The sequence below is a fragment of the Lolium perenne genome, chromosome 3 (assembly GCF_019359855.2).
Source record: "Lolium perenne isolate Kyuss_39 chromosome 3, Kyuss_2.0, whole genome shotgun sequence".
NCBI classification, from domain to species: Eukaryota; Viridiplantae; Streptophyta; class Magnoliopsida; order Poales; family Poaceae; genus Lolium; species Lolium perenne.
In genome coordinates, this window is record NC_067246.2 from 330,183,421 (window position 1) to 330,255,509 (window position 72,089).

The 72,089-nt window shown below is 43.2% G+C and overlaps 1 protein-coding gene across 1 annotated transcript; it reads left to right on the forward strand.

The window, feature by feature from the left end:
• The first annotated feature begins 20,035 nt into the window (after window positions 1–20,035).
• LOC127345803 (hydroxycinnamoyltransferase 4) lies at window positions 20,036–21,606 on the forward strand. The gene has a single exon (XM_051372328.2). The coding sequence runs from the start codon at window positions 20,089–20,091 to the stop codon at window positions 21,421–21,423; it is 1,335 nt and encodes a 444-aa protein (XP_051228288.1). The 5' UTR covers window positions 20,036–20,088; the 3' UTR covers window positions 21,424–21,606.
• The last annotated feature ends 50,483 nt before the right edge of the window (window positions 21,607–72,089 follow it).

Sequence of the window (72,089 nt, forward strand, 5' to 3'; positions counted from 1 at the left end):
ACCTTGAGCATCGCCAGGACAACGCCTACACCTAGCCATCCTTCACTTGCCCCTTCGAGCACCGGAGATGCCTCGCCATGATCGGCTCTTCACAGCACCCGCGGCACCACCTCCAGGCCTATAAATAGAGGAGCTCCGAGCACACCTCCTTCACACAATCTCATCCCCTCTCTTCACTGGTTCTTCCCACACTGGTAGCTAGTCCAATTACAGTCTACATCACCGGAATTGCAAGATCACCGCCGCCGGAGCCCGCAGAACATCGCCATCGACTGGAGCCTCGCCAAGCTCCGTCGCTGTAGCAGGAGCTTCTTCACCCTCACCAACGTCGCCTCGTACCTCGCCATCGATCGCCGGTGGCCTGGTACGCTCTCCGACCCCCTAGGCACGCCGCCAGCACGTCGGGATCTCGTCGGAGACGACGGTGATCCTCGACCGCCCGATCTGTTTCTAATCCGACGAATCCTATCACACGTACCGCTTCGCTCGTTTATGAGCCGCTGACGGGTGGCCCCCACCTCGTCAGGGCGGCCCACTCGCACCAGATGCTTGCTGGGCCGTGCTGTGCGGTTAAATTCGTTTGGGCCCGTTTCCTTTTTCCCGCCAAGCCCACGTAGTTCAAATATAAATTCGTGAATATTTCATATAGCCTGCAGATGCTTTAGTAAAATTTGAATAGTTTGAAATCTACCACTCCAAATTTAGCAATTTTATACCTCTGGAAAGCCAATGAAATTATCTAGCCAATGCCACTGGTCCGATATCCAAATTCGTAGTAGAATTAAAATGCTAAAAATAACAAGACAAGGACTTTTACAAATTGAAACTTTATTTAAAATTCAACCATAATTGATTTTGAGTTGATTCCAACTCTCATAAATCACAATTAATGACCACTAATTGATTATGCAATAATATAGATAGGTTGTTTGTATGATCATGGACTAGATCAAAATAATGGCTATGTAGCCATTTCTAGTGCATTTAAATCTTGTAATTCAAATTCTATAAATAGTATGAGAGCTACTCTCTCATTTAAATCTTGATCCTAAGTAATACAATAAGAGGAAATTACCTTAGGCTAATAAACCTCTAATTTTTATTACTTAGAGATTTTAAATCATTTACATGTTAGTCTTAAATTGTATGAGGTGTAGCACCTCATTTAAATTATACTCCCATATAATAGATATGGAATGTTGACCTTGGTCAACTTATATTTCATACCTGATTATTATTTGAGGAGATTAAATCTGAATAGGATTGAATGAGAGGACATTATTTTTCTCTAAAGATCTACATAGCAAAGCAAAGTAATAAGTATAATGAGAGGAAATTATTTTCTCTTAAATAAGAACCAACCAAGTAATTCACCATGCCATGAATGATATGATGCTAGAATTAGTTGTGTGAACTCTTTGGTGTGTTTTAGTCTAGCATGTAAGATCGGTTTGGTGTTTATACTTCGTATTCGTATATAGACGCTAGTAACGATGAGTATCAAGAGGAGGAAGCCTACTCCCAGGAGGAGGAGGAGAACTTTGGCAACTACCCTGCTCAAGGCAAGCTAATACTCTTGCCAAATCACCAAGTTCATAGCTCTACAAGAGCAAGGCACCATCACACTTTATTTTATGTCTTACCTATCCAATGTTTTTACCTTACAATTATTTTGGCTTATTTATTTCAAAGTACTCTTTGATTTATGATTCACTTGGTATAGAGTAGAACAAGATTTAAGGTTAGCTTAGAGCAAATCAAAGCTAGATAGCACCCCACATGAAATAGTTGCTAGTGCTAATCAAATAAAAATTTGACTACTCTAGATGGGAACATGGTGAAGTGAAGTGACTTTGAAAGAATGTGAAGTTGAAGGTGACATGGTTGACTTGGTGAATTTAAATGAAAACTGATGATTGGGTTTGAATGCGATACCCTTCCAATTATACAAGTACCCCCACAATACCTGATTATGGGTAGGGCTTAACTAGAAACTTGTGTATCTTAGTATGGGTTCCCTCTAAACAAGCATCATAGGGGTTACGCCGAGGCTGCCTTCGTTACATGTGAAATGATGTGAATATGAGGTGAATGTACGGCCCAAGCCCTGTGCAGTTCCCGGGTTAACAGTTGGTTTTCACCGGGAGGCCAAGCTCATGGGGAGAGGTGTCTATACTAGTATATACAAGTGAAAGGTTAAGGTTGATGATCCGCGTACTGAGTTATAATGATTCGGGGTTATCCTCGACGGATGTAATCAAAAGTTGTGGCACAAGAGTACAACCTCTGTAGAGTGTTAAACCTATTCGAATAGCCTTGTCCACGGTTATGGACGATTGGAAAGGCCATACTGTTCCGTTATCAGCTTTTGATCTTAAAAAGGAATGGTGAATTGAAAGGTAATTTGACTTGAATCACAAATGATTTGTGGGAATGACACTAATGTTCCCACTGGAGTTAGTCTACAAATGAAGAGTCTTTACTAAATGTTTATTAAACTAAAACTTGGCTTTATGCAAATAAACCTAGAGCTTAGCATCCCTTAATATACTTAGTAAGTAATTACATTAGTATTAGTTTGCGAGTACTTTAAAGTACTCATGGCTTTGTCCCTGGCTATTCAAATGCCAGACTTTGAAGGGGAGCAACAGTATCAGGATGACGAACAACAGGACGTCTACGATAACTAGGATCGTCTTCTAACGTCAAGCGTTGCCTGTGGAATAGATAGTCCACTACTACTTCGCTTCCGCTACTATTTGTGTTGTTGAACAATCTATTTGTGTAATATTGGATCATGTGATCTATGGTTGTAAGACAAGTATGTGTTGTAATAAATGATGACTCTATGCTACTTAACTATTATGTCTCGCAAAAACAATATTCCTGGGATTGCGAGGTATGGCATAATAGGCATCTGGAGTTAAAAATCCGGGTGTTTACACTCTTCATCACCGTGATCGCCTCCGGACTGATGTGTGAGTAGTTCATCCTTGGACTATGGGTCCATAGCAGTAGCTAGATGGTTGTCTTCTCCTCATTGTGCTATCATGTTAGATCTTGTGAGCTGCCTATCATGATCAAGATCATCTATTTGTAATGCTACATGTTGTGTTTGTTGGGATCCGATGAATATGGAATACTATGTCAAGTTGATTATCAATCTATCATATATGTGTTGTTTATGTTCTTGCATGCTCTCCGTTGCTAGTAGAGGCTCTGGCCAAGTTGATATTTGTAACTCCAAGAGGGAGTATTTATGCTCGATAGTGGGTTCATGCCTCCCTTGAATCTGGACAGTGACAGAAAGTAAATTACTTGAGTGCTACCTTTAAAATTTCATTCCTTGTCTTTGCAATATATAGCTCATGGGAAAATATCCTTAAAAACTATTGTGGTAAAGAATATGTAGCTTATGTATCTTATTTCTTATAAGTTGCTTGTTGAGCGGTAACCATGTTTCTGGGGACGCCATCAACTATTACACCTTTGTTGAATATCATGTGAGTTGCTATGCATGTTCGTCTTGTCTGAAGTAAGGGTGATTTATCATGATCAAATGGTTTGAGTATGCATATTGTTAGAGAAGAACATTGGGCCGCTAACTAAAGCTATGAATCATGGTGGAAGTTTCAGTTTGGACATTAATCCTCAATCTCTTATGAGAATATTATCTGTTGTTGAAAGCTTATGCATTAAAGAGGAGTCCATTATCTGTTTTCTATGTTGTCCCGGTATGGATGTCTAAGTTGAGAATAATCAAAAGCGAGAAATCCAATGCGAACTTTCTCCTTAGACCTTTGTACAGGCGGCATAGAGGTACCCCTTTGTGACACTTGGTTGAAACATATGTTATGCAATGATAATCCATGTAAATCCAAGCTAATTAGGACAAGGTGCGAGCACAATTTGTATTCTATGCATGAGGCTTGCAACTTATAGGATGTCTTATGCATAACACATATGAATTATTACTACTGTTGACAAAATTGTTTCTATGTTTTCAAAATGAAAAGCTCTAGCACAAAAATAGTAATCCATGCTTCCCTCTGCGAAGGGCCTTTCTTTTACTTTTATGTTGAGTCAGTTTACCTACTTCTTTCTATCTTAGAAGCAAACACTTGTTTCAACTGTGTGCATTGATTCCTACATACTTGCTTATTTGCATTCATCATATTACTTTGTGTTGACAATTATCCATGAGATATACATGTTGAAGTTGAAAGCAACTGCTGAAACTTATATCTTTCTTTGTGTTGCTTCAAAGCTTTCTACTAAGAATCTATTGCTTTATGAGTTAACTCCTATGCAAGTCTTATTGATGCTTGTCTTGAAATTACTATTCATGAAAAGTCTTTGTTATATGATTCAGTTGTTTAGTCATTGTCTTTACCATTGCTTCGAATCACTGCATTCACTTCATATGCTTTACAATAGTATTGATCAAGATTATGATAGCATGTCACTTCAGAAATTATCTTTGTTATCGTTTACCTACTCGAGGGCGAGTAGGAACTAAGCTTGGGGATGCTTGATACGCAAACGTATCTATAATTTCTTATGTTCCATGCTAATTTTTTGACAATACTCACATGTTTTATACACACGTTATATCATTTATATGCATTTTCCGGCACTAACCTATTAACGAGATGCCGAAGCGCCAGTGCCTGTTTTCTGATGTTTTTGGTTTTCAGAAATCCTACAAAGGAAATATTCTCGGAATTGGACGAAATCAACGCCCAGGGTCTTATTTTTCCACGGAGCTTCCAGAAGACCGAAGAGCATACGAAGTGGGGCCACGAGGGGCCGTAACCATAGGGCGGCGCGGCCAGCATGGGGCCCGCGCTGGCCTATGGTGTGGGGCCCCTGCGCCGCCTCCAACTCTGCCCTTCCGCGTACTTAAACTCTCCGTCGCGAAAACCCTATTACCGAGAGCCACGATACAGAAATAGTTCCAGAGACGCCGCCGCCGCCAATCCCATCTCGGGGGATTCAGGAGATCGCCTCCGGCACCCTGCCGGGAAGGGGAATCATCTCCCGGAGGACTCTTCATCACCATGATCGCCTCCGGACTGATGTGTGAGTAGTTCATCCTTGGACTATGGGTACATAGCACTAGCTAGATGGTTGTCTTCTCCTCATTGTGCTATCATGTTAGATCTTGTGAGCTGCATATCATGATCAAGATCATCTATTTGTAATGCTACATGTTGTGTTTGTTGGGATCCGATGAATATGGAATACTATGTCAAGTTGATTATCAATCTATCATATATGTGTTGTTTATGTTCTTGCATGCTCTCCGTTGCTAGTAGAGGCTCTGGCCAAGTTGATACTTGTAACTCCAAGAGGGAGTATTTATGCTCGATAGTGGTTCATGCCTCCACTGAATCTGGGACAATGACAGAAAGTTCTAAGGTTGTGGATGTGCTGTTGCCACTAGGGATAAAACATTGATGCATTGTCTAAGGATATTTGTGTTGATTACATTACGCACCATACTTAATGCAATTGTCTGTTGTTTGCAACTTAATACTGGAAGGGGTGCGGATGCTAACCCGAAGGTGGACTTTTTAGGCATAGATGCATGCTGGATAGCGGTCTATGTAATTTGTCGTAATGCCCTAAGTAAATCTCATAGTATTCATCATGATATGTATGTGCATTGTTATGCCCTCTCTATTTGTCAATTGCCCAACTGTAATTTGTTCACCCAACATGCTATTTCTTATTGGAGAGACAACACTAGTGAACTGTGGACCCCGGTCCATTCTTTTACATCTGAATACAATCTACTGCAAACATTGTTCTCTACTATTCTTCGCAAACAAACATCATCTTCCACACTATACATTTAATCCTTTGTTTACAGCAAGCCGGTGAGATTGACAACCTCACTGTTACGTTGGGGCAAAGTATTTTGATTGTGTTGTGCAGGTTCCACGTTGGCGCCGGAATCCCTGGTGTTGTGCCGCACTACACCCCGCCACCAACAACCTTCACGTGGTCCTTGACTCCTACTGGTTCGATAACCTTGGTTTCTTACTGAGGGAAAACTTGCTGCTATACGCATCACACCTTCCTCTTGGGGTTCCCAACGGACGTGTGCTTTACGCGTATCAAGACTGTTTTCTGGCACCATTGCCGGGGAGATCAAGACACGCTGCAAGGGGAGTCTCCCACATCCAATCTCTCTACTTTGTTTTTGTCTTGCTTTGCTTTATTTTATTTTACTGCTTTGTTTGTTCTCTATATCATAAATACAAAAAATTATTTACTTGCATTACTTTATTTACTGTCATGTTTACATTCTCTATATTAAAAACACAAAAATAAAATTAGTTACTTGCATTTACTTTATTCTATTATCATGACTAGTCCTGTAGCTGTTACTCTATCAGCTGAGGAAACGATCTTTACTTTTAAACAAGGGGGTTAGGAGAGTTTTAAAGAAGCTTGGTCAAGAATTTTTGATTCTTATAGTAAAACTGAACCTAAAATGACTCTAAGTTTGCTTCTTAGTAACTTCTATTTTGGGCTTATTCTTCGCTATAGATATGCCTTAGATGCTGTAGTGGGAGGAGATTTCCTTCACTGTGATGGGGATCAAGCTTTTAATGCCATAAAAAATTGGTTACATCATCTAGCTCCGCTAATAATTTTGATTCATCTCTTGCTAGCATTCATAATAGATTAAACACTCTCGAAACGAATATATCTTGTTTAAAAGAAGGGTACAACCAGATTCGTGAATATTATGATTATGTCCCAGTAAGCTTTGAACCTTCAATGTGGGTGCCTACTATTAAAGTTGCTATTTGTGGTAAAAAATTCGTGCCCATTGTGACATTATGTCTGAGTTCTGCCTTATGCCTAAAAGAATTTATGAATCTTTGACACTTTGGGAACTTACTGAAGGAGGAGAAGGAATAACTCTTACTGATAACTCTATTATAATTTCTAAGGGAATAGCTGAAGGCGTGTTCACAACCTTTCTTGGAAGAACGGTATGCACTGATTATCTCGTTGTTGAATGTGTAGGGACAGGACAAATCACACTTGAAAGATCCCTGCTGAAACTCATGGGAGCAATCATAGATGTGGGGAAGGCACTCTAAATTTTACCTCTACACCCGGATGCGGTTATATATTCCCTAAACCCAAGAGTAAGAAGGGTAGGCGCAAAGCCCCTGGTAAGAATGTTAATGCTTCATCTCTTGATAATACTTGATTCACACTTTCTGCGCCTAGCTGAAAGGCGTTAAAGAAAAGCGCTTATGGGAGACAACCCATTATTTTACTTCTGCACTTTTATTTTATATTTGAGTCTTGAAAGTTTTTACTACTGTAGAAACCTCTCCTTATATTTATTTTATTGCATTGTTGTGCCAAGTAAAGTCTTTGATAGTAGGGTTGATACTAGATTTGGATTACTGCGCAGAAACAGATTTCTTACTGTCACGAAATTGAAAAGCCCCCTCTGTAGGTAACTCAGAAAAATCTGCCAATTTACATGCGTGATCCTCAGATATGTACGCAACTTTCATTCAATTTGAGCTTTTTCATCTGAGCAAGTTAAGTGCCCCAGAAAAATTCGTCTTTATGGACTATTCTGTTTTGACAGATTCTGCCTTTTGTTTCGCATTACCTATTTTGCTATGTTTGATGGATTTCTTTGTTCCATTAACTTTCAATAGCTTTGTGCAATGTCCAGAAGTGTTAAGAATGATTATGTCACCTCTGAATATGTGAATTTTCGATTATGCGCTAACCCTCTAATGAGTTTGTTTTGAGTTTGGTGTGGAGGAAGTTTTCAAGGGTCAAGAGAGGAGGATGATACAATATGATCAAGAAGAGTGAAAAGTCTAAGCTTGGGCATGCCCCTGTGGTTCATCCCTGCATATTTTAAGATTACTCAAGCATCTAAGCTTGGGGATGCCCAAGGCATCCCTTTTTCATCGACAACTTATCAGGTCACCTCTAGTGAAACTATATTTTTATTCCGTCACATCTTATGTGCTTTACTTGGAGCGTCTGTATGTTTTTATTTTTATTTGTGTTTGAATAAAATCGGATCCTAGCATTCTTTGTTTGGGAGAGAGACACGCTCCGTTGTTGCATATGAACGCATGTGTTCTTAGCTTTACTTTTAATGTTCATGGCGAAGGTTAAAACTGCTCCGTTCATTGTTATATGGTTGGAAACAGAAAATGCTTCATGTGGTAATTGGTATAATATCTTGAATAATTTGATACTTGGCAATTGTTGTTCTCAAATAGATCATGTTTAAGCTCTTGCATCATGTACTTTGCACCTATTAATGAAGAACTACCATAGAGCTTGTTGAAATTTGGTTTGCATGATTGGTCTCTCTAATGTCTAGATATTTTCTGGTGAGGTGTCTGAACAACAAGGAAGACAGTGTAGAGTCTTATAAAGCTTGCAATATGCTCTTATGTAAGTTTTGCTGTACCGGTTCATACTTGTGTTTGCTTCAAACAACCTTGCTAGCCAAAGCCTTGTATTGAGAGGGAATACTTCTCGTACATCCAAATCCTTGAGCCAAAAACTATGCCATTCGTGTCCACCATACCAACCTACTACATGGTATTTCTCTGCCATTCCAAAGTAAATTACTTGAGTGCTACCTTTAAAATTTCATTCCTTGTCTTTGCAATATATAGCTCATGGGAAAATATCCTTAAAAACTATTGTGGTAAAGAATATGTAGCTTATGTATATTATTTCTTATAAGTTGCTTGTTGAGCAGTAACCATGTTTCTGGGGACGCCATCAACTATTACACCTTTGTTGAATATCATGTGAGTTGCTATGCATGTTCGTCTTGTCTGAAGTAAGGGTGATTTATCATGATCAAATGGTTTGAGTATGCATATTGTTAGAGAAGAACATTGGGCCGCTAACTAAAGCCATGAATCATGGTGGAAGTTTCAGTTTGGACATTAATCCTCAATCTCTTATGAGAATATTATCTGTTGTTGAATGCTTATGCATTAAAGAGGAGTCCATTATCTGTTTTCTATGTTGTCCCGGTATGGATGTCTAAGTTGAGAATAATCAAAAGCGAGAAATCCAATGCGAACTTTCTCCTTAGACCTTTGTACAGGCGGCATAGAGGTACCCCTTTGTGACACTTGGTTGAAACATATGTTATGCAATGATAATCCATGTAAATCCAAGCTAATTAGGACAAGGTGCGAGCACTATTTGTATTCTATGCATGAGGCTTGCAACTTATAGGATGTCTTATGCATAACACATATGAATTATTACTACCGTTGACAAAATTGTTTCTATGTTTTCAAAATGAAAAGCTCTAGCACAAAAATAGTAATCCATGCTTCCCTCTGCGAAGGGCCTTTCTTTTACTTTTATGTTGAGTCAGTTTACCTACTTCTTTCTATCTTAGAAGCAAACACTTGTTTAAACTGTGTGCATTGATTCCTACATACTACTTTGTGTTGACAATTATCCATGAGATATACATGTTGAAGTTGAAAGCAACTGCTGAAACTTATATCTTCCTTTGTGTTGCTTCAAAGCTTTCTACTAAGAATCTATTGCTTTATGAGTTAACTCCTATGCAAGCCTTATTGATGCTTTTCTTGAAAGTACTATTCATGAAAAGTCTTTGTTATATGATTCAGTTGTTTAGTCATTGTCTTTACCATTGCTTCGAATCACTGCATTCACTTTATATGCTTTACAATAGTATTGATCAAGATTATGATAGCATGTCACTTCAGAAATTATCTTTGTTATCGTTTACCTACTCGAGGGCGAGTAGGAACTAAGCTTGGGGATGCTTGATACGTCTCAAACGTATCTATAATTTCTTATGTTCCATGCTAATTTTTTGACAATACTCACATGTTTTATACACACGTTATATCATTTATATGCATTTTCCGGCACTAACCTATTAACGAGATGCCGAAGCGCCAGTGCCTGTTTTCTGATGTTTTTGGTTTTCAGAAATCCTACAAAGGAAATATTCTCGGAATTGGACGAAATCAACGCCCAGGGTCTTATTTTTCCACGGAGCTTCCAGAAGACCGAAGAGCATACGAAGTGGGGCCACGAGGGGCCGTAACCATAGGGCAGCGCGGCCAGCATGGGGCCCGCGCCGGCCTATGGTGTGGGGCCCCTGCGCCGCCTCCAACTCTGCCCTTTCGCCTACTTAAACTCTCCGTCGCGAAAACCCTATTACCGAGAGCCACGATACGGAAATAGTTCCAGAGACGCCGCCGCCGCCAATCCCATCTCTGGGGATTCAGGAGATCGCCTCCGGCACCCTGCCGGGGAGGGGAATCATCTCCCGGAGGACTCTTCATCACCATGATCGCCTCCGGACTGATGTGTGAGTAGTTCATCCTTGGACTATGGGTCCATAGCACTAGCTAGATGGTTGTCTTCTCCTCATTGTGCTATCATGTTAGATCTTGTGAGCTGCATATCATGATCAAGATCATCTATTTGTAATGCTACATGTTGTGTTTGTTGGGATCCGATGAATATGGAATACTATGTCAAGTTGATTATCAATCTATCATATATGTGTTGTTTATGTTCTTGCATGCTCTCCGTTGCTAGTAGAGGCTATGGCCAAGTTGATACTTGTAACTCCAAGAGGGAGTATTTATACTCGATAGTGGTTCATGCCTCCATTGAATCTGGGACAGTGACAGAAAGTTCTAAGGTTGTGGATGTGCTATTGCCACTAGGGATAAAACATTGATGCATTGTCTAAGGATATTTGTGTTGATTACATTACGCACCATACTTAATGCAATTGTCTGTTGTTTGCAACTTAATACTGGAAGGGGTGCGGATGCTAACCCGAAGGTGGACTTTTTAGGCATAGATGCATGCTGGATAGCGGTCTATGTAATTTGTCGTAATGCCCTAAGTAAATCTCATAGTAGTCATCATGATATGTATGTGCATTGTTATGCCCTCTATATTTGTCAATTGCCCAACTGTAATTTGTTCACCCAACATGCTATTTCTTATTGGAGAGACACCACTAGTGAACTGTGGACCCCGGTCCATTCTTTTACATCTGAATACATTCTACTGCAAACATTGTTCTCTACTATTCTTCGCAAACAAACATCATCTTCCACACTATACATTTAATCCTTTGTTTACAGCAAGCCGGTGAGATTGACAACCTCACTGTTACGTTGGGGCAAAGTATTTTGATTGTGTTGTGCAGGTTCCACGTTGGCGCCGGAATCCCTGGTGTTGCGCCGCACTACACTCCGCCACCAACAACCTTCACGTGGTCCTTGACTCCTACTGGTTCGATAACCTTGGTTTCTTACTGAGGGAAAACTTGCTGTTGTACGCATCACACCTTCCTCTTGGGGTTCCCAATGGACGTGTGCTTTACGCGTATCATCCCTCTCACTAAAAATCAAGATAATAAAGTGTTCGTCCTTAGTTAGCACCGTTGCTAAGACTCGTTGTTTTGAAGCATCTCGTGATGATCGGGTATGATAAACTCAATATGTGCATACAACGGGTGCAAGCCAGTTTTGCACATGCGGAAACTAGGGTTTGACTTGATGAGCCTAGCATGTACAAACATGGCCTCAAAACACGGAAGACCGAAAGGTTAAGCATGAATCATATAGATGATATGATGAACATGTGGATGTTCTCCATTGAAATTACATCATCTCACGTGATGATCGGACTTGGTGTAGTTGATTTGGTTTGTGTAATCACTAAGACAATTCGAGTAATATTGTTTTGAGTGGGAGTTCACCTAGTTAATTTTAAATTAATAGTAAACTCAAATTTCCCTAAACTTAGTCTAAAATTTTGCAAATATGTTGTAGATTATGGCGACCCCTACCATCAATTTTAATTTGTTCCTAGAGAAAGAAAAGCTGAAAAACAATGGAAGCAACTTTGCGGATTTGTTCCGCAACTTGAGAATTGTCCTCACTGCTGGACAACTTCTCTTTGTCATCGAAGCACCGCTGGGTGACCCACCTGCAGGAACATCCATCGATGAGGCTAAAGCTGTTTACCTCACTCGGAACACAATACTCCATAGTTCAGTGTGCCATCCTCTACGGTTTAGAATCGGAGCTTCAGAAACGCTTTGAGAACCACGACCCTCATGATATAATCAGTGAGCTCAAAGTGATACTTGAAACTCGTGCGGCCGTGGAAAGCTATGTTGCTTCTAAAAAGTTCTTTAACTGTAAGATGGAAGAAGGCAACTTCGTTAGTGAGCACGTGCTCAAGATGTCTGGGCATGCGAAGAAACTCCATGACATGGGAATAACGATTCCTAACGCCTTGGGGATTCAATGTGTTCTTTAATCACTGTCACCTAGTTACAAGAACTTCATGATGAACTACAACATGCAGTGCATGAACAAGACGTTACCTGAACTCTTCTCAATCCTGAAAACTGCTGAAGTGGAGATAAAGAAAGAGCACCAAGTGTTGATGGTCAATAAGACCACCAAATTCAAGAAGGAGGGCAAGTCTAAGGAACATAGTAAATTCAAGAAGGGCGGCAAGAAAGCCGACGCGCCTCCTAAGAAACCCAAGACTGGCCCTAAACCTAATACGGTGTGCTATTACTGCAAACAAGATGGACACTGGAAGCGGAACTGCTCAAAGTACCTGGTAGATCTGAAGAGCGGCAACATCAAAAAGAAAGGTATATCTGATATACATCTTATTGATGTCTATATTACTAGTAATCGTAGTAGTTCCTAGGAATTTGATACTGGTTCGGTTGCTCATATTTTTAACTCGAAACAGGAGCTACAGAATAAACGAAGACTAGCGAGGGACGATGTGATGATGCGCGTTGGAAATGGATCCAAGGTCGATGTGATCGCCGTCGGCACGCTCCCTCTACATCTACCATCAGGATTAGTTTTAAATCTAAATAATTGTTATTTGGTGCCTGCGTTGAGCATGAACATTATGTCTAGATCTTGTTTATTGCAAAGCGGTTATTCATTCAAGTCTGAGAATAATGGTTGTTCGATTTATATGAATAATATCTTTTATGGTCATGCACCTGAGATGAATGGTTTATTTCTGTTAAATCTCGATAGTAGTGATACACATATACATAGCATTGATGCTAAACGAAAGAAACTGAATGATAATTCTACATATATGTGGCACTGTCGTGTTGGTCATATTGGAGTGAAATGCATGAAGAAACTCCATTCCGATGGACTGCTTCAATCACTTGATTTTGAATCACTTGATAAATGCGAAGCATGCTAATGGGAAAAATGACTAAGACTCCATTCTCTGGTATTATGGAACGAGCTACAGACTTGTTGGAAATCATACATACTGATGTATGTGGACCAATGAGTGTAGCATCGCGCAGTGGTTATCGTTATGTTCTTACTTTCACAGATGATTTGAGTAGATATGGGTATATCTACTTGATGAAACATAAATCGGAAACTTTCGAGAAGTTTAAGGAATTCCAAAGTGAAGTAGAAAATGAACGTAACAAGAAGATTAAATTTCTACGTTCTGGTCGTGGAGGTGAATATCTGAGTTAGTTTGGCATGCATTTAAAGAAATGCATAATACTTTTACATTTGACACCGCCGGGAACACCATAGCGCAATGGTGTGTCCGAACATCGTAATCGAACTTTATTGGATATGGTTCGATCTATGATGTCGCTTACAGATTTACTGTTATCTTTTTAGAGTTATGTGTTAGAGACAACAGTATTCACTTTAAATAGGGCACCATCTAAATCCGTTGAAACGATACCGTATGAATTGTGGTTTGGAAACAAACCTAAGTTGTTGTTCCTTAAAGTTTGGGGCTGCAAAGCTTATGTAAAGAAGTTACAACCTGACAAGCTCGAACCCAAAGCGGAGAAATACGTCTTCATAGGATACCCTAAAGAAAAAATTGGGTATACTTTCTATCACAGATCCGAAGGTAAAATCTTTGTTGCCAAGAACGGATCCTTTCTTGAAAAGGAGTTTCTCTCGAAAGAAGTGACTGGAAGAAAAGTAGAAATCGACGAGGTTACTGAACCTTCTCTTGAAAATCAGAGTAGCGCAACACCGGAAGATGTTCTTGTGCCGCCTACACCAATTAGTGAGGAAGCTAATGATAATGATCATGAAACTTCGAACGAAGTTACTACTGAACCTCGTAGGTCGACGAGGGTTCACACCACTCCAGATTGGTATGATCCTTGTCTAAATGTCATGATTGTGGACAACAATGATGATGACCCTGCGACGTATGAGGAAGCAATGATGAGCCCAGGTTCCAACAAATGGCAAGATGCCATGAAATCCGAAATGGGATCCATGTATGATAATCAAGTATGGACTTTGGTAGACTTACCTGATAGCCGCAAGGCTGTCGAGAATAAATGGATCTTCAAAAGAAAAATAGATGTTGATGGTAATATTACTGTCTATAAAGCTCAACTTGTCGCGAAAGGGTTCCGACAAATTCAAAGAGTTGACTACGATGGTACTTTCTCACCTGTAGCGAAGCTAAAGTCTGTGAAGATATTGTTAGCAATAGCTGCATTTTTCGATTATGAAATTTGGCAGATGGATGTCAAAACGGAGTTCCTTAATGGTGACATTGAGGAAGAGTTGTATATGGTACAACCCAAAGGTTTTGTCGATCATAAAAATGCTGACAAGGTATGCAAACTTCAGCGTTCAATCTACGGACTGAAGCAAGCATCCCGGAGTTGGAACCGACGCTTTGATAAGGTGATCAAAGACTTTGGATTTATACAAACCCATGGAGAGGCTTGTATTTACTAGAAAGTGAGTGTGAGCTCTATATCATTTATGATATTATATGTAGATGACATATTATTGATTGGAAATGATGTAGAACTTCTGAGTAGTGTAAAAGGTTATTTGAATAAGTGTTTTTCAATGAAGGACCTTGGAGAAGCAGCGTATATTTTAGGCATCAAGATTTATAGAGATAGATCAAGACGCCTAATAGGGATTTCACGGAGTACATACCTGGATAAGATTCTAAAGAAGTTTAGAATGGATGAAAGCAAGAAAGGGTTCTTGCCCATGTTACCAGGTAAGACCTTGAGTAAAACTCAAAGTCCAGCTACGGTAGAAGAGAGAGAAAGGATGAACAAGATCCCCTATGCCTCGGCCATAGGCTCTATCATGTATGTCATGTTGTGTACAAGACCGGATATCGCACATGTTGTTAGTTTGACCAGCAGATATCAAAGTGATCCAGGAATGAAATACTGTACAACGGTCAAGAATATCCTGAAGTACTTGAAAAGAACTAAGGATATATTTCTTTGTTATGGAGGTGACCAAGAGCTTGCTGTAACCAGTTACACCGATGCTAGTTGAAACAGTGATCCGGATGACTCTTAAGTCTCAATCCGGATACTTATTTATTTTGAATGGTGCATCAGTAAGCTGGAGGAGTGCTAAGCAAAGTGTTGTGGCGAAATCTTCAACCGGATCGGAGTACATAGCTGCTTCGGAGGCTTCATCAGAGGCGATATGGATGAAGTGTTTTATTACCGAGCTTGGTGTGGTTCCTAGTGTGTTGGACCTGATGACCATCTATTGTGACAACATGGGTGCCATAGCCAATGCACAGGAGCCAAGGTCACACAAGAAGCTGAAGCATATAAAGCTACATTTTCATTCTATTCGCGAGTACATCGAAGATGGTGACTTAAAGATTTGCAAAGTACACACTGATCTGAATGTGGCAGAATCGTTGACTAAAGCTCTCCCTAGAGTGAAACATGACCTACACCAGAATGCCATGGGTGTTAGGTATATTACTATGTAATCTAGATTATTGACTCTAGTGCAAGTGGGAGACTGTTGGAGATATGCCCAAGAGGCAATAATAAAGTGGTTATTATTATATCTTTGTGTTTATGATAATAGTTTGCATCTCATGCTATAATTGTATTGACCAGAAACATTAATACATGTGTGTTATGTAAACATAAAAGAGTCCCTAGTAAGCCTCTTGTTAAACTAGCTTGTTGATTAATATATGATCATAGTTTCATGATCATGAACATTGGATGTTATTAATAACAAGGTCATATCATTAGGTGAATGATGTGATGGACATACACCCGTAGTAAGCGTAGCATATGATCAATTCATGTAGTTCTTTATGCTTCAAGCTATATTTTGCATAGTAACTTAATCCTTTGACCATGAGATCTTGTTAATCACCTACACCGGATGGATGCTTTGATGACACCAAACACTACTGCGTAAATTGGTTGTTATAAAGGTGGCATTAACTATTCGGAAAGTATAGGTTTGAGGCACTTGTATCAATAGTGGGATTTGTCCATCCTACTGACAGATAGATATACTCTGGGCCCTCTCGGTGGAATGATATTTGATTAGCTTGCAAGCATGTGACTGGTTCACAAGGGATATCATATCACGGTACGAGTAAATAGTACTTATCAGTAATGAGGTTGAACTAGGTATGGAGATACCGACGATCAAACTTCGGATAAGTAAAATATCGCGAGACAAAGGGAATTGTTATTTTATGTGAATGGTTATTTCAATCACAAAGTCATCGTTGAATATGTGGGAGCTATTATGGATCTCCAGGTCCCTCTATTACTTATTGATCGGAGAGGAGTCTCGATCATGTCCGCATAGTTCTCGAACCGTAGGGTGACACACTTAAGGTTTGATGTCGTTTTAAGTAGATATGGAATATGGAATGGAGATCGAATATTGTTCGGAGTCTCGGATGGGATCCAGGACATCACGAGGAGTTCCGGAATGGTCCAGAGAATAAGGTTCATATATAGGAAGTCACTTCCAAGTTTGGAAATGATCCGGTGGGTTTATGGAAGGAGCTAGAATGTTCTAGAACCTTCCGGAATAAATCACCATGGAAGGTGGAGTCCCGGCTGGACTGCACCAACCCTAGCCGGCCACCCTAAGGGGAAGGTGGAGTGCATGGTGGACTCCACCACCATGGCCGGCCATGAGGGAAGGAAAGGGAGGAGTCCCACTTCCCCTAGGTTTCACTTTTGGTAAGTTTTTTAGTTGGACTCTTATTCGAATCTTTGGGCTAACCCTTGGGGTTCCACCTATATAATGAGCGAGAGAGGGAGGGGGGCGGCCACCACTTGAGCCGCACCACCCAAGGGCACCCAAGGCGGGCGCCCCAAGAGCCCCCTCTCCCCAAACCCTAGCCGCCCCTCCCCCCGTTTCTCCCGCGGTGCTTAGGCGAAGCCCTGCCGGAGATCTCCACCACCACCGCCACCACGTCGTCGTGCTGTCAGGATTTCGAGGAGGATCTACTACATCCGATGCCCGCTGGAACGGGGAGAAGGATGTCTTCATCAACACCGAACGTATGACCGAGTACGGAGGTGCTGCCCGACTGTGGCACCGTCAAGATCTTCTACGCGCTTTTGCAAGCGGCAAGTGATCGACTACATCAACCACGAGATTTATCTCGTTAAGGCTTAGCGATCTGCGAGGGTATGTTGATCTTCACCTCGTTGCTACCATCTACTAGATTAGATCTTGGCTTGTTATTCGTTCTTGCGGTAGGAATTTTTTTGTTTTCTATGCTACGAAAACCTACAGATGGAAAGGTTCCACATACAATGGTTGAGAAATTGTCCATGTTAGGTAGCCTAGTATTTTTGAAAAATGTGTTGGTACCGATGTGAAACTTTAATTTGGTGGTTGCTTCACAAAACACCCCGATTTTGGCACCTAAAAATGGAAAATTGTTTTTTCGTGCGATGAAAAGGAAGATTTCCTCATGCAACATCGTAAGACATCCCAAGATGCATATGTCTGCATAATATGGGCACATTATCACAAACTATGCAACGATTCGAGCCATAACATTGGTTGTTCGGCTTGAAAGCCATGAAACATCATACATGATAGATCATTTTTAAGAACGTTTTTTTAGATATTTGCAATATTCCAAGTTTGATATTTTTCCAAGATAGATCTTATTTTTCTAATTTTTTTGATATATTATTTATATTTTTCTGAATTATAATAATTTAGTTATGATTTTTTTTTGAAGATTAATGTGGTAAAATGGAAAATAGCTATGCCGACGGAAAAGCCGTCGGCACATGCCTCAAGCTGTTACCTCGCCGTCATGGTGGAGAGGTTGTGCCGACGGCCGAAACTATGCCGACGGTTGCCGTCGGCACAGACCTTCCTGTGCCGATGTCTTTTCTGCACCGACAGCTTGCCTGCTGGCCTAGCCGGAACATGCCCTCTATCGACGGTCCCGATAATTTGCCATCGGCACAGGATATGGCCGTCGGCACCGTGGCGCGTTCCCATAGTGAAGGGTGCGATTTGGTTTCGCGGGAGAAGGAAAGGGGGTGCGATTTGGTTTTGCGAGAGAAGGAAAGGGGAGATGCCGATCGAGGGGATCCCAGCATAAAAAGGAGGCATGGGAGAGTGATTCGACTACCGCCGGCCAGGCACTATTAAGGAAGTAACGGATAACGGAAGGGAGATGGGCAGAGCTTCCTCACCATGATTCCTATCATTAACCACCTGCTTCTCTGCATATTGCTTCACATCGGAGGGAGAGGCTTCAGGGTGCCGAGGACATGTCCCCTTGCAACTGCGCAGCACACTCCTTGTTCACGATAAATCATCAAAACGGTATGCTGTGATGGCCGTTAAACCCTTTCAGGGTCCAGGTAATATGGTGTGGCCTAACACAATTTTGGGAGTAGCAGCCCTAGAATGAAAACATGTCGGTAGAACGAAAACAGAACTTTTTAACAGGATCGATCAGTAACAAAGCATAACGTTTCGCTAAGGATGCTTCTCCAGGAGCAGTAAGAGCGCTTCAAATCGTTATATCGTCCAATTGGACGGTCCAGAAAGTTAAATCATTGTCGAGAGGCCTTAGTAGTTGTTACTTCATGTACGAGTTGTGTTGTGATTGGTTGTTTTTGATAGATCCATTTGGCGCGTTCAAAAATAACAATTTATTATACTCTTGCAAATTTTCATGAGCTGCAAATGATTATCCAGCTGCATATGGGACAATGATTTTAAGTGTGGACTAGAAGAGCTAGCAACTTGCTGGGAGCGGCGTTTGTTCCTGCGCATAGATCGAACCTTCATTTGCTTTGTGATTATGAATTGCGAGAATCTTTGCATGTAGTTTACCTCACATTAGTACTCTCTCCTTTATTTTTTAATACATTGATTTAATTTCTAGTACTCCCTCCGATTCATATTACTTGTCATTAATATAGATGTATCTAGAACTAAAATGTATCTAGATACATCTATACTAGTGTCAACTAATATGGATCGGAGGGAGTATTAAATTTTAAATAGCCATATTTGTTGGAGTATACATCAGATTAATATTCCGGTTGAATATGTGTATTTATTTCCATTATAAATTTTAAACATGCCTAAAAGGAGTTCATTTCAATAAAATTTAAAATTTCAATTCTGAAACACATTTAAACATAATGATACACAATAAAACTTAGTGAAACAAGATACAAAAAATTAAGTCCCGGAATAGACTATAAGATGATTGTAAAAAATATTCTAACTCGTATGAACCGAGTTTGAAACCGAGTGAAATAGCATGTTTTAAAGAATTTTTGTTAACAAGTATCAACATGTTTCATCAACTTTCAAAAATTGGATTTAAGAATTTGTTAAAAATTATTCAATATTAGTCTCATTTCAGAGCTGCCTTCAATAGAAACCTATATATTCAAACAGATGATAAATTGAATTTTTGGTTAAAACCCAATTAGGTTTTAAGTTTTTACTAGATTCAATAATGTAAAGGAAGAGGTAATCTATCTCACATAAACAACTACTAGTAGTAGATAGAGAGGTGAGAGAAGGTGGGGCCATGCCAGGTGTCCGGATAGAGATGCATTTCTGTCAACTTGTTTGTTTTTTCTGTGCCCATCTGAGTCGTCGATAGTAGCTTTGCTTATTTGTTTAGTGATCTCCCGTCTGTGTATGATTATTGATCTCTGGCTCGACCTCAGCTCAGCACAAAGGAAAAATGGGTGTGGGTGAGGAGGTGAAGGTGGTGGAGTCGTTCGTGGTGAGTCCTTCCAGGGAAACGCCGAGGAAAAGCCTGCCGCTTTCCCCACTCGATCTCGTGCTGGCCAACAGAGGCCACACTCCTCTTGTGTTCTTCTACCGCTCCTGCGCCGCCGCCGACTCCGAGGACGACATCTTCTTCGACGTGGCTAGGCTGAAGGCGGCCATGGCCACGGCTCTCGTGTCCTTCTACCCCTTGGCATGCCGTCTCGGCGTGGACGGCGACGGCCGGGCGCAGATCGACTGTGCCGAGCAGGGCTTGCCCTTTTTCGTCGCTCAGTCCGACCTCACGCTGGACAACTTCATCAACTTCAAGCCCTCGCCGGAGCTACGGAGGCTCTTTGTTCCACGACTGGACGACTCGCCGTCCGTCGTGTGCGCTATCCAGGTTACCTTCTTGAGGTGTGGCGGGGCAGCCTTAGGGGTAGCGGTGCACCACGCCGTCGTCGACGGCATCAGCACGTGCCACTTCCTTCGGACGTGGGCCGCCTTCTCCTCCGGGGACGGCGCTGCGGCGGCGGCGCTGGAGCCCCCGTGCCACGACCGCACCCTCCTCCGCGCTCGTTCACCGCCGATTGTCCACCCCGACGCTCTCTCCGTCTTCTGCCCGAAGCTAAGTCCATCTCAGTCTGATACTATGCCGGACGCCGTGGTCAACGAGATTTTCACCATCTCCATGGACCAAGTTGCGGCTCTTAAGCGTTCCTGCAGCTTTGGCCGCGGCGACATCAGCACCTTCTGCGCCATGAGCGCCCTTGTGTGGCGGTGCGTGTGCGCCGCCCGCCGGCTGCAGCCTGACGCCATGACGCGCCTCACCTTCCAGGCTAACGTCCGACGGAGGCTGAGGCCGCCGATCCCGGACAGCTACTTCGGCAACGGGATTATCATGCTTTGCGCCACCGGCAAGGTGCGGGACATTGCCTCGGAGTCGGAGGAGCAGCTGGCCTCCGTCGCTGGCCGGATCGGAGGCGCCATCCGCCGTATGAACGATGAGCTTGTGCGTTCGGCGATCGACTACATGGAGCTGGACATGGCCGCCGGCCTGCTGGCTACGCCTGCGGGGGGGATGTCCGAGACTGAGCTGACGGTGGTCAGCTGGCTAGGCATGCCGTTCTACGACGTGGATTTTGGGTGGGGAAAGCCTCTGGTGATGCATCGCGCCGTGCAGCAGCGGGCCGGGCTCGTCTACCTCATGGACGGCGCCGGCGGCAGCGTGCGCGTCCTTGCCTCCATGGAGCCTGCGACTCTCAACGACTTCCGGCGCCTGCTATATGGCAACACAGCCAAGCTCTAGCGCACCCTGCTATGTTTAATCGTGTTTCAAATAAGCTCGTTTTGTTATCAGGTGGTGGAACATTACCTGGGCCTTGATGTTCGTGGAACAAAAGATTCTCAGATTATAATGCCCGTGTTGCTAGGGGGCAATAACTAAACGTACTTTCTCTGTCTTAACTCTTAAAATAAACAGATTTACTAATTCTCAGTAGAGCTCAGTAGAATTATAAGCGGAGATTCGTGCAAATTTTGTTTATTTCTCATTGCGTTATTTTGCGCGGTCATTAAATAATTATGGGCCAGCTCAATAAAATCGCAGGTATCAAACCAGCGACCTCCAGCATATGTGGCGACTACTCAAGCCATCAGACCAACTACCTTATTTGGTACTGTAGGTGTTTGAGGAAAATTTATCATAATATAGGAAGTCTTGCATTTTTTGTAGGAATTTTTTGCTTTTTTATTTTGTTCATAATATATGAAGTTTTTTGAGACAGATTAATGATTTTTTTTGCTCAACTGAGTAACTTTTTTCATTTGCAAGTGGAGGTGCAACTGATATTTTTTTGGAGTTGCAAGTGGAGTTAGAATTGAGATTTTCTAGTAGAAAATCGATATTTGACTCAGTTGAGTGTAATTGTAAGTTGCAAGTGTGGTTGCAATTGGTTTTTTTTTCCCAGCTGCAGATGTAGTTGCAACTAGGATTTTCTCCAATTGCAAGAGTGGTTACAATTGAGACTTTCTCTAGTTGCAAGAGTGGTTGCAAGTGAGACTTTCTCCAGTTACAAGAGTCTCAAACATTAAAGCAGGCCAACAAAAATTATTCCCAAATTCTAGCACGTTGTTCAATATACTATGTAACAGAGGAAGATCAAACCATGGAATACTGCTCGAATGCAAGAAGAGAATACATGATGGCCAATTTTGAGATCTGCTTTACAAGTTTGACTTGACAATGTCATGTAATAAGCATGTTGGGTTGGGCCGTGCACATAACTCTGAAGCGGAAATTTCTTACTAGTAGGATATTGAAATTATATTCCCGCGTTCGTTCCACCGGAGAACTTTGTTCCGATTTCATTTCTGTTTTCGTCAAAATAAATTTATTTCTGTTTTCGTTATGCAAAATTTCGTTTCATTTTCCATTTCTATTCCATTTTCCTTTTTCACGGATAAGCTGGAAACTTTCTGCTCCACTTTCAGTCATAGTAAAATGCACATGAAGGCTGAAATATGTCCAAAAGTTACAGCAGTACCCAACTCCAAATAGTAGTCTTAAGCAACACAAAAGGAACTTCTAGCTGGCATGTGGTGTCGAAATTCAAGTACCACTCAACATATATCTTGTAGTGGCATATTTGTCTACACAAAAACACATGACGATCCCACGCAACAATCCTTTGAGATCCAACGTCTTAGCTAAATTTCCAATCGCAGTACTTGTCAAGGCATTAACGCAAACAAGCTGTGGGCACCAGACAGCACCAGAACGGAAGCAGATGATAGATGATTTTTCGATAAAGAAAATATATTAATATTAAAAGATACAAATTACACACAGTCTCTGCAACAACGTTCCATCCTAATGGCAGCACGGATGCACACATCCAAAAAAGAGTAAAGAAAACTAAGAAATAAATGTCCCGCTACAGCCTTCTAGACCTAGCAACAGCAATACAACCACCACCATGACAACACATGAAGTAAGACTCTCCAAAAGCGACGCCTCCAAGAAGGAAACAGTACACCAGCGCCGTCGTCGCCCGACCAAAGGTCTTAGGATTTCCCCCTGAAGATAGTCCCCACTCTCAAAACAATGCCTCCAACAAAAACATTGCCAGGCACAACCAGTTAAGGCCAGACTTTGGGTTTTCACCCTGAGAGGTAAGACTCTGAACTTCCCCTGTGCTGTCGCCCCCACATGCATAGCACTGCTGCAAGCCTGGAACGCCAAGCAGATCCCTCAGCATCACGTTGACTCGAACCTCCTTTAGCCAGTCCACCAATCCGGCCTTGATGATATTCCTTCTTCTGACTTCACCATGGACCAAAAAGTCACCTGATGTCAACACAGAATATAGCTTCGCGGCGCTCCCTCCAGAACCAAACGGTCGAAATAAAAACATGGGTGCGCGCGATTGAATACCACCCGATCCAGCAAACTGCAGGTAAAATATGCATTGTTCCATTCGCTAGCGGAGCTTTTCGGAACTCATATCTCCAGCCAGATCAAAGCAAACTGACCTCCGGTAGATCTTCATCTTCGCTTGCGAGAAACCCGAGGACCGCCACCAAAAACAAAGCAAGACCAGTAGCCCCCACGCCGCCAGTCCCTCCCGCCGGATCACCAGGGAAGAAGACGGCGACACAGACCATGTGTACCACCGCTGAACCGTCACCGGGGGCGGAGGCCGCCACCGCTCCACCGAATCCTCCATGGCTACCGACGGAGAGCATCAGGCCCCGGCCAAGTAGCCGTGCCGCCCGGCTTCCTCCACTGGCGCTTCATCGTCTCCCATGGAACGCCACCGTGGAAACCCTCTCCTCCCCCTCGTCGTTCGATGGAAGGGGCGCCGCCACCGCCGCCGTGGCCGAGGCCGGGGCTATGGCCGGGCCGAGGCCGGAGCCGGGGCCGGGGCCGAGACCGGCAGCAGCGACGGCTGAGGTGCGGCGGTCCGGGGGAGGCTGCTCGGAGCGGGGCGGGTAGATCCTCCGCCATCGCCCGGGAGGGGGACGGGAGAGGAGGAGGCGGTAGCTAGGTTAGGTTAGGTTAGGGAACGCAGCGAATTTACAGGCGCCAGTACATACCGGTGTCCCATCCACTGTTCATTTTGCTTTAAGATTGGTGAGCCTTTTAACATTTTGTCTAATATAAAACTAATAATTGAAATATAAGTAAAACTTTTGTGAAACCAAACTGATACATGGTTAACATTGTGAAACATTTTAAACTAGTATTTAAAATATAAGTGAAACTTTTATGAAACCAAACAGATACATGGCTAACATTGTGAAACATTTCGGCACAAAAGTGAAACTACTGACGTCACTACCTTATGTTTCACAAAATATTTTTGTTTCAATTATGTTTCAGTTTTGTTTCATAATTTTGTGAGAGGGTTAAATCTGCACATGGCTGATGTCATTGCTGACATCACTGCTGTAGGTACCGGTAACTGTAAATAGAGGTTTTTGTTAGGTTAGGTTCTTCACTGGGGAAAATCAATCATGCAGTACGAAGAGAATTAAAAAAACATCGATGTCCACTGCTCGCCATAGAGGCTAACGGCTGCAGCTTCGTGACAAACGTGACGCCGGCCCCATGCTCCCCACCAGCAGAAGCCATTGCACTGACGCCATGTGCCTCTGCCTGCCTGTCTCGATCCATCTCCATCCTCAATTTCTCTCTCCCTTTCAATCTCTTTTCAGCCTTCGCAGGACCCGCAGGTCGACTCAAATTGATCACCTAAACAGTTTATTTAGAGCAGCTTCAACCGTTGGGCTCCTCAGACCGAAATCCAGCTATTTAGGGCATTTTTGTTTGGGCTGGCTGTGGCTGACTGTGACTGGTTGTACTGCTGTGCAGGGAAAGCTGCTGTGCAGGAGAGGCTGTTGTTCTGAGTTTTAGCTTTTAGCAATTTAGCTGGCTGTTAATCTGTAAATCTGTAAACTGGGGAATTGTCTGAAATACCCTAACAGTCATGAGATGATGTGTTATTGCTGATTTAGGGTAATATATAACATATTGATCCATGAAATGCATGCATACGTGAACGTAGTTTTAGCCAAAAGGCATATCCGTTACAAATATAGATTTATCCAAAGTACATATCAATATTATTTTCCTAGCTAGCACAAATAGTTCTAAGTGGCTCTAGCATTGAACAATACGTTGGCTATATCATCACGTGTCGAGTTCATAATGCTTGTGTGTTGTCCACCCGGAGCACTATCACCTGGCGTCGTTATTGATTGCCTTTGCACCTTAGGGATGTAATTCTCATCTGAGTCGCCGCGATCAAACTGCTTGTCACGTAAGTAGAGTCTCTAATGAAATTGTGAAGCGCGATACGAGCTAGGATAATTTTCTTCTGCGTAACCAACCCGTAAGAAGGGATACCTTTCAACATGCGCCACTTATTTTTCCCTTTCTATTTGGATAACCAGAATCAACAAGATAATATGTACCTGCACACAGAAAAATAAATATGTGACACATGGATACGACAATGCATATGTAACTCATGTATATAGTAAGATAGAATATTACCATCAGGAGGGGTTGGAAACTGTTGTGGATATTTCACAATGTTGTGGTTCAGTATGCGTGTATCATGTGCCGAACCAGGCCATCCAGCTACTACAAACATGAATGTAAGATCAAAATCACATCGCAAGAAGATTTTGTGATGTGTAACCATATCTTCCGGTGTGGTTAATTTATTCTTCCTTAGGAACTTCAACTGGAATATGTGATCCATCTATGGCGCCGGATGGATGTTTTTTTTTTGGCTTGGGGAGGCCCATTTTCCCAGCGGCGAGCCCAGGATGGATGAATGTTTTTAACAAGATTTGGCAAATTCAGACAAAACTAGGTGAAACTCGTTCAAACATAAACAAAATTTGGTGATATATAACATATATAGGCGAGTTCGTACATATATAGGCTGAATTCGTATATATATTTAAATTCGGCGAGATGCAAACATAAACTAAAACTAACTAGCGGCCTTCTACATGCTGAAATGGCGGTAGAAGGTCGTGCACTCGGCGTCGTATTCGCCGTCGCTCGAGTTGCCGGCGTCCTCAGACGGTGGCGCCTCGTACCAGCGGCTAGAACCCTGGCCTGGGTCACCGGCGCGTGGCGGCCTCGTCCGGTAGAGGTCGTACTCGCTGCTCTCCTCGAGCTTGATCAGCTCGATGGGCCTGGGCGCGGAGTTCGTTGCCGAGGCCGGTGCAGCGGCGCGGATGACGCGTCGCCACGCGGCAGCCAGGTCCAGCAGTCGCTGCCGCTGGTCCGCCTCCTGTCGCTCCCAGTCCCGCCTGGACCACTCCAGCGCAGCGTCGATGAGGGCGTGTTGTCGGCAGGCACCAAGTCCTTCAGCGACCTAGCGATCGCATCCTCCACCGCGGCATCCTCGGCGCGATGGGCTTCCTCCTCGGCGAGCTGGTTCGCGGTGGCCTCCTTCTTCGACGACTTCCTCTTCCGCCCGCGCGATGGAGAGGAGGAGGGCTGGTCGCGGATGACAAGGGCGCCGCTGCTGCGGCCTCTGGTCGGCGGTGGCGACGCTAGCTCCTTCTTGACGAAGCGCGGTGTCACCGGAGACGTCGACTCCTTCTTGATGTAGCGCGTAGGCACCGAGGCATTGGCATTAACTCGCCGCGTGGAAGCTACGCGGCCAGCGAAGACTGACCGGCGGCAGGCTTTTTCAGCGCGCGGAAGACGATGCGATGAGGACCACGATTGGCCTCTCTCGCCGACAAGTTGGGGCCACCAGCCGTGTGGGAAGTTTTCTCGGCGTTTCTCACGCTTTTGTTTCGTCCGGAGTCCCCGAGCGCTCCCCGGGGGGCCGGGGATGGCCTAGGCTCCCCGGACGGATGAAAGGCCTAATCCGGACGAAAACGAGGGTCCGGGGACGCGACTGGACCGTGTTCGTCCATCCGGATGCAAAAAAAGGCGTCCCGGGGGCCTCGTCGGGGAGACGGCTGGGGATGCTCTTATATCTGTTTAGGTCGGTCCGCAGACTGGATGCGTCTCTCGGTCTAGCCGACTCGAACAGAGCTTTCAGTGGTACCACCGCGCTGCCACCTATTTAGTCCGGGATGACCATTTTGACGATGTGATCAACAAAACACGGCAGGAAACTGAAAATTTCATTCAAATTTTGTTATATGTTACATGTTTGAATTAAATCAACTAAAAAACCCTATTGGCCCTCTGCCGGCGGTCGCGATGGCCTAGATTCGCCGCCGTTCTTCGTGGTGGTCGACAGCGTAGAGGCGGCCCGTTGGACCACCGCCTCATGGTTTACTCGGCGTTGAGGGCGAGCCGCACATCTTCGCAGTGGCATTCCTCCGCCAGTGTCTAAGCGTTTAGCTCAAGGATCCTTTGTCGCTCGGCCTTCATGAGGAGCTACCCAGCCTCCTTGGTAGCCAACCGCTCTCGGGAAACCACCATGGAGCGCTAGAGAAGCTATTGGTACACTTGCTCTAGGATGTGGGCGGCATTCCTCTGGTCGTGCGCCACCTGCTGCTCCAGTATCGCCACATGCTGCGGGTCGACGACTAGCTCTTGCTGCTCCTCTTTGGCTTCCCGTTGCACGTCAACATCTTGCAGCGCATTCAGGAGGACAGACTCCGATATGTAGGCTTTGCTGAGGCTTGCGTCGAAGATGTCCAACGGGCTCCAGCTCTGCGCCGGCTGCGGAGGCGGAGACGGAAGGAGAGGCGGAGGCACCGTGTGCCCGTTGCGGCCCAACATGGAGTAGGTGGTGGATTTTTTTGCGAGACATGCTTGCCACATGGCGGAGATGCTTGGTTGGTGATGAGCTTGGTGGTGATGACCCCGGCGAAAGCAGCGCTTAAATAGGCCAAGGCATTGGATGCCGGCGCGAAGCTCGAGCGTCAGCATTGATGGAGGAGACAACGCATGCGATGGTGGCAGTGGATTTGTATCCATGGCTGCAGCCGCCGTCCAGCCTTCTGCTGTTCGGTTGTGTCCATCGATGATGCTGGTCAGCCCTTCAGCCCTCGGGTCATGTCCGTCGCTGCCGCCGGTCATTCGGTCCAATCGTCGGGCCGCTACCACCGATCAGCCTTTCACCCATCGGGTCACTTACATGCGGACCCTTGGTTCCCCAAATTTGGTGAAAAGTAATAAGAAGAAGAAGGCTCCTTCTCAACCAAAAGGTAAAGCATGGGTTCATAGACCCATACCATATCCCCAAGAGATAATGAAAACTTTAGATAATGAAAGATTCGAGAAGTTTATTGAATTGATAAAAGGTTTATACTTGCAAATTCCTCTTGTTGATGCTATTAAAGTTCCTCCATGTTTAAGATATATGAAAGATATTGTTAATAATAAGAGGAAAATGCCTAATGAAGCTATTACTGCCATGCTTCCCGATTATTCTTTTGAGGAAAATTATCAGAAAAGCGTGGAGATCCAGATATTCCTACTATTTCTTGTACTATTAAGAATACCTATGTGAAGTATTATTTATGTGATCTCGGAGTAGGGTAAGTGTCATGCCATTCTCTCTTTATAAGAAACTCAATTTAAATAAGTTAGCTCCCACTGAGGTTTCTCTTCAAATGGCTGATAAATTCACGGCTATTCCAATATGTATACGTGAAGATGTTCCTATTACAATTGCTAATGTGAAAATTCCTACGGACTTATTGATATTAGAAATGCCTGAAGATGATAACTTATCTATTATTTTTGGTAGACATTTTCAAATATTGTAGGGGTTGTTATAAATTTAACTGAAAGCAAGGTCACCTTCCATGTAAAAAGAAAAGAGCACTACCGAAGAAGAATTCTATTGAGCTACCAAAGAAAAGTGTCAATGCTATTGAACCAAAGGTTCTTAAAATTGGAAGATTTGAAATACCAATTCCTCCTCCAAAACCAAAGTGCCAAATATTAATGGTTGGAACTATTCAAATCCATTATGAGGTACCCTAAAATTTCTTTATTTAATTTTATTGAATCATTATTTCTATTTATCATAGTAATAATGAGACTTGATCAACCTCATTCTTAACATGATAATGATAAGATTATGGTTTCTGTTACATTATTGTTCGATTAGTATCAAAGTTTCTTGCATTCTTCTACTTAGAATTTAATTTCTTTTATTATTTCTTCCAGTTTTTTACATTTTTTGAATTCTGAAAATTTTAACGCAGAAAATTTCCTACAAAAATCACCAAAAAAATTATCAGATCATTTTTCTACACAGAGGATCCACCAGAAAAAAGAACAACGCAAAACGGCAAACGTGGCGTGCCTACCCTGCTAGGGGCGGGGGCTGGCCTTATGGGCCCCACAAGGGGAGTTAGGTGAGGGGAAAGTTCCCAGGAACTTCCCCTCGACTCAAAACCTGACCAAGTATCCCTCCAAAAAATTTCCTCTACTCCGTTGTTGCTCCATTTTTCATCTCTAAATTTTGGGCAACCATTTGCAAATTCCTTTGGAGGAGTTACTCTTTGGTATGTGACTCCTTCACCCATGCAATTTATTTTTGATATGGTTCTTTATATTTTGAGTGGGATGTTGTTCTTGGTGTCACATATTATGCTTGAGAAATCCATGGATTTCCAAATATTAGGTTTAAATAACTTGTTGTTTCGCTTGGTAGAGCCTCTGTGAGTATTTTTAAGTGGATATAACTTGCTACATATAATTATTTAGTAGTTTGTCATTAAGGTGCGGCAAGGTTTCATCCACCATGGACCAGGAAAAGGGCCTCTTTAGTGGGCTAAGGTTTCATCCACCATCCACCATCCACCATGGTGCTTTATATTTTGAGTGGGATGTTGTTCTTGGTGTCACATATTATGCTTGAGAAATCCATGTATTTCCAAATATTAGGTTTAAATAACTTGTTGTTTCGCTTGGTAGAGCCTCTGTGAGTATTTTTAAGTGGATATAACTTGCTACATATAATTATTTAGTAGTTTGTGATTAAGGTGCGGCAAGGTTTCATCCACCATGGACCAGGAAAAGGGCCTCTTTAGTGGGCTAAGGTCAAGGAGAAACTCAAAAGTCTCCATCAACCCCGATGAAGAACATCTATTGGAGAATCACACGCTTATGAAGGAGGAAGGTCTGAAGAATTGTCAATGTACATATATATACCCTTGTTTGCTGATCTAATCACACATCGAGTTTTTTCGAGCGAATATTGTTTCATATCCCTACTTTCCAGATCTCATCTTTGCAACTAGTCATGTCTTCGTGGTGGAGGACCCCAATGGGAGGTTCCCATGTGCGTAATGAAATTCATTGCTTAAGGATCCACATCAAATAACCTAAGCTTGGGGAAGTTATATCAAGTTTTTTTTATGCTTTTTAGTTTATCATATCGTTTTTAGTCGTTATCTTTAGTTTGTTTTTTTATTTCATCTAGTAGTTATCAAGTCTCTCATAGTTTGGAAAGCTCTTAGAGCATTATCATCTATCTTTGGTCAAGTGGTAACACTTATGCAGATGTGCACCTCGTATGTAGAAGTTTCAGTTACAATTGTCTTGAACTTAATTAACTTCATCATGTTGGACAAGCATAGAACTTTTTGAAGTAGAGCTTGCAACAAAGGAAAGATCCATGCAAATAAGTACTACCAAAAAAAGAAAAAAAAAAGAAACTACCTTGAATTTGTGGTGTAGATGTGGTCTTGGAGAACAAATAGTTAGGAAGAGATGATGACAGGGGGACATGAGATACACTTCTGCTACTTAGTAGTCAACAAGTAAACTGATTGTCATGGATATTTCAATACATATGCTCAAAACAAGTTCTTGAATGAAAAGGTCGGTGCCCGAGGATTCGGTTAGCCATGGAAAGTGAAATATAATATGACATGATTGAAATATCCATAAATAAGGTTTATATTGGTTATTAGGGGGCAAGACTATTAATTGATCCGATTAAAAATATGGCAAAGTGTTTGACAAAGGTCGAACTTCATGCTTATCTTGTTCTTGAACAAATTCTCTTCTTGTAATTAGTTGCTCTATGAGAGTTTATCTTCAGTACAAAGGCAAGGTAAAAGAAAAGGAAAGCTGGTAAATATCCAAGCATATAGAGATGGTCTCTCTCTCCAAGGATATATAACATTGTTCAATTGTCCAACATGCAATGGTTAGTCTTGTTCAAATGGTAAGGGGTAGTTGCTAGATTTTCTATGATATGAAGTCCACATTTGTTTGGTTGTTACTTCAGAGATTTTACAAGACAATTGAATATGCATAAGTTGATGATGCAATGCTCGTATTTTTGACTATCAACCATAAGCTCATTGATGCATGATATGATCTATTCGCTTATTTTCTCGTGGACACATAAATGATTAAGCTTGGGGGAGGTGATACGTGCATTTTACATCATTAATATTGTGACATATAAGATTAGTTTTCATCGATATTTGCCATCATACATCATTATTTATGCATTTTTAGTTGATTTCCGGGGCTTAACTATAAAGTCCTTTTATTTTTATTCTGACCTTGTTTGGCAGAAAATACCTAATGTTAGTGTTTCGACATTATAGGAGCTACAGGACTCTAAAAAGGACAAGGCCAGAAGCCACGCTTCAAAAAATTTGAGACGCATCCACCAGGCCAAAGAAGGACCAGCGGGGCCCAACAGGCTGCCAATGAGAGCCTATGGCGCGCCCATCCCCCTATGGGCGTTGCACCAGGGCTATTTTGGCCCTCGAGCACTGCCTCGCCTTCTCCTTCGCGTGGTGCCTTATATACTCTAAAGACCTACCCTCTGGAAGGACAAGACGTTTCGTGAAACAGAGCATCGCCGAGACCAAGATCTTCATTTCAGGGGTCAGATTGATCTTGCTCTTCATCCCGGAGAGAGGGATTTCTAGGGCTTCTTCATCATCACCGTTACCAACGACATCACCAACAACCATAGGATGAGAATATGATCTAACGTCTTCCCCATGGGGTGCCCCTGCCTGGCATTATATATGCAACTAAGTTAGGGTTTACAAGAGTCCCAATCTATAACAAATTAGAGTCCTCTTTTTTAGTCCAAGTTGATATTACATGTGGGTCCAGCTTGTCAAGTCTTTGTGCTGATCCACCTCCATAATTGGCGGTACTGAGTATAGCAATAATGGGTATCCGAAAGGATATACCCATGACAACATGTCCTCTGCCCCGCATGACACACAGGGCATTGGGGATGCACCCTCATGTGCCTATTAACAAAAATTGCTTTCCCTGGCACTACAACATGCAACAAGAATCTCATCATCCCAATCCCTATCACAGGGTCGATCAGCTCACTACTAGAAAAAGACTTACCAGTCACGAGCGTGTTTTCCTCACGTACGGCGCGCTGATGGTAGAGGTTGACGTCACGAGTATACAACCACTGATAATGTGTACTAGTGACGGGCATTTCAAACATCACTCGTACCAATTTAAGGAAACGAGCATCATCTGTAGGCATCCAATTGACGAGGCGGAGATTCACAGTAAAAGAATTCTATCTGTCACCGTGTTTATTTATTTTTTTGCCTACGTGGACAAATAAGGAAAATAATTTCCAGCCCTCAGATGCATAACTGTCAAAAAATTGCATACATAGTGTCAAATATGGAGACATTTTTTCTAGAGCCAAAATAAATTCGTATTTTTAAGTAGCATCAAATAAGGAATTCTCTCATCGTGAAATCCTTGCCTAAGACTCTCAGCGGATGTCAACATGGAAAGGGGCGACACAACAATAATTGTTGTTGGCAAACCGGCAAGCAGTGCCACAGTAACCTTGGAGAACGTAGACCTGAGATCGGGTAGTGGAGCTCCTCCAACGGCGACCAAAGGAAGAGACTTGATATCGGCAGTGGAGCTCCTCCTAATTTCTATTATATCTAATATTAGTATGTATAAATACTTATAGGATATTTATTATCCATACGAATAACCTGTGGAAAATGAGTAGTTTCAATTTAGTTAAAGATAATATCATTCATGAAATTTCATAAATAAACACTAAAGCACATGTCCTCGCTCGATATGTGCGTTGGTTTATATATTTGTCCCATTCAACCAATTGCAGAACATATTCACATAATTTATTGGTGGGTAGTGTTGAAAGTGAAAAGAACTACTCTTCAAACAACACAAGCAAAGGGTCGCTCTGGAAAAAATAGATTGATAGACTCATCGGAGTCACAAAAAGCATATTTTTTCCAACCATTGCAACTACGCTTTTTTTGCGTTGGAACTTGGAACTACATGAAGATCTTAATATTTAGTGGTACCTTCAGCTTCAGTTTCCAACTGTATTTTTTTAAGAAAACAATGTGACCAATGAGGATATAAGCATACATAGATTTTACCCCAAAAAATCCTTGATTTATAAGTTTCCATACAAACTCATCATCTGTATTGTTTAGGTTAACTGATATAGAAATTTGTTTGTTTCCTTGAAGCGTGGGTACCCACGCTCGAAAATTTCCTGGATCCGCCTGTGTCTTCACCATGAATCGCAATGCACAAAGCAAATCCATTGTATTTGGGGTAAGAGGAGGCTAATTTCTGTGGGCGTGCATTATCTTGGTCAAACACTAGTAGAAAAACGGCTTTTGGTACCGGTTTTAAAGGGGCTTTGGTACCGGTTTGGCAACCGGTACCAATTAATCGGGACTAAAGCCCCCCTTTGGTACTGGTTCCTTACGAACCGGTATTACTGGTGCATCCATGTGGGCACAGAGGAGACCGCGGGGCTGGAAACCTTTGGTACCGGTGATGTCTACGCACGCTTCTATTCCTGTAGACAGTGTTGGGCCTCCAACAGCAGAGGTTTGTAGAACAGTAGCAAGTTTCCTTTAAGTGAATCACCCAAGGTTTATCGAACTCAGGGAGGTAGAGGTCAAAGATATCCCTCTCAAGCAACCCTGCAATTAAGATACAAGAAGTCTCTTCTGTCCCCAACACACCTAATACACATGTCAGATGTATAGGTGCACTAGTTCGGCGAAGAGATAGTGAAATACAAGTAATATGGATGATTGTAAGTAGTAATTGCAATCTGAAATAAAGATAGCAGCAAGCAAACATGTAACAGAACTTGTTGGAAACGGTATTTTAATGCCTAGAAACAAGGCCTAGGGATCATACTTTCATTAGTGGACACTCTCAACGTTGATCACATAACTGAATAAATAAATGCTATTTTCTACACTCTCTTGTTTGATAACAAACATCATTCATTGTGTAGGGCTACAAAAGCACACCTCAAGCCGGAGTAAACAAGCTCCACAACATCCGGAGTTCATATTAAAGTAACCTCTAGAGTGCATAATAGACCGCTGCAATTTAGACCGAGTACTAGCATAGCATACACATTATCAACAATAGCTATCAAAGGGGGAATAGATCACATCAATACTATCATAGTAATAGTTAACTTCATAATCTACAAGAGATTACAATCATAACCTACGCCAAGTACTACATGATGCACACACTGTCAACATTACATCATGAAGGAGGAATAGACTACTTTAATAACATCACTAGAGTAGCACATAGATTAATAGTGATACAAAGCTCATGATCACATAAAGATCACACCATGGGAGAGAGAGATGAACCACATAGCTACCGGTAGAGCCCTTAGCCTCGGGGGAGAACTACTCCCTCCTCATCATGGGAGACAGCAACGGCGATGAAGATGGCGGTGATGTCGATGGAGATGACTCCGGGGGAAATTCCCCGTCCCGGCGGCGTGCCGGAACAGAGACTTATGTCCCCCGAAACGGAGTTTCGCGATGGCGGCGGCGTCCCTGGAGTCTTTCTAGAGTTTCGTCGATTGGTATCGAGTTTTTAGGTCACGAGGGGTTATATAGGCGAAGGGCGGCGCGAGGGGGTGCCTGGGGGGCCCACCCCATAGGGCGGCGCGCCCCCCCTCTAGGTCGCGTCAGCCTATGGTCTGGGAGCCCTGGGCCTCCCCTCCGGCTCTCCTTCGGTGTTCTGGTCTGTCTCGGTGAAATATGATGTTTGGCCTTTGTTTCGTCAAATTCCGAGAATATTGCCTGAACAGCCTTTCTGGAACCAAAAACAGCAGAAAACAGGAACTGGCACTTCGGCATCTTGTTAATAGGTTAGTTCCGGAAAATGCATGAAATCATTATAAAGAGTGAGCAAAACATGTAGGTATTGCCATAAAACTAGCATGGAACATCAAAAATTATAGATACATTGGAGACGTATCAAGCATCCCCAAGCTTAGTTCCTACTCGCCCTCGAGTAGGTAAACGATAACAAGGATAATTTCTGAAGTGACATGCTATCATAATCTTGATCAATACTATTGTAAAGCATATGAGATGAATGAAGTGATTCGAAGCAATGGTAAAGACAATGATTAAACAACTGAGTCATATAGCAAAGACTTTTCATGAATAGTACTTTCAAGACAAGCATCAATAAGACTTGCATATGAGTTAACTCATAAAGCAATAGATTCTTAGTAGAAAGTTTTGAAGCAACACAAAGGAAGATATAAGTTTCAGCAGTTGCTTTCAACTTCAACATGTATATCTCATGGATAATTATCAACACAAAGTAATATGATGAATGCAAATAAGCAAGTATGTAGGAATCAATGCACGCAGTTGACACAAGTGTTTGCTTCTAAGATAGAAAGAAGTAGGTAAACTGACTCAACATAAAGTAAAAGAATGGCCCTTCGCAGAGGGAGGCATGGATTACTATTTTTGTGCTAGAGCTTTTATTTTGAAATCATAGAAACAATTTTGTCAAAGGTAGTAATAATTCATATGTGTTATGCATAAGACATCCTATAAGTTGCAAGCCTCATGCATAGAATACCAATATATAGTGCTCGCACCTTGTCCTAATTAGCTTGGATTTCCATGGATTATCATTGCATTACATATGTTTCAACCAAGTGTCACAAAGGGGTACCTCTATGCCGCCTGTACAAAGGTCCAAGGAGATAGATCGCATTTGATTTCTCGTTTTTGGTAGATATCAACAAAGGACATCCATACCGGGACAACATAGAAAACAGATAATGGACTCCTCTTTAATGCATAAGCATTCAACAATAGATAATATTCTCATAAGAGATTGAGGATTAATGTCCAAACTGAAACTTCCACCATGATACATGGCTTTAGTTAGCGGCCCAATGTTTTTCTCTAACAATATGCATACTCAAACCATTTGATCATGACAAATCACCCTTACTTCAGACAAGACGAACATGCATAGCAACTCACATGATATTCAACAAAAGTGTAATAGTTGATGGCGTCCCCAGAAACATGGTTACCGCTCAACAAGCAACTTATAAGAAATAAGATACATAAGCTACATATTCTTTACCACAATAGTTTTTAAGGCTATTTTCCCATGAGTTATATATTGCAAAGACAAAGAATGAAGTTTTAAAGGTAGCACACAAGCAATTTACTTGGAATGGCAGAGAAATACCACATAGTAGGTAGGTATGGTGGACACAAATGGCATAGGTTTTGGCTCAAGGTTTTGGATGCACGAGAAGCATTCCCTCTCAGTACAAGGCTTTGGCTAGCAAGGTTGTTTGAAGCAAACACAAGTATGAGTCGGTACAGAAAAACTTACATAAGAACATATTGCAAGCATTATAAGACTCTACACTGGCTTACTTGTTGGTCAAACACTTTTACCAAAAAGTATCTAGACTTTTAGAGAGACCAATCATGCAAACCAAATTTTAACAAGCTCTACAGTAATTCTCCACTAATAGGTTCAAACTAAATGATGCAAGAGCTTAAACATGATCTATTTGAGCAAAACAATTGCCAAGTATCAAATTATTCAAGACAATATACCAATTACCACATGAAGCATTTTCTGTTTCCAACCAAATAACAATGAACGAAGCAGTTTCAACCTTCGCCATGAACATTAAAAGTAAAGCTAAGAACACCAGTGTTCATATGAACGAGCGGAGCGTGTCTCTCTCCCACACAAAGAATGCTAGGATCCGATTTTATTCAAACACAAACAAAAATAAAAACATACAGACGCTCCAAGTAAAGCACATAAGATGTGACGGAATAAAAATATAGTTTCACTAGAGGTGACCTGATAAGTTGTCGATGAAGAAGGGGATGCCTTGGGCATCCCCAAGCTTAGATGCTTGATTCTTCTTGAAATATGCAGGGATGAACCACGGAGGCATCCCCAAGCTTAGACTTTTCACTCTTCTTGATCATATTGTATCATCCTCCTCTCTTGATCCTTGAAAACTTCCTCCACACCAAACTCAAAACAAACTCATTAGAGGGTTAGTGCATAATCAAAAATTCAGATGTTCAGAGGTGACACAATCATTCCTAACACTTCTAGACATTGCTCAAAGCTACTGAAAGTTAATGGAGCAAAGAAATCCATTCAACATAGCAAAACAGGCAATGCGAAATAAAAGGGAAGAATCTGTCTGTTGGCGTCCGAAACCCACCGGCGAGCTACGGCTGGCAACACGAAGAGCCGGGAGGCTCCCAGAACTGCGGCTGGCCCTGGTCCCTCCGAGCGACGGCCCGCAAAGCTCCTGGTACGCACGTCCCGATGCTGGTGCAAGGGCATACCACCTGACCTATACCTGGTCAGGAAGGTGATGGATTTGCTTCGCTAGGTTTCCTGCATGGCATACACGTAAACATTAAATACGAGCCTCGATCGGCTCTCAGGTCGTCCTGTGAATCGGCTCAAGGAGCCGATCCACCCATGGTTCGTATGAGGTTATGATCACATGGAGGTCCTACTTGATCAATATAAAGCTAAAGCGACCTACGACGATTTAGGGTTTTCACCACATAATCGGAACATCCTACGCGTGATTGAGCCTGGCAGCCACGCACGGTGATGATAAACCAACCCTAGACAAGGCCTAAAAACCAACATGAAGTTGATCCCCGGAACATCTTATCTAGGGCTAGCAAACTACACCCTACGTGCTACTGGATCCTTCAACCCGTTTGCAAGGCCTAACTATGCAGATATTAAACTAATCCTTGAAGAACAAGGAGCAATCATAACGATCGGATCTACTAAATAATGATCAAGCAAGGTGCCGCCCTTACACCTAAGATAGGTGTAAGGGCGGCTAGACGTCTAAGGGTTGCATGGACGAAAGCATGTATCGCGGTAAAACAATGCTAACCCTAACACATCTATGATAACTACGTTGCTCGCCATCAACAAGGCTTCAGCACGAGCAACGCATGGACAACGAATAAACGTATACTGCCTAGATCGCAAGATGCGATCTAGGCAGCATGATGCTTACCCGGAAGAAACCCTCGAAACAAGGGGTTGGCGATGCGCCTAGATTGGTTTGTGATGAACGTGATTGGCGTCTGAAACCCACCGGCGAGCTACGGCTGGCAACACGAAGAGCCGGGAGGCTCCCAGAACTGCGGCTGGCCCTGGTCCCTCCGAGCGACGGCCCACAAAGCTCCTGGTACGCACGTCCCGATGCTGGTGCAAGGGCATGCCACCTGACCTATACCTGGTCAGGAAGGTGATGGATTTGCTTCGCTAGGTTTCCTGCATGGCATACACGTAAACATTAAATATGAGCCTCGATCGGCTCTCAGGTCGTCCTGTGAATCGGCTCAAGGAGCCGATCCACCCATGGTTCGTATGAGGTCTACGATCACATGGTGGTCCTGCTTGATCAATATAAAGCTAAAGCGACCTACGACGATTTAGGGTTTTCACCACATAATCGGAACATCCTAAGCGTGATTGAGCCTGGCAGCCACGCACGGTGATGATAAACCAACCCTAGACAAGGCCTAAAAACCAACATGAAGTTGATCCCCGGAACATCTTATCTAGGGCTAGCAAACTACACCCTACGTGCTACTGGATCCTTCAACCCGTTTGCAAGGCCTAACTATGCAGATATTAAACTAATCCTTGAAGAACAAGGAGCAATCATAACGATCGGATCTACTAAATAATGATCAAGCAAGGTGCCGCCCTTACACCTAAGATAGGTGTAAGGGCGGCTAGACGTCTAAGGGTTGCATGGACGAAAGCATGTATCGCGGTAAAACAATGCTAACCCTAACACATCTATGATAACTACGTTGCTCGCCATCAACAAGGCTTCAGCACGAGCAACGCATGGACAACGAATAAACGTATACTGCCTAGATCACAAGATGCGATCTAGGCAGCATGATGCTTACCCGGAAGAAACCCTCGAAACAAGGGGTTGGCGATGCGCCTAGATTGGTTTGTGATGAACGTGATTGTTGTCTTTCTCAATAACCCTAGATACATATTTATAGTCCGTAGACTTTCTAACGTGGGAATAATCCCAACCGTGTACGAGCCAAATTCTAACTAACCGACACGTATCCTACTATATTTACAGATACACGGGCAAACTAGCCCAAACTTCGTGCACAAGGCCGATTCATGTATATCTTCCGTGTATATTCTTCAAGCCCATCTTAATTACGGCCCACCTCTGATCCGGTCAAATTCTGGTGATAACACATGCCCCCCTGGTTTTGGAATTGATAATTCCAAAATCACTCTGCTTTTTCTTCGTCGGGTCATGTCGTGGCAGAGCAGAACCGTCGCAGTATCCTTCATCATGATGCCTTGCCTTCTCAACTTCTCGTGTGATTTGACCGTTGTTTTTTTTTCTTTGGGCACCACTTCCTCGGAAACTGCTGTGGCATTGAATCTCCACTATATCCCCTTTTATTTAATCGCTCCAAACAGTTCGCCACTTCATCCCCTTGCTCTGTTCTGGCCATCGGCACCAAGAAACCCCAATCTCAGAGCAATGTCTTCCTCCTCTTCCTCCTCCGCCTCGTCGGATCTCTCCTCCCAGTCCTTCTCCTCCTCCTCCTCCCGCGAACCCACGCCAGAGTGGGATCCGACGGTGGCTGATACGTCTCCGACGTATCGATAATTTCTTATGTTCCATGCCACATTATTGATGTTATCTACATGTTTTATGCACACTTTATGTCATATTCGTGCATTTTCTGGAACTAACCTATTAACAAGATGCCGAAGTGCCAGTTGCTGTTTTCTGCTGTTTTTGGTTTCAGAAATCCTAGTAAGGAAATATTCTCGGAATTGGACGAAATCAAAGCCCAGGGGCCTATTTTTCCACGAAGCTTCCAGAAGTCCGAAGACGAAACGAAGTGGGGCCACAGGGTGCCCAAACCCTAGGGCGGCGCGGCCCCCCCCCTTGGCCGCGCCGGCCTGTGGTGTGGGGCCCCTGTGCCCCCTCCTGACTTGCCCTTCCGCCTACTTAAAGCCTCCGTGACGAAACCCCCAGTACCGAGAGCCACGATACGGAAAACCTTCCAGAGACGCCGCCAACGCCGATCCCATCTCGGGGGATCCAGGAGATCGCCTCCGGCACCCTGCCGGAGAGGGGAATCATCTCCCGGAGGACTCTACGCCGCCATGGTCGCCTCCGGAGTGATGTGTGAGTAGTCTACCCCTGGACTATGGGTCCATAGAAGTAGCTAGATGGTTGTCTTCTCCCCATTGTGCTATCATTGTCGGATCTTGTGAGCTGCCTAACATGATCAAGATCATCTATCTGTAATTCTATATGTTGCGTTTGTTGGGATCCGATGAATAGAGAATACTTGTTATGTTGATTATCAAAGTTATATCTACGTGTTATTTATGATCTTGCATGCTTTCCGTTACTAGTAGATGCTCTGGCCAAGTAGATACTTGTAACTCCAAGAGGGAGTATTTATGCTCGATAGTGGGTTCATGCCTGCATTGACACCTGAGACAGTGACAGAAAGTTCTAAGGTTGTGTTGTGTTGTTGCCACTAGGGATAAAACATTGATGCTATGTCTAAGGATGTAGTTGTTGATTACATTACGCACCATACTTAATGCAATTGTCTGTTGCTTTGCAACTTAATACTGGAGGGGGTTCGGATGATAACTTTGAAGGTGGACTTTTTAGGCATAGATGCAGTTGGATGGCGGTCTATGTACTTTGTCGTAATGCCCAATTAAATCTCACTATACTCATCATGATATGTATGTGCATGGTCATGCTCTCTTTATTTGTCAATTGCCCAACTGTAATTTGTTCACCCAACATGCTGTTTATCTTATGGGAGAGACACCTCTAGTGAACTGTGGACCCCGGTCCAATTCTCTTTACTGAAATACAATCTACTGCAATACTTGTTCTACTGTTTTCTGCAAACAATCATCTTCCACACAATATGGTTAACTCTTTGTTACAGCAAGCCGGTGAGATTGACAACCTCACTGTTTCGTTGGGGCAAAGTACTTTGGTTGTGTTGTGCAGGTTCCACGTTGGCGCCGGAATCCCTGGTGTTGCGCCGCACTACATCTCGCCGCCATCAACCTTCAACGTGCTTCTTGACTCCTACTGGTCCGATTAAACCTTGGTTTCTTACTGAGGGAAACTTGCCGCTGTGCGCATCACACCTTCCTCTTGGGGTTCCCAACGGACGTGCCAACCACACGCATCAAGCAAATTTCGGGCGCCGTTGCCGGGGAGATCAAGACACGCTGCAAGGGGAGTCTCCACTTCTCAATCTCTTTACTTTGTTTTTGTCTTGCTTAGTTTTATTTACTACTTTGTTTGCTGCACTAAATCAAAATACAAAAAAATTAGTTGCTAGTTTTACTTTATTTGTTATCTTGTTTGCTATATCAAAAACACAAAAAAAATTGTTACTTGTTTTACTTTACTTAATATCATGCATGTTTTTATTTCACTAGTTAAGCATAATGGAAAACAACAAAAATATGAGAGATCTTTATGAACTTTATCTTGAATTAGGACATGATGCGTTTGAGGAGAGAATTAAAAAACCCATGGAACTTTATATGCATGCTAATGGGAATGTTATTACTATGAATGCTTTGAACACCATTGTTGCTAATGCTATGGAAAATTCTAAGCTTGGGGAAGCTGGCTTTGATGAGCATGATCTTTTTAGTCCCCCAAGCATTGAGGAGAAAATTTTCTTTTATGATTACAATATGCATCCTATATATGATGATAGCCACTTTGTTGAATTTGCTCCCACTACAACTAATAAAATTGATTATGCTTATGTGGAGAGTAATAATTTTATGCATGAGACTCATGATAAGAATGCTTTATGTGATAGTTACATTGTTGAGTTTGCTCATGATGCTACTGAAAATTATTATGAGAGAGGAAAATATGGTTGTAGAAATTTTCATGTTACTAAAACACCTCTCTATGTGCTGAAATTTTTGAAGCTACACTTGTTTTATCTTCCTATGCTTGTTACTTTGCTCTTCATGAACTTGTTTATTTACAAGATTCCTATGCATAGGAAGCATTTTAGACTTAAATGTGTTTTGAATTTGCCTCTTGATGCTCTCTTTTGCTTCAAATACTATTTCTTGCGAGTGCATCATTAAAATTGCCGAGCCCATCTTAATGGCTATAAAGAAAGAACTTCTTGGGAGATAACCCATGTGTTATTTTACCTACAGTACTTTGTTTTTATTTTGTGTCTTGGAAGTTGTTTACTACTGTAGCAACCTCTCCTTATCTTAGTTTTGTGTTTTGTTGTGCCAAGTAAAGCCGTTGATAGAAAAGTAAGTACTAGATTTGGATTACTGCGCAGTTCCAGATTTCTTTGCTGTCACGAATCTGGGTCCACCTCCCTGTAGATAGCTCAGAAAATTAAGCCAATTTACGTTCATGATCCTCAGATATGTACGCAACTTTCATTAAATTTGAGTATTTTCATCTGAGCAAGTCTGGTGCCATTTTAAAATTCGTCAATACGAACTGTTCTGTTTTGACAGATTCTGTCTTTTATTTCGCATTGCCTCTTTTGCTATGTTGGATGAATTTCTTTGATCCACTAATGTCCAGTAGCATTATGCAATGTCCAGAAGTGTTAAGAATGATTGTGTCACCTCTGAATATGTTAATTTTTATTGTGCACTAACCCTCTACTGAGTTGTTTCGAGTTTGGTGTGGAGGAAGTTTTCAAGGATCAAGAGAGGAGTATGATGCAACATGATCAAGGAGAGTGAAAGCTCTAAGCTTGGGGATGCCCCGGTGGTTCACCCCTGCATATATTAAGAAGACTCAAGCGTCTAAGCTTGGGGATGCCCAAGGCATCCCCTTCTTCATCGACAACATTATCAGGTTCCTCCCCTGAAACTATATTTTTATTCCATCACATCTTATGTGCTTTTTCTTGGAGCGTCGGTTTGTTTTTGTTTTTGTTTTGTTCGAATAAAATGGATCCTAGCATTCACTTTATGGGAGAGAGACACGCTCCGCTGTAGCATATGGACAAGTATGTCCTTGGTTTCTACTCATAGTATTCATGGCGAAGTTTCTCCTTCGTTAAATTGTTATATGGTTGGAATTGGAAAATGATACATGTAGTAATTGCTATAAATGTCTTGGGTAATGTGATACTTGGCAATTGGTGTGCTCATGTTTAAGCTCTTGCATCATATGCTTTGCACCCATTAATGAAGAAATACATAGAGCATGCTAAAATTTGGTTTGCATATTTGGTTTCTCTAAGGTCTAGATAATTTCTAGTATTGAGTTTGAACAACAAGGAAGACGGTGTAGAGTCTTATAATGTTTTCAATATGTCTTTTATGTGAGTTTTGCTGCACCGGTTCATCCTTGTGTTTGTTTCAAATAAGCCTTGCTAGCCTAAAACCTTGTATCGAGAGGGAATACTTCTCATGCATCCAAAATACTTGAGCCAACCACTATGCCATTTGTGTCCACCATACCTACCTACTACATGGTATTTTCCGCCATTCCAAAGTAAATTGCTTGAGTGCTACTTTTAAAATTCCATCATTCACCTTTGCAATATATAGCTCATGGGACAAATAGCTTAAAAACTATTGTGGTATTGAATATGTAATTATGCACTTTATCTCTTATTAAGTTGCTTGTTGTGCGATAACCATGTTTACTGGGGACGCCATCAACTTTTCATTGTTGAATTTCATGTGAGTTGCTATGCATGTTTGTCTTGTCTGAAGTAAGGGCGATCTACACTGAGTTGAATGGTTTGAGCATGCATATTGTTAGAGAAGAACATTGGGCCGCTAACTAAAGCCATGATCCATGGTGGAAGTTTCAGTTTTGGACAAACATCCTCAAATCTCTAATGAGAAAAGAATTAATTGTTGTTGAATGCTTAAAGCATTAAAAGAGGAGTCCATTATCTGTTGTCTATGTTGTCCCGGTATGGATGTCTAAGTTGATAATAATCAAAAGCGAGAAATCCAAATGCGAGCTTTCTCCTTAGACCTTTGTACAGACGGCATAGAGGTACCCCTTTGTGATACTTGGTTAAAGCATATGTATTGCAGTGATAATCCAGGTAGTCCAAGCTAATTAGGACAAGGTGCGGGCACTATTAGTACACTATGCATGAGGCTTGCAACTTATAAGATATAATTTACATGATACATATGCTTTATTACTACCGTTGACAAAATTGTTTCATGTTTTCAAAATCAAAGCTCTAGCACAAATATAGCAATCGATGCTTTTCCTCTATGGAGGACCATTCTTTTACTTTCAATGTTGAGTCAGTTCACCTATTTCTCTCCACCTCAAGAAGCAAAAACTTGTGTGAACTGTGCATTGATTCCTACATACTTGCTTATTGCACCTATTATATTACTCTATGTTGACAATATCCATGAGATATACATGTTTCAAGTTGAAAGCAACCGCTGAAACTTAATCTTCTTTTGTGTTGCTTCAATACCTTTACTTTGAATTATTGCTTTATGAGTTAACTCTTATGCAAGACTTATTGATGCTTGTCTTGAAGTGCTATTCATGAAAAGTCTTTGCTTTATGATTCACTTGTTTACTCATGTCATATACATTGTTTTGATCGCTGCATTCACTACATATGCTTTACAAATAGTATGATCAAGATTATGATGGCATGTCACTCCGTAAATTATCTCGTGTTATCGTTTTACTGCTGGGACGAGCAGAACTAAGCTTGGGGATGCTGATACGTCTCCGACGTATCGATAATTTCTTATGTTCCATGCCACATTATTGATGTTATCTACATGTTTTATGCACACTTTATGTCATATTCGTGCATTTTACGGAACTAACCTATTAACAAGATGCCGAAGTGCCGGATGTCGTTTTTTCTGCTGTTTTTGGTTTCAGAAATCCTAGTAAGGAAATATTCTCGGAATTGGACGAAATCAAAGCCTAGGGGCCTATTTTTCCACGAAGCTTCCAGAAGTCCGAAGACGAAACGAAGTGGGGCCACAGGGTGCCCAAACCCTAGGGCGGCGCGGCCCCCCCTTGGCCGCGCCGGCCTGTGGTGTGGGGCCCCTGTGCCCCTCCGACTTGCCCTTCCGCCTACTTAAAGCCTCCGTGACGAAACCCCCGCACCGAGAGCCACGATACAGAAAACCTTCCAGAGACGCCGCCAACGCCGATCCCATCTCGGGGGATCCAGGAGATCGCCTCCGGCACCCTGCCGGAGAGGGGAATCATCTCCCGGAGGACTCTACGCCGCCATGGTCGCCTCCGAAGTGATGTGTGAGTAGTCTACCCCTGGACTATGGGTCCATAGCAGTAGCTAGATGGTTGTCTTCTCCCCATTGTGCTATCATTGTCGGATCTTGTGAGCTGCCTAACATGATCAAGATCATCTATCTGTAATTCTATATGTTGCGTTTGTTGGGATCCGATGACTAGAGAATACTTGTTATGTTGATTATCAAAGTTATATCTACGTGTTATTTATGATCTTGCATGCTTTCCGTTACTAGTAGATGCTCTGGCCAAGTAGATGCTTGTAACTCCAAGAGGGAGTATTTATGCTCGATAGTGGGTTCATGCCTGCATTGACACCTGGGACAAAGGATGTAAAAAGTTCTAAGGTTGTGTTGTGCTGTTGCCACTAGGGATAAAACATTGATGCTATGTCTAAGGATGTAGTTGTTGATTACATTACGCACCATACTTAATGCAATTGTCTGTTGCTTTGCAACTTAATACTGGAGGGGGTTCGGATGATAACCTGAAGGTGGACTTTTTAGGCATAGATGCAGTTGGATGGCGGTCTATGTACTTTGTCGTAATGCCCAATTAAATCTCACTATACTCATCATGATATGTATGTGCATGGTCATGCTCTCTTTATTTGTCAATTGCCCAACTGTAATTTGTTCACCCAACATGCTGTTTATCTTATGGGAGAGACACCTCTAGTGAACTGTGGACCCCGGTCCAATTCTCTTTACTGAAATACAATCTCTTTGCAATACTTGTTCCCATGTTCGCAAACAATCATCTTCCACACAATACGGTTAACTCTTTGTTACAGCAAGCCGGTGAGATTGACAACCTCACTGTTTCGTTGGGGCAAAGTACTTTGGTTGTGTTGTGCAGGTTCCACGTTGGCGCCGGAATCCCTGGTGTTGCGCCGCACTACATCTCGCCGCCATCAACCTTCAACGTGCTTCTTGACTCCTACTGGTCCGATTAAACCTTGGTTTCTTACTGAGGGAAACTTGCCGCTGTGCGCATCACACCTTCCTCTTGGGGTTCCCAACGGACGTGCCAACCACACGCATCAGCGGCTCAGATGGCGGCGCACGACGAGCGCGCCCTAGAGGAGTGGGACCAGGAGGACCACGCCTCCTTCGTCTGGTCCGAGGATGACAAGTCCTTGACCAGCGGAGACGAAGAGCTCCAGTTCCTCGCCAATGGGGAACTGGAATCGGAGAGCGAGGATGACTCGTTCTCCTGGGACGACTACACCTCCTCTGAGGAAGAGGAGGAAGAAGACGACGACGAATCCCTCGAGGACTACCCGCCGGCGAAGCGCTTCCGCGCCGGGTCCGACGACGACGACGACGATGATGAATATGAGGAGGCCCCCAATGAGGGCCACTGGAGCAGCGACGAGGAGCCCGCCGGCAGCAGCGCCGACGAGAGCTCCGACGACGACGACGAGGGCAGCGACGGCCCGTAGACTAGGACCTACTAGTATAGGCCTAGTAGTAGTAGCAGCAGATTGGTCAATAGACCTTTCTTTTGTTCTTCCTCCCTTGAGCAATCGGCTCTTTCTTTGTAAGAAATCCTCTTATTAATGAAGAAAATATTCCCCTATTAATTTTGCTTTCTTGTCAATTTTGCCGATTGTCAAACGAAGTCGCTGCACAAAGAGCCGATGGCAGGGCATCGGCTTGTACCATAAACACGATTTGAGGCCAAACAATTGCCTATTCACACGGTCAAACAGATCCAATCCATGTCCAAGCCATCCTCCAACCTCAAACGTGCAGATTCAGCAAATCCAATGAGAGAATCATCTCAGACGCCATGATCTTCTGGCCTGAAACCGATCTGTTAACCTGCTCAATTTGAGCTTGTTCCTCTAGAGTCGATGACTATGCATCAGCTTTTTATTATTCTGAAGTCGATGTCCGTGCATCGGCTGTGACTAATATATAAAAAAAATTACTGGCCGATTTCATGAATCGGCCCCCATATTTCACTGTTCGTCATCCCACATGCTTGGGAAATATTTCTTGAGATGTTGACCATTGACAGCTGCTGGGAACTTAGCGCCGTCCAGTTGCTCCAGCATGTATGCATTACCCTTCAAAACTTGGACGACTTTGTATGGACCGTGCCAATTAGGAGACCATTTGCCATTTGCTTTATCCTTGGTTCCTAGTGGCAACACGGCTTCCCATACTAGATCACCAACTTGAAACTCCTTTGGTCTCACCTTCTTATTGTATGCACGAGCTACCCTGGCTTTGTTCTCTTTAATCTTCTCCAACGACCAAAGTCTAAGCTCCGTCGCATCCTCAATAGTGTCACTCATCAGGGCTGCTTATTCTTCAGCTGTCAGGTCGTTCTGAAACGTAACACGTCTCGATCCAGCCGTGATTTCCCAAGGTAATACAGCTTCCTGCCCATAGACAAGCTGGCATGGCGAAGTCTTTATAGCTCCATGGCATGACATGCGATAGGCCCACAAAGCTTCTGACAATGTCTCATGCCACACCCTAGGGTTCTCGTCAATCTTCCTCTTAATCAGCTTGATCAGGCTTTGATTGGACGCTTCAGCTTGCCCGTTGGCTTGAGCATAGTATGGAGATGATCGGATCAGCTTAATTCCCATGTCATCGCAGAACTTTCTGAATTCTTTGGAGATGAAGACCGAACCTCCATCGGTCGTGATGGTTTGAGGAATCCCGAACCTATGAATGACGTGTTCTTTGACAAATTTGATAACATCTTCCGATTTTACCTTCTTCATAGGAACGGCCTCCACCCATTTGGTGAACTAATCTGTAATGGCCAGAATCCATTCGTGGCCTCACTAGTAGGAAAACCCTTATAGGCGATCCTTATTTCTGTGGCGCACCAAAAAAAATGCGCCACAGAAATTTGTTTTGTGGCGCACCAGACACGGTGCGCCACAGAAATAGCTTAATTTTGTGGCGCACCAACAATCCATGCGCCACAGAAATAAGGTGGGGTCAGCCCCAATCATTGGTTTCACTATTTCTGTGGCGCACAGGACCACGTGCGCCACAGAAATAAGACATTCAGTGGCGCAAATTCCTCGTGCGCCACTGAATTAAGACTTTCTGTGGCGCACGAGGGATGGTGCGCCACAGAAACTACACATTTCTGTGGCGCACATGAGATCCATGCGCCACAGAAGTTCTTTTGGCTCCCCACGCAACTCCACCCCCCCCGTGGATCGCCTTTTTTACCTCTATAAAAAATAAAAGAAATAGATAGAAATTTCAAAAAATAAAATCCTTCGAGATTCCTATGTATTATGTCATCTAGCACCACTAAAATTTAACAAACATGAATTTTGACTTTTTTTGCAAAATTGCGTGGGAAAATCATCAAACTGGATTTCTGGTTGCATACGAACTCGAAAAAAAACGCATAATATATCAAAATGATCCCACGAAAATTTTACATCCGAATTCACCGGGGCTTGCCCGGTTGGACAATTTTTAGAATCTCCAAATTCGAAAAGAGTAAAAAGTTACGGCCAGTTAAAGTTTTTTTGCTGCAAAATACAAAAAAAAAGAAAAAAAAAATTTGTGGCGCACCTAGTGCCCATGCGCCACAGAATTAACATCCAAAAAAATTCTGTGGCGCACCTAGTGCCCATCCTGCCGCCCTCCACCACTTCTCCTCCACTTCTCCTCCACTCCTCCTCCACTTCTCCTCACTTCTCCTCTTATGCAAACTTCTCCTCCACTCCTCCTCCTCCTCCCCCTCCTCCTCCTCCTCCTCCTCCTCCACCACCACCACCACCACCACCACCACCACCACCTCCTCCTCCTCCGGCCGGCCTCCTCCTCCTCCTCCACCACCACCACCACCACCACCTCCTCCGGGGCCGGCCTCCTACTCCGGCGACCACCTCCTCCGGGGCCGGCCTCCTACTCCGGCGACCTCCTCCTCCTCCGGCCGGCCTCCTCCTACCCCGGCGACGACGACCTTCTCCTCCCCCTCCTACTACTCCGGCGACCTACTCCGGTGGCCACCTCCTCCTCTTCCTCCATCACCTCTTCTTCCTCCACCACCACCTCCTCCACCACCTCCTCCACCACCACCTCCATCACCACCACCACCACCACCACCACCACCACCTCCATCACCACCACCACCACCACCACCACCACCACCACCACCACCTCCTCCGGCCGTCCTTCTCCTTCACCCACCCACCCACCCACCTCCGGCTACCTTCCAGCGAAATTAAAAAAAAATTAAAAAATTTCGGCGGCCCCAGATCTAGATCTAGATCTGGCCGCCATTTTTTTTTGAATTTCAAAAAAAAATTCTGTGGCGCACCACCGCCGGTGCGCCACAGAAATAAGATTCTGTGGCGCACCACCGCCGGTGCGCCACAGAAATAAGACTTTCTGTGGCTCATGGGCCGGTGCGCCACAGAAACCTTATTTTTGTGGCGAGAATTCTGTGGCGCACCGCCCATGCGCCACAGAATCGATTTTTGGTGCGCCACTGATGAGCCTTTTCCTACTAGTGCCTTTGCTCGACGCAGGATGGATTTTGCCAATCATATCCATGCCCCAACCTCGGAATGGCCAAGGCTTGATGATGGGGTTCATTGCTGATGCGGGTACCATCTGAACCTTCCCGAACATCTGACATGCTTGGCACCCTTTGTAGTAGTTGAAGCAGTCCTCAAGCATGGTGGGCCAGTAAAACCCTGATCGCCTAATCAGCCACTTCATCTTATGAGCCGATTGGTGAGTTCCACAGGCGCCTTCATGCACCTCATCTAAGAGCCGATTAGACTTAGTTGGTCCCAGGCACTTAAGCAGTAACCCTTCCAACGTCCTGTAGAACATGTCATCTCCTATAAGAACATATTTCATGGCCTTGTATCTTATCCGTTTAGGTGCCCCCCGAGCCGAATCCTTCAAGTAATTGAAGATATCGGCTCTCCAGTCATCCTGTTCTAGGAACTGCACCTGAACTTCTGACCCGTCTGGTATGTCCTTGTAGCCTGACGCCAGCTGTGCGAGATCGTTGGCCTCGGTATTTTGAGATCTTGGGACCCAATTGAAGTTGATGTACAGAAATTTTTTCATCAGCTCGCGGCATTCCATCCAATATGGGAAGAGTGACTCACTCTCGCACTTGTACTCAACCGTGAGCTGGGAGATCACCAACTTCGAGTCTCCAAAAAGTTCCACCGCTTCTGCCCCGGCTTCCAAAAGCAACTCCATTCCCTTGCGTACTGCCTCATACTCAGCGACATTGTTAGTGCAAGGGGTAGATAGCCTGATGGAGAAGGAATAATTTGCCCCCCGAGGCGACACGAGCAAAATGCCGATGCCACAACCGTCGTCACAAGCCGATCCATCGAAGAACATAGCCCATGCACGAACAGATAGTGCTGCTATATTAGTATTAATACGCTCAGCTATGAGATCGGCCAACGCTTGTCCCTTGACTGCTTTCGCAGGCTGATACCGGAGATCGAATTCCGATAACGCAAACATCCACTTACCAAGTCGGCCTTTCAAAACAGGAGTCGACAGCATGTGCTTGACAACATCTGACTTGCATATGACGATGATTTCTGCCGTCAAAAGGATGTGATGAAGCTTGGTGCAGGTGAAGAACAGGCAGAGGCATAACTTCTCTACCTCAGGATACCTTGTCTCTGCATCCAACATCCTCCGGCTGAGGTAGAATACGACCTTTTCAACACCCTCGTAGAGTTGCACCACCACTGAAGCGATGGACGTGTCAGCTACTGATAAGTAGATATAGAACGGCCTGTCTTGCTGAGGTGGAACTAGCACAGGCGGCGTTGTCAGATACCGCTTAATCTCGTCAAACGCTTGCTGCTGTTCTGCCCCCCAGTGAAACTCGTCATCAGATTTGATCTTCACCAACGCCATGAACGGCTCAATTCGTCCTGACAGATTAGAGATGAACCGTCGGATGAAGTTGATCTTGCCGGTGAGACGTTGGAGCTCCTTTTTCGTGGTAGGTGGCTGCATGGTACGTACCGCCTTGATACGTCTCCGACGTATCGATAATTTCTTATGTTCCATGCCACATTATTGATGTTATCTACATGTTTTATGCACACTTTATGTCATATTCGTGCATTTTCTGGAACTAACCTATTAACAAGATGCCGAAGTGCCAGTTCCTGTTTTCTGCTATTTTTGGTTTCAGAAATCGTAGTAACGAAATATTCTCGGAATCGGACGAAATCAACGCCCAAGTTCCTATTTTCACCGGAAGCATCCAGAACACACGAGAACCGCCAGAGAAGGGGGACAGGGCCACCAAACCACACCCCGGCGCGGCCTGGGGGGGGGGGCCGCGTCCCCCTATAGTATGGGCCCCCCAGAAGCCCTCCTGCGCCGCCTCTTCGCCTATATAAAGCCTCCGTCGCGAAAACCCTACCACGATTGATGAAAACCACAGAAACCTTCCAGAGCCGCCGCCATCGCGAGGCCAAGATCTGGGGGACAGGAGTCTCTGTTCCGGCACGCTGCCGGAGCGGGGAAGTGCCCCCGGAAGGCTTCTCCATCGACACCGCTGCCATCTCCACCGCCATCTTCATCACCGCTGCTGCTCCCATGAGGAGGGAGTAGTTCTCCATCGAGGCTCGGGGCTGTACCGGTAGCTATGTGCTTCATCTATCTCCTATGTACTTCAATACAATGATCTCATGAGCTGCTTTACATGATTGAGATTCATATGAGTTTGTATCACAATTTATCTATGTGCTACTCTAGCAAAGTTATTAAAGTAGTTCTATTCCTCCTGCACGTGTGTAAAGGTGACAGTGTGTGCACCGTGTTAGTACTTGGTTTATGCTATGATCATGATCTCTTGTAGATTGCAAAGTTAACTACTGCTATGATAATATTGATGTGATCTATTCCTCCTACATATGCATGAAGGTGACAGTGTGCATGCTATGTTAGTACTTGGTTTAGTCTTTTGATCTATCTTACACTATAAGGTTACTAAAACATGAGCATTATTGTGGAGCTTGTTAACTCCGGCATTGAGGGTTCGTGTAATCCTACGCAATGTGTTCATCATTGATACGTCTCCGACGTATCGATAATTTCTTATGTTCCATGCCACATTATTGATGTTATCTACATGTTTTATGCACACTTTATGTCATATTCGTGCATTTTCTGGAACTAACCTATTAACAAGATGCCGAAGTGCCAGTTGCTGTTTTCTGCTATTTTTGGTTTCAGAAATCCTAGTAAGGAAATATTCTCGGAATTGGACGAAATCAAAGCCCAGGGGCCTATTTTTCCACGGAGCTTCCAGAAGACCGAAGAACACACGAAGTGGGGCCACGAGGTGGCGACACCACGTGGCGGCGCGGCCCAGGGGGGGCCCGCGCCGCCCTATGGTGTGGCCCCCTCGTCTGGCCCCCGACTCTGCCCTTCCGCCTACAAATAGCCTCCGTGACGAAAACCCCAGTACCGAGAACCACGATACGGAAAACCTTCCAGAGACGCCGCCGCCGCCGATCCCATCTCGGGGGATCCAGGAGATCGCCTCCGGCACCCTGCCGGAGAGGGGAATCATCTCCCGGAGGACTCTACGCCGCCATGGTCGCCTCCGGTGTGATGTGTGAGTAGTCTACCCCTGGACTATGGGTCCATAGCAGTAGCTAGATGGTTGTCTTCTCCCCATTGTGCTATCATTGTCGGATCTTGTGAGCTGCCTAACATGATCAAGATCATCTATCTGTAATTCTATATGTTGCGTTTGTTGGGATCCGATGAATAGAGAATACTTGTTATGTTGATTATCAAAGTTATGCTTATGTGTTGTTTATGATCTTGCATGCTCTCCGTTACTAGTAGATGCTCTGGCCAAGTAGATGCTTGTAACTCCAAGAGGGAGTACTTATGCTCGATAGTGGGTTCATGCCTGCATTGACACAGGACGGTGATGAGAAAGTTCTAAGGTTGTGTTGTGCTGTTGCCACTAGGGATAAAACATTGATGGTATGTCTAAGGATGTAGTTGTTGATTACATTACGCACCATACTTAATGCAATTGTCTGTTGCTTTGCAACTTAATACTGGAGGGGGTTCGGATGATAACCTGAAGGTGGACTTTTTAGGCATAGATGCAGTTGGATGGCGGTCTATGTACTTTGTCGTAATGCCCAATTAAATCTCACTATACTCATCATGATATGTATGTGCATTGTCATGCTCTCTTTATTTGTCAATTGCCCAACTGTAATTTGTTCACCCAACATGCTGTTCGTCTTATGGGAGAGATACCTCTAGTGAACTGTGGACCCCGGTCCAATTCTCTTTACTGAAATACAATCTACTGCAATACTTGTTCTACTGTTTTCTGCAAACAATCATCTTCCACACAATATGGTTAACTCTTTGTTACAGCAAGCCGGTGAGATTGACAACCTCACTGTTTCGTTGGGGCAAAGTACTTTGGTTGTGTTGTGCAGGTTCCACGTTGGCGCCGGAATCCCTGGTGTTGCGCCGCACTACATCTCGCCGCCATCAACCTTCAACGTGCTTCTTGGCTCCTCCTGGTTCGATAAACCTTGGTTTCTTTCTGAGGGAAAACTTGCTGCTGTGCGCATCATACCTTCCTCTTGGGGTTGCCCAACGAACGTGTGAAATACACGCCATCAAGCTACTTTTCTGGCGCCGTTGCCGGGGAGGAAAGGTAAAAGGCACTCATACTTCGGTTCCAGGTAAAGTACTTTTCTGGCGCCATTGTGTTTGTGCTCGAAGCTATTTCCTTTAGATCCTGCAATTGCAACTTTTTGTTTCTTGTTTACACTAGTAAGGCATAATGGACAACATCTGTGAGCTTTTTATTCTATTTCCTGAGTCAAGACATGAATGGTTTAATGCGAAAATTAAAAAACCCATGGAATCTTATTTGCATGCTAGTAGCAATGATATTAGTATGAATGCTTTGAACACCATTGTTGCTAATGATATGGAAAATTCTAAGCTTGGGGAAGCTGGTTTTGATGAGCATGATCTTTTTAGTCCCCCAAGCATTGAGGAGAAAATTTTCTTTGATGATACTTTGCCTCCCATATATGATGATTATAATGATAGTGGTCTTTTGTTGCCACCTACTATGGAGAGTGAATTTTATTATGATTACAATATGCCTCTTATATTTGATGATAATAATAATGATAGCTACTTTGTTGAATTTGCTCCCACTACAACTAATAAAATTGATTATGCTTATGTGGAGAGTAATAATTTTATGCATGAGACTCATGATAAGAATGCTTTATGTGATAGTTATATTGTTGAGTTTGCTCATGACACTACTGAAAGTTATTATGAGAGAGGAAAATATGGTTGTAGAAATTTTCATGTTACTAAAATACCTCTCTATGTGCTGAAATTTTTGAAGTTACACTTGTTTTATCTTCCTATGCTTGTTACTTTGCTCTTCATGAACTTGTTTATTTACAATATTCTTATGCATAGGAAGCATGTTAGAATTAAATATGTTTTGGATTTGCTTCTTGATGCTCTCTTTTGCTTCAAATACTATTTCTTGCAAGTGCATCATTAAAACTGCTGAGCCCATCTTAATGGCTATAAAGAAAGAACTTCTTGGGAGATAACCCATGTGCTATTTTGCTACAGTACTTTGTTTCATATTTGTGTCTTGGAAGTTGTTTACTACTGTAGCAATCTCTCCTTATCTTAGTTTAGTGTTTTGTTGTGCCAAGTTAAGCCGTTGATAGAAAAGTAAGTACTAGATTTGGATTACTGCACAGTTCCAGATTTCTTTGCTGTCACGAATCTGGGTCCACCTCCCTGTAGGTAGCTCAGAAAATTAAGCCAATTTACGTGCATGATCCTCAGATATGTATGCAACTTTCATTCAATTTGAGCATTTTCATTTGAGCAAGTCTGGTGCCATTTTAAAATTCGTCAATACGAACTGTTCTGTTTTGACAGATTCTGCCTTTTATTTCGCATTGCCTCTTTCGCTATGTTGGATGAATTTCTTTGATCCACTAATGTCCAGTAGCATTATGCAATGTCCAGAAGTGTTAAGAATGATTGTGTCACCTCTGAATATGTCAATTTATAATGTGCACTAACCCTCTAATGAGTTGTTTCGAGTTTGGTGTTGAGGAAGTTTTCAAGGATCAAGAGAGGAGTATGATGCAACATGATCAAGGAGAGTGAAAGCTCTAAGCTTGGGGATGCACCCGGTGGTTCACCCCTGCATATATCAAGAAGACTCAAGCGTCTAAGCTTGGGGATGCCCAAGGCATCCCCTTCTTCATCGACAACATTATCAGGTTCCTCCCCTGAAACTATATTTTTATTCCATCACATCTTATGTGCTTTTTCTTGGAGCGTCGGTTTGGTTTTGTTTTTGTTTTGTTTGAATAAAATGGATCCTAGCATTCACTTTATGGGAGAGAGACACGCTCCGCTGTAGCATATGGACAAGTATGTCCTTGGTTTCTACTCATAGTATTCATGGCGAAGTTTCTCCTTCGTTAAATTGTTATATGGTTGGAATTGGAAAATGATACATGTAGTAATTGCTATAAATGTTTTGGGTAATGTGATACTTGGCAATTGTTGTGCTCATGTTTAAGCTCTTGCATCATATGCTTTGCACCCATTAATGAAGAAATACATAGAGCATGCTAAAATTGGTTTGCATATTTGGTTTCTCTAAGGTCTAGATAATTTCTAGTATTGAGTTTGAACAACAAGGAAGACGGTGTAGAGTCTTATAATGTTTTCAATATGTCTTTTATGTGAGTTTTGCTGCACCGGTTCATCCTTGTGTTTGTTTCAAATAAGCCTTGCTAGCCTAAACCTTGTATCGAGAGGGAATACTTCTCATGCATCCAAAATACTTGAGCCAACCACTATGCCATTTGTGTCCACCATACCTACCTACTACATGGTATTTTCCAGCCATTCCAAAGTAAATTGCTTGAGTGCTACCTTTAAAATTCCATCATTCACCTTTGCAATATATAGCTCATGGGACAAATAGCTTAAAAACTATTGCGGTATTGAATATGTAATTATGCACTTTATCTCTTATTAAGTTGCTTGTTGTGCGATAACCCGGTTTTCGGGGGAACGCCATCAACTCATTGTTGAATTTCATGTGAGTTGCTATGCATGTTCGTCTTGTCTGAAGTAAGGGCGATCTACTCTGAGTTGAATGGTTTGAGCATGCATATTGTGAGAGAAGAACATTGGGCCGCTAACCGAAGCCATGTTCCATGGTGGAAGTTTCAGTTTTGGACAAACATCCTCAAATCTCTAATGAGAAAAGAATTAATTGTTGTTGAATGCTTAAAGCATTAAAAGAGGAGTCCATTATCTGTTGTCTATGTTGTCCCGGTATGGATGTCTAAGTTGAGAATAATCAAAAGCGAGAAATCCAATGCGAGCTTTCTCCTTAGACCTTTGTACAGGCGGCATAGAGGTACCCCTTTGTGATACTTGGTTAAAGCATATGTATTGCGGTGATAATCCAGGTAGTCCAAGCTAATTAGGACAAGGTGCGGGCACTATTAGTACACTATGCATGAGGCTTGCAACTTATAAGATATAATTTACATGATGCATATGCTTTATTACTACCGTTGACAAAATTGTTTCATGTTTTCAAAATCAAAGCTCTAGCACAAATATAGCAATCGATGCTTTTCCTCTATGAGGACCATTCTTTTACTTTCAATGTTGAGTCGGTTCACCTATTTCTCTCCACCTCAAGAAGCAAACACTTGTGTGAACTATGCATTGATTCCTACATACTTGCTTATTGCACTTATTATATTACTCTATGTTGACAATATCCATGAGATATACATGTTACAAGTTGAAAGCAACCGCTGAAACTTAATCTTCTTTTGTGTTGCTTCAATACCTTTACTTTGAATTATTGCTTTATGAGTTAACTCTTATGCAAGACTTATTGATGCTTGTCTTGAAGTGCTATTCATGAAAAGTCTTTGCTATATGATTCACTTGTTTACTCATGTCATACACATTGTTTTGATCGCTGCATTCACTACATATGCTTTACAAATAGTATGATCAAGATTATGATGGCATGTCACTCCGAAATTATACGTGTTATCGTTTTACCTGCTCGGGACGAGCAGAACTAAGCTTGGGGATGCTGATACGTCTCCGACGTATCGATAATTTCTTATGTTCCATGCCACATTATTGATGTTATCTACATGTTTTATGCACACTTTATGTCATATTCGTGCATTTTACGGAACTAACCTATTAACAAGATGCCGAAGTGCGATTGCTTTGTTTTCTGCTGTTTTTGGTTTCAGAAATCCTAGTAAGGAAATATTCTCGGAATTAGACGAAATCAAAGCCCAGGGGCCTATTTTTCCACGGAGCTTCCAGAAGACCGAAGAACACACGAAGTGGGGCCACGAGGTGGCGACACCACGTGGCGGCGCGGCCCAGGGGGCCCGCGCCGCCCTATGGTGTGGCCCCCTCGTCTGGCCCCCGACTCTGCCCTTCCGCCTACAAATAGCCTCCGTGACGAAAACCCCAGTGCCGAGAACCACGATACGGAAAACCTTCCAGAGACGCCGCCGCCGCCGATCCCATCTCGGGGGATCCAGGAGATCGCCTCCGGCACCCTGCCGGAGAGGGGAATCATCTCCTGGAGGACTCTACGCCGCCATGGTCGCCTCCGGTGTGATGTGTGAGTAGTCTACCCCTGGACTATGGGTCCATAGCAGTAGCTAGATGGTTGTCTTCTCCCCATTGTGCTATCATTGTCGGATCTTGTGAGCTGCCTAACATGATCAAGATCATCTATCTGTAATTCTATATGTTGCGTTTGTTGGGATCCGATGAATAGAGAATACTTGTTATGTTGATTATCAAAGTTATGCTTATGTGTTGTTTATGATCTTGCATGCTCTCCGTTACTAGTAGATGCTCTGGCCAAGTAGATGCTTGTAACTCCAAGAGGGAGTACTTATGCTCGATAGTGGGTTCATGCTGCATTGACACACAGGACGATGTGAGAAAGTTCTAAGGTTGTGTTGTCTTTGTTGCCACTAGGGATAAAACATTGATGGTATGTCTAAGGATGTAGTTGTTGATTACATTACGCACCATACTTAATGCAATTGTCTGTTGCTTTGCAACTTAATACTGGAGGGGGTTCGGATGATAACCTGAAGGTGGACTTTTTAGGCATAGATGCAGTTGGATGGCGGTCTATGTACTTTGTCGTAATGCCCAATTAAATCTCACTATACTCATCATGATATGTATGTGCATTGTCATGCTCTCTTTATTTGTCAATTGCCCAACTGTAATTTGTTCACCCAACATGCTGTTCGTCTTATGGGAGAGACACCTCTAGTGAACTGTGGACCCCGGTCCAATTCTCTTTACTGAAATACAATCTACTGCAATACTTGTTCTACTGTTTTCTGCAAACAATCATCTTCCACACAATACGGTTAACTCTTTGTTACAGCAAGCCGGTGAGATTGACAACCTCACTGTTTCGTTGGGGCAAAGTACTTTGGTTGTGTTGTGCAGGTTCCACGTTGGCGCCGGAATCCCTGGTGTTGCGCCGCACTACATCTCACCGCCATCAACCTTCAACGTGCTTCTTGGCTCCTCCTGGTTCGATAAACCTTGGTTTCTTTCTGAGGGAAAACTTGCTGCTGTGCGCATCATACCTTCCTCTTGGGGTTGCCCAACGAACGTGTGAAATACACGCCATCAATCATCCAACAAAAGTGTAGAGTATGCATTTATCTATTCTGTTATGTGATCAATGTTGAGAGTGTCCACTAGTGAAAGTGTAATCCCTAGGCCTTGCTCCTAAATACTGCTATCGCTACTTGTTTACTACTGCTGCGTTACTACTGCTGCGTTACTACTGCTTGTTTACTGTTTTACTGCGTTACTACTGCTGCAATACCACCACCATCAACTACACGCCAGCAAGCTATTTTCTGGCACCGTTGCTACTGCTCATATATATTCATACCACCTGTATTTCACTATCTCTTCGCCGAACTAGTGCACCTCTTAGGTGTGTTGGGGACACAAGAGACTTCTTGGTTTGTGGTTGCAGGGTTGCATGAGAGGGATATCTTTGACCTCTTCCTCCCTGAGTTCGATAAACCTTGGGTGATCCACTTAAGGGAAAACTTGCTGCTGTTCTACAAACCTCTGCTCTTGGAGGCCCAACACTGTCTACAGGAAAGGAGGGGGAACGTAGACATCACGCCTCCTGACTTTTCAGGCCGATCTCAATTCCTCGTTCATGAACCAGAAAACCTAGGAACTGACCGGCCGTCACACCAAAGGCACACTTCTTTGGATTCATTCTCAGTCCGAATTTCCGAGTTCGGTCTAGGATGCGTCGCAGATCATCCAAGTGTCCCTCCATGGAGACAGACTTGACCACCACGTCATCGATGTAGATTTCCACCAACTTGCCGATCAGATCATGAAAAATATAATTCATGGCTCTTTGGTACGTTGCACCACCATTCTTCAACCCAAAGGTCATGACTACATATTCAAACAAGCCCACTGACCCTGGTACTCTGAATGCAATCTTGTGTATATCTTCTGGAGCCATGAAGATCTGGTTGTAGCCGGCATTCCCATCCATGAAACTCAACACCTTGTGACCAGCAGCTGCATTGATCAATGTTTCTGCCACAGGCATTGGGTATTCATCCTTTGGAGTGGCTCTGTTGAGATCTCGGAAATCTATTGCCACACGCCATCGGCCGTCCTTTTTCTCTACAGGTACGATACTGGAGATCCATTCAGCATACCTGCATGGCCTGATGAACCCGGCGGTCAACATTTTTTCGATCTCTTTCTTGACTTCTTCGGGAATTTCGGCCTTCATCTGACGTGCTCGTTGTTGGAATGGCCGGAATCCTTTCTTGAGAGGGAGCCGATGCTCAATGATGCTCCTGTCTAACCCAGTTCTGGGAGCCTCCCGGCTCTTCGCGTTCCCACCGGGCGTGCCAGAATGTGTTGGCGTCCGAAACCCACCGGCGAGCTACGGCTGGCAACACGAAGAGCCGGGAGGCTCCCAGAACTGCGGCTGGCCCTGGTCCCTCTGAGCGATGGCCCGCAAAGCTCCTGGTACGCACGTCCCGATGCTGGTGCAAGGGCGTGCCACCTGACCTATACCTGGTCAGGAAGGTGATGGATTTGCTTCGCTAGGTTTCCTGCATGGCATACACGTAAATATTAAATACGAGCCTCGATCGGCTCTCAGGTCGTCCTGTGAATCGGCTCAAGGAGCCGATCCACCCATGGTTCGTATGAGGTCTACGATCACATGGTGGTCCTGCTTGATCAATATAAAGCTAAAGCGACCTACGACGATTTAGGGTTTTCACCACATAATCGGAACATCCTAAGCGTGATTGAGCCTGGCAGCCACGCACGGTGATGATAAACCAACCCTAGACAAGGCCTAAAAACCAACATGAAGTTGATCCCCGGAACATCTTATCTAGGGCTAGCAAACTACACCCTACGTGCTACTGGATCCTTCAACCCGTTTGCAAGGCCTAACTATGCAGATATTAAACTAATCCTTGAAGAACAAGGAGCAATCATAACGATCGGATCTACTAAATAATGATCAAACAAGGTGCCGCCCTTACACCTAAGATAGGTGTAAGGGCGGCTAGACGTCTAAGGGTTGCATGGACGAAAGCATGTATCGCGGTAAAACAATGCTAACCCTAACACATCTATGATAACTACGTTGCTCGCCATCAACAAGGCTTCAGCACGAGCAACGCATGAACAACGAATAAACGTATACTGCCTAGATCGCAAGATGCGATCTAGGCAGCATGATGCTTACCCGGAAGAAACCCTCGAAACAAGGGGTTGGCGATGCGCCTAGATTGATTTGTGATGAACGTGATTGGTGTCCGAAACCCACCGGCGAGCTACGGCTGGCAACACGAAGAGCCGGGAGGCTCCCAGAACTGCGGCTGGCCCTGGTCCCTCCGAGCGACGGCCCACAAAGCTCCTGGTACGCACGTCCCGATGCTGGTGCAAGGGCATGCCACCTGACCTATACCTGGTCAGGAAGGTGATGGATTTGCTTCGCTAGGTTTCCTGCATGGCATACACGTAAACATTAAATATGAGCCTCGATCGGCTCTCAGGTCGTCCTGTGAATCGGCTCAAGGAGCCGATCCACCCATGGTTCGTATGAGGTCTACGATCACATGGTGGTCCTGCTTGATCAATATAAAGCTAAAGCGATCTACGACGATTTAGGGTTTTCACCACATAATCGGAACATCCTAAGCGTGATTGAGCCTGGCAGCCACGCACGGTGATGATAAACCAACCCTAGACAAGGCCTAAAAACCAACATGAAGTTGATCCCCGGAACATCTTATCTAGGGCTAGCAAACTACACCCTACGTGCTACTGGATCCTTCAACCCGTTTGCAAGGCCTAACTATGCAGATATTAAACTAATCCTTGAAGAACAAGGAGCAATCATAACGGATCGGATCTACTAAATAATGATCAAGCAAGGTGCCGCCCTTACACCTAAGATAGGTGTAAGGGCGGCTAGACGTCTAAGGGTTGCATGGACGAAAGCATGTATCGCGGTAAAACAATGCTAACCCTAACACATCTATGATAACTACGTTGCTCGCCATCAACAAGGCTTCAGCACGAGCAACGCATGGACAACGAATAAACGTATACTGCCTAGATCGCAAGATGCGATCTAGGCAGCATGATGCTTACCCGGAAGAAACCCTCGAAACAAGGGGTTGGCGATGCGCCTAGATTGGTTTGTGATGAACGTGATTGTTGTCTTTCTCAATAACCCTAGATACATATTTATAGTCCGTAGACTTTCTAACGTGGGAATAATCCCAACCGTGTACGAGCCAAATTCTAACTAACCGACACGTATCCTACTATATTTACAGATACACGGGCAAACTAGCCCAAACTTCGTGCACAAGGCCGATTCATGTATATCTTCCGTGTATATTCTTCAAGCCCATCTTAATTACGGCCCACCTCTGATCCGGTCAAATTCTGGTGATAACACTGTCAAAACAGAACAGTCCGTAAAGACAAATTTTTTAGGGGCACTTAACTTGCTCAGATGAAAAAGCTCAAATTGAATGAAAGTTGCGTACATATCTGAGGATCACTCGCGTAAATTGGCAGATTTTTCTGAGTTACCTACAGAGGGGGCTACTCAAATTCGTGACCGCAAGAAATCTGTTTCTGCGCAGTAATCCAAATCTAGTATCAACCTTACTATCAAAGACTTTACTTGGCACAACAATGCAATATAATAAAGATAAGGAGAGGTTGCTACAGTAGTAACAACTTCCAAGACACAACAAAACAGTAGCAAAAAAATAAAAACATGGGTTATCTCCCAAGAAGTGCTTTCTTTATAGCCATTAAGATGGGCTCAACAATTTAAATGATGCTCTTGCAAGAAAATAAGAGTTGAAGCAAAGAGAGCATCAAAAAGCAAGTATGAAACAAATTTAAGTCTAACCCACTTCCTATGAAAAGAAATCTTGTAAATAAACAAATCATGTAAGCATAACGCAACAAGCATAGGAAGGCAATACAAGCGCGACTTCAAGATTCTCGACATAAAGAGGGGAAACTTAATATTATTAAGATGCATATAAACATTTTTCCCTCTCTCATAATAACTTTCAGTAGCATCATGAACAAACTCAACAATATAACTATCACATAAAGCATTCTTATCATGAGTCTCATGTATAAAATAATTACTACTCCCAACATAAGCATAGTCATTCTTATTAATTGTAGTGGGAGGAAATTCAACAAAGTAGTTATCATTATTATTCTCATCACCATAATCATCAAATATAGGAGGCATAGTATAATCATAATAAACTTTATCCTCCATAGTAGGTGGCACCAAAATACCACTATCATTATAATCATCATAAATGGGAGGCAAAGTATCATCAAAGAAAAGTTTCTCCTCAAAACTTGGGGGACTAAAAATATCATGCTCATCAAAACAAGCTTCCCCAAGCTTAGAATTTTCCATAGCATTAGAAACAATGGTGTTCAAAGCATTCATACTAATAACATTGCCATTAGCATGCATATAAAGTTCCATAGGTTTTTTAATTTTCTCTTCAAACACCTCATGTCCTAAATCAAGATAAATACTATAAAGATCTCTAATATTTTTGTTGTTTTCCATTAAGCCTAACTAGTGAAATAAAAACAAGAAACAAAAAGATATAATTGCAGGATCTAAAGGAAATAGCTTCGAGCACTCACACACCGGCAATAGTGCTAGGAAATAGCTTAGTAGTCGGCGGATGTGAATACCTTTTACCTTACCTCCCCGGCAACGGCGCCAGAAAATAGCTTGATGTCTACGCACGCTTCTATTCCTGTAGATAGTGTTGGGCCTCCAAGAGCAGAGGTTTGTAGAACAGCAGCAAGTTTCCCTTAAGTGAATCACCCAAGGTTTATCGAACTCAGGGAGGTAGAGGTCAAAGATATCCCTCTCAAGCAACCCTTCAATTAAGATACAAGAAGTCTCTTGTGTCCCCAACATACCTAATACACTTGTCAGATGTATAGGTGCACTAGTTCGGCGAAAAGATAGTGAAATACAAGTAATATGGATGATTGTAAGTAGTAATTGCAATCTGAAATAAAGATGGCAGCAAGCAAACATGTAACAGAACTTGTTGGAAACGGTGTTTCAATGCTTAGAAACAAGGCCTAGGGATCATACTTTCACTAGTGGACACTCTCAACATTGATCACATAACTGAATAAATAAATGCTACTTTCTACACTCTCTTGTTGGATAACAAACACCATTCATTGTGTAGGGCTACAAAAGCACACCTCAAGCCGGAGTAAACAAGCTCCACAACATCTGGAGTTCATATTAAAGTAACCTCTAGAGTGCATAATAGACCGTTGCAATTTAGACCGAGTACTAACATAGCATACACACTGTCAACAATAGCTATGAAAGGGGGAATAGATCACATCAATACTATCATAGTAATAGTTAACTTCATAATCTACAAGAGATTACAATCATAACCTACGCCAAGTACTACATGATGCACACACTGTCAACATTACATCATGGAGGAGGAATAGACTACTTTAATAACATCACTAGAGTAGCACATAGATTAATAGTGATACAAAGCTCATGATCACATAAAGATCACACCATGGGAGAGAGAGATGAACCACATAGCTACCGGTAGAGCCCTCGGCCTCGGGGGAGAACTACTCCCTCCTCATCATGGGAGACAGCAACGGCGATGAAGATGGCGGTGAGGTCGATGGAGACGACTCCGGGGGCAATTCCCCGTCCCGGTGGCGTGCCGGAACAGAGACTTCTGTCCCCCAAAACGGAGTTTCGCGATGGCGGCGGCGTCCCTAGAGTCTTTATGGAGTTTCGTCGATTGGTATCGAGTTTTTAGGTCACGATGGGTTATATAGGCGAAGAGGTGGCGCGAGGGGGTGCCTGGGGGGCCCACCCCATAGGGCGGCGCGCCCCCCCTCCAGGCCGCGCCAGCCTATGGTCTGGGAGCCCTGGGCCTCCCCTCCGGCTCTCCTTCGGTGTTCTGGTCCGTCTCGGTGAAATATGATGTTTAGCCTTTGTTTCGTCGAATTCCGAGAATATTGCCCGAACAGCCTTTCTGGAACCAAAAACTGCAGAAAACAGGAACTGGCACTTCTGCATCTTGTTAATAAGTTAGTTCCGGAAAATGCATGAAATCATTATAAAGTGTGAGCAAAACATGTAGGTATTGTCATAAAACTAGCATGGAACATCAGAAATTATAGATACGTTGGAGACATATCAACCGGTTTGTAACACGAACAGGTACCAAAGGCGGGAGACGCGGTAGAGAACACAAATTTCTGCCGCGGCGGAGATTTCAGGGTTTAGGGTTTAGGAGGGGTTTAGGGGTATCAGACTGTTTCATCTTACGGGATCGCGTCGATGCGCTAGAAACACGTTTGGGTTTAGGTAGTACTTGAAGATCAAGGTGATGCATATCAACTTGGTGTATATATATAACACATGTAATTGCATAAGATCACAAATTAAGTTGTACATGCATGAAGATCGATCTTCATGCATAGTGGTACTCTCCGAGGCATACTATATATTACATGTAGCTCAGTATTACATTGAGGCATACTATGAGTCATAGTGGTACTCTCTGAAATTAGCTATGACGTCCCGAAGGAAAAAAAATCCCGCCAATTCCTAGCCAATTTCTTTGAAGCGGTGCTCGATTGAGAGCGTGTCCCGCTTTCTTGCCAACTGTAAAAGAACGAGATACAAATGAATACATGAGCTATGTATATATATATATATATATATCAAATCATAATCAAACAATTATGATTGAAACTCAGCACAACTGATGGTAACAAAATAAATTTGTGAATATTGTTTACGTGCCTCTTTATTTCTTTGATTATTCATTCTCTCGCTGACAACCTTGTGAATGTTCTCGTAAATGTAGTATCCACATAGATTAATCCCCAACAGTTGTTTCGCGCATTTCTATACAAGAATATAATTCAATCAAACAATAATCAAGTATGATAAAGGTGTGTGGATGAAAGGACATGGATGTCGCCTAGAGGGGGGCGAATAGGTGGTTTAAAACTTTTACGAGATGGGCTAAACAAATGCTGAATAAAACTAGCATTTACTTTGTCAAGCCCAAAGCCTATATACTATGGTTCACCTATGTGCACCAACAACTTATGCTAAGCAATACAATCAACTATGTGATAACAAGATATATAACTTCAAGCATGATGGCTATCACAAAGTAAAGTGCATAAGTAAAGAGCTCGGGTATAGAGATAACCATAGAGATAACCGAGTCACGTGGGAGACGATGATTTATCCCAAAGTTCACACTCTTGCAAGTGCTAATCTCCGTTGGAGAGGTGTGGTGGCTTAGCTCTCCCGAACACCACAAATGGCCTCACCTTGAGGTGTGGTTGCTCGATGCACACCAACGCCACAAAGGCCTCACCCCAATATGTGGGAGTCACACCACACACCGAGCGCCACGAAGGCGCCTCACCTTATTCTCCGGTGACCCTCGCCACAAAGGCCTAGGTCACGGTTCCATTAAGGAATTTCCTTCAAGGCGGAAACCGGGTCTTACACAAAGGTTGGAGCACACATCCACAACCTAATTGGAGGCTCCCAAAAAATCGCCACAAAATCCTAGAATTCGTCTAGGGTTCCAAGAACCCAAGAGTAACAACCTTCTTGCTTTCACCATCAAGAATCTTCGTGGAAAGCTCAAACCGATGCACCAAATGCAATGGCAAGTCCCTCACTCTCAAATTCCACCAAAGGTACAAAAGCTATTTGGGGAATAAGAGAGGAAGAAAAAATAAAATTCACTAAGGACTCCGAGATCAAGATCTAGAGGATTCATTCACAAAGAGAGGGATTTGATTGGTAGAAATGTAGATCAAGATCTCCTATCTCTTTTTCCTCAAATGGGGGCAAGAATCATGGAGGGATTGAGAGATAGACCAAGCTTCTCAAGTTAAGCAATGGAGGAGAGAAAGAGTGTGAGAAGCCCCAGCCCAAGGAGGAAGAAGGGGGTATACCCCCAGAAAATTCGAGCCGTTGCAGAATTCTGAGGCGGGGGGGGGGGGTCCAGTAAGCTCGGCCGAAAAGTTCTTAGCCGTTTTCAGGGGCTGGATATAGTGCAAATATCCGGCCCCGGAATATCCAGCCTGACAACCTTGTAAAATCCAAATCTTAAGATTGGTAGCTCCGAATTGAGTGAAATCAATTTTGTTGGAAATAGGACGACAAGAGCTACGCAACAATGGGGGGGTGATTTTGTGTTATTTTTAGAGGTGCAACACCTCAACATGAGAAACTGAGAAAACACCAAACTCCAAAACGCAACAAGTGATCTCTGTGAAATCCGTTTTTGATGAACTACAGTTTGTCATGAGAATAAGCACAAGCTCTAAAACATCACATGGATAAGATCCAAATAACAACCAAGAAAGATGATGCAAGGATGCAAATGTTTGAGCTCTCAGAAGGATACGATCGAGTTACTCACTCGAGAGCCCTCTTGACAGTACGGCAACTAAACTATAAACCGGTCTCTAACTACAACATGAGATCGGTGAGAAAGAAACCCTATCAATAGCAAACCTTAATCTTGCACATTCCACTTGAGCTTGATGATGACGATCTTGACCGCAACAAGATGGAACACCTTTCTTGATGGCGCTTTCTTGATGAAGTCATGCAAATTTCTCCCCCATACTCCACTATGAGAGAGCTTTTTCTTCGACGCATCTTCACATATCCATGATCACCATATGGATGGAAAGATTCAAGCAAATGATCTCTTCGAGATGGCTCATCTTGAACTTGCACTTTATTTTATCATTCTTCATCGTTGATATCTTGAAGTTAAACTTGAGGGCTCACTTCATCTTCATCTTCAAGACATACTTGACACTTGATCTTCTTCATTTGCTTCTTATTCCAATCTTGAAGCCAACATATGTTTCAAGCATTAACTACATACAACTCCTACAAATATAATTCAATGCAAACATTAGTTCATAGGGATTTTCATTAATTAACAAAATCACACATGGGGGCTCCATGCACTTTCAGTGGACCTAAGTAGTACTACTTACTTTGTTCGCACGCCATATCAGCTTCGGTTTTCATCCACCGACGGATCTTCCTGGATAACGTTTGCCATACGTTGTCTGACAAAGAAAATGCTTAAAAGAGTTATTAATTTGTTGATATCAGAAAATTATCAAAAAACCGATAAGAATTAAAATTACTTTTTGAGTATATCAAAAGACGTCTTGTATAGTATAGGCTCTTTGCTTAGTGAGTCAAAGACTTCAATTTCTCCATCGTGCATTTTAATAACGATAAGAATAAAGTGGAACCTGCGCATGTTTAAATATGCATTGTTATAGATATAATTCATTAGTTAAAATTTTAACATCTGGTGAGGAAAATAGAATGTGTTACAGGACAGTAACACTCACTTGAAGTTGTAATGTCAAAGTATTATTTTTTGTCACGTTCTCGCCTCAAAAACCTAAGCAAAGTCTCTGGTGTATCCTTATTATACATGGGTTCTTCTGTGGTTTTTTCATGCATTGTATCTGGGTCAATGAACCCAATGTCCCTGATTTCATCCCTTTTGCATTCGAGCTTCTTCGATCTGCATAATATAGCACACAAAAGATTAAATTGAGGATAATTGCATACAATGAACGAGCTAGGGTAAAGACGTCTCAAATTACATAAATAAATCACTTACAGATAATAGCAACTGATGATAGATTTGTCGAGAGCCCGGAGATTGTATAACTGGAAAAGTTCGCAGAAGTCAATGCTTGATGACCCACAAGTATAGGGGATCGCAACAGTCTTCGCGGGAAGTAAAACCCAATTTATTGATTTGACACAAGGGGAGACAAAGAATACTTGAAAGCCTTAACAGCGGACTGTCAATTCAGCTGCACCTGGAAACAGACTTGCTCGCAAGAGTTTATCAGTAGTAACAGTTTTATAGCAGTAGCAGTGGTGAAGTATCAGCAGCAGTGTGACAAAAACAGCAGTAGTGATTATAGTAAACAGCAGGATTAAAAATACTGTAGGCACAGGGATGGATGAACGGGCGTTGCATGGATGAGAGAAACTCATGTAACAATCAAAGCAGGGCATTTGCAGATAGTAATAAAACGGTGTCCAAGTACTAAGCAATCCATAGGCATGTGTTCCGTATATAGTCGTGCGTGCTCGCAATGAGAAACTTGCACAACATCTTTTGTCCTACCAGCCGGTGGCAGCCGGGCCTCTAGGGAATCTACTGGAAATTAAGGTACTCCTTTTAATAGAGCACCGGAGCAAAGCATTAACACTCCATGAACACAAGGGATCCTCACATCACTGCCTTCCCCTCCAGTTGTCCCAATTTCTGTCACTTTGGGGCCTCGGGTTCCGGACAGCGACATGTGTATACAACTTGCAGGTAAGATCATAAAATAATGAATATCATATCAAACAATAACGTGTTCAGATCTGAGATCATGGCACTCGGGCCCTAGTTAAAAGCATTAAGCATAACAAGTTGCAACAATATCATAAAAGTACCAATTACGGACACTAGGCACTATGCCCTAACAATCTTATGCTATTACATGACCAATCTCATCCAATCCCTACCATTCCCTTAAGCCTACAGTGGGGGAATTACTCACACATGGATGGGGGAAACATGGCTGGTCGATGGAGAGGCGTCGGTGGTGATGATGGCGGTGATCTCCTCCAATTCCCCATCCCGGCGGAGTGCCAGAACGGAGTTTCTGGTCCCGAGACGGAGTTTCGCGATGGTGGCGGCGTACTGGATGATTTCTGGCGACTTCGACTTCCCGTCTCGCGTTTTTAGATCGAAACCCTTAAGGTCCAGACGGGGGCGTCAGAGGCTGGCCGAGGCGGCCACACAGTAGGGCGGCGCGCCCCCCTCCAGGTCGCGCCGGCCTAGTGTGTGGGGGCCCTAGGCCTCCCCCAGGCCTGCCCTTCTTGGCTCCGTGAATCTTCTGGAAAAATAGGCCCTTCGACATAAATTCCGGGGATTTTCCTGAAAGTTGAATTTCTGCACAAAAACGAAACACCAGGGCAATTCTGCTGAAAATAGCGTTAGTCCGTGTTAGTTGTATCCAAAATACACAAATTAGAGGCAAAACAACAGCAAAAGTGTTCGGGAAAGTAGATACGTTTTGGACGTATCAACTCCCCCCAAGCTTAGCTTATTGCTTGTCCTCAAGCAATTCAGTTAACAACTGAGTGCGATAAAAGAGCTTTCACGAAGACATTTGTTCATATGATGTAAATATTCTCATGATATAGACAAGTACTTAGGCAAATCATAATAAGATACATGCAAATAAAATCATCTAATAGCTATGTCAATCATGGAAAAGGTACCAACAAATTAATAATAAGCATCATGAATCATGTCTATCAGCAGGATTGCAATGTTCATAAAAGGGTATGATAAAGTGGTATCTCGCTTGCCCGTATTTGTACAGCAAAACATAAATTCTCGGGCACCTTTGAAGTTCATGGAAAGACTAGAAGTAGAGATTGTCAAAGATAAAAGCATCAAAGTTATACCACAGTCAATCACATTTTGGGACAAGCATATTATACTAAGAATGACAGTTGTGCTCTCAAGAAAGTGCTCAAAGAAAGGATGGTGACTCAACATAAAAGTAGAAGATTGACCCTTCGCAGAGGGAAGCAGAGATTAACATGCGCTAGAGCTTTTCATTTTTAAAACAGGAGTAAAATTATTTTGAGAGGTGTTTGTTGTTGTCAACGAATGGTAATGGGTACACCAACTACCTCGTCAACCAGACTTTCAAGAGCGGCTCCCATGAAGAACGTTATCTCTACCAGCAAGGTAGACATCCCCCTTCTCTTTTGTTTACACACGTATTTTAGTTTTATTATGGGTGACACTGCCCCCAACCATTGCTTAGACAAGCCATGGCTAACCGAATCCTCGGGTGCCTTCCAACAATCTCATACCATGGAGGAGTGTCTATTTGCAAAATTAAATTGCTTACTGATGAATCAGGGCAAAACATGTGAAGAGAATTATTAATGGAGTTTGATTAATTGGGGCTGGAAACCCCGTTGCCAGCTCTTTTTGCAAAATTATTGGATAAGCGGATGTGCCACTAGTCCATTATGAAAGTCTATCAAGAGTAAATGACAAGGTTGAAAGATAAACACCACATACTTCCTCATGAGCTATAAAACATTAACACAAATTGAGAAGCATTTTGAAGGTTTAAAGGTAGCGCATGAGAATTTACTTGGAATGGTTTGAAATGCCATGCATAGGTATTTATGGTGGACACTTTGGAATAACTTGGTTTTCAGTGGTTTGGAAGCACGAGCAGCGTTCCCGCTCAGTACAAGTGAAGGCTAGCAATAGACTGGGGAGCGACAATCAAGAGAGCAGTAACTGTTATAATCATGCTTGCGGCAAAATAAATTAACAGAGGCATAAAAGTGATACAAGAACTCTGAAGCAAAGTAAATCATCGAGGCTTAATTGACTTTTGTTCAGTCATATGCATTAGCATGTGCCAAATCGATTCAAGTGAATTATTCAGAGGAGGATACCACAATGTCATACCTATTTATGAATAAAACAATGCAAGCAAAC

What these genes read in the sequence shown, in the direction of transcription:
- LOC127345803 (XM_051372328.2), top strand. Translation starts at nt 20,089, where the DNA reads ATGGGTGTGGGTGAGGAGGTGAAGGTGGTGGAGTCGTTCGTGGTGAGT.